At 33.1% G+C, this 72089-nt stretch overlaps 3 protein-coding genes and 2 pseudogenes across 3 annotated transcripts in view; all 5 read right to left on the bottom strand.

The window, feature by feature from the left end:
- LOC115954495 (cellulose synthase-like protein E1) overlaps window positions 1-8762 on the bottom strand; it is a 9396-nt gene extending 634 nt beyond the window's left edge. The window contains exons 1-8 of the mRNA XM_031072359.1: window positions 8408-8762; window positions 6657-6975; window positions 2858-2998; window positions 2494-2625; window positions 1876-2088; window positions 1563-1787; window positions 1124-1471; window positions 1-114 (exon numbers count right to left, since the gene is read on the bottom strand). The exon at window positions 1-114 is cut by the window's left edge and continues 634 nt beyond it. Of these exons, the coding sequence (XP_030928219.1) occupies window positions 1-114; window positions 1124-1471; window positions 1563-1787; window positions 1876-2088; window positions 2494-2625; window positions 2858-2998; window positions 6657-6975; window positions 8408-8679 (1764 nt within the window). The 5' untranslated portion in view covers window positions 8680-8762. The remainder of the gene's footprint in view (window positions 115-1123; window positions 1472-1562; window positions 1788-1875; window positions 2089-2493; window positions 2626-2857; window positions 2999-6656; window positions 6976-8407) is intronic.
- Window positions 8763-18016: 9254 nt separating this feature from the next.
- On the bottom strand, window positions 18017-19998 carry LOC115956127. The gene is made up of 2 exons (XM_031074596.1): window positions 19870-19998; window positions 18017-18547 (listed from the first exon to the last, which is right to left on the bottom strand). The coding sequence occupies exons 1-2, from the start codon at window positions 19996-19998 to the stop codon at window positions 18017-18019; spliced, it is 660 nt and encodes a 219-aa protein (XP_030930456.1).
- Window positions 19999-40037: 20039 nt separating this feature from the next.
- LOC115955602 (cellulose synthase-like protein E6) lies at window positions 40038-47299 on the bottom strand. The gene is made up of 8 exons (XM_031073792.1): window positions 46959-47299; window positions 44319-44637; window positions 43378-43518; window positions 43164-43295; window positions 41965-42177; window positions 41646-41870; window positions 41190-41537; window positions 40038-40826 (listed from the first exon to the last, which is right to left on the bottom strand). Exons 1-8 carry the CDS (start codon window positions 47243-47245, stop codon window positions 40281-40283), a joined length of 2211 nt encoding a protein of 736 aa, XP_030929652.1. The 5' UTR covers window positions 47246-47299; the 3' UTR covers window positions 40038-40280.
- Window positions 47300-49104: 1805 nt separating this feature from the next.
- On the bottom strand, window positions 49105-55509 carry LOC115955601 (annotated as a pseudogene).
- A 7525-nt stretch (window positions 55510-63034) lies between these two features.
- Window positions 63035-71074, bottom strand: LOC115956125 (annotated as a pseudogene).
- Window positions 71075-72089: the final 1015 nt, after the last annotated feature.

Raw genomic sequence — 72089 nt, 5'->3', positions numbered from 1 at the left:
TTGGTTATTCCACCAACCTAGGATTGTACCCCCACACCACAGAAACTCGGCTAAGGCACAAATGTTTTTAGCAGATATCACATATGCAAATGGTATGAACCATGGGCTTGAGATCTGAATTGACAACACAAAACTTTATCACATACATTTAAAAAATAAAAATAAGAACTATAAATAATCTTCTAATAAACCAAAATTTGAAATTTTATTCATCTAAAAAAATAAATATGCAATTTCTATACATTGAGTTTGACCTGGATGATATGTAGCCTAATCCTCAATATTCCACTACACCCTTATCATATTTACCTTTTATTTAACTAGACTTTTATCAAGTGGTTTCTCAAATAAAAAAAAAAAAAAGAAAGAAAAAGAAAAAGACTTTTGATCAAGGGTGTTACACGTAATAAATTAATTTGTATGTTATATAAAAAAGAAAAAGAAAAAAGAGGCTAAATTTCAATTTAGCTCCTCTAAGTTGACCTATTTTAAATTCTCTCTCTCTCTCTCTCTCCTTTTTATTCAATTTCACCGTTAAGTCCACCAAAATAACCTCATTTTGGAAAGTGAAAAAAATACTAAAACTAATAACTAGATTATGTAGGACTAGACACAATAACTAAATTAAAAAACAAATATGAGTTAATGATTGAAATGAAAATTAAAAATGAGTCAAAGTTTATAATTTATAATTTATCCAAAAAAGCATAAAAAAAATTGTAAAGGTTTACAGTTTACTTTGTCATTTATATCTAAAGCTAACAACTTATAATTTGTTGTGGATATATCCACAACAAATTATAAGTTGTTAGCTGTTATTGGTTCAAATTTGAACTTATCACTGAGATTGCTTTTTTGCCCCAACAATAACAGCCAGAATCAGTAATAACTTACCACTTAAAATTTGTTGTGAAAATATTATGAACATTTCATTTCTCTTCGTTTATGATTCTTATGTTCACTTGTAAATTATTATTTCCAATATTTATACATTTTTTTTTTCAGATAGCACTATTAAGATTAGGGGAAAAGTTGAATTTGTTGCCCACAGTTTCCCCCCTATAATGTAAAGCAAATAAAATAAGTCAAAACATTGTAACAAATAAGAAGCAAAGAATCACACCTGTGGAAACAAGGAAATTCCTTTGAGGAGATAAAGTGAAGGGATGACAGTGTAATATAGTGTTGCCAAGCAATTAGGAGCCCAAAGACAATAGACGCAATATCCCATTTGAAGGGCCAAGCTAATCTTTCCATGTGCATACCATGCAGGACTGTACCTAGAAAACAAAATCTGGAGATCGCCTTCAGACCATCTCTTATGCTGCAAAAGTGCATCAGGGAGTGTAGTTGCGGCTATTCCTAAGAAAGCCGTTCTTGATGGATTAAAGTAGACTGATTTCCACCCCCGACATTGGATTGATAACCCGGTTATCACATCTTCTACTGGACATCCATATAGCAAGCCCATCTGCAATCAAACATCAATATATGTAAATTAAGAATGTGTTTGTGTTTGTTGTGTGTGTGTGTATGTTTGACAGTGAGAGAGAGAGAGTGACCTCTTTTCCCCATTGAGTGTTTTGGTCATAGGTAGAGCTTGCAAGACCCTTAAAATTTTTTTCTAATTCATGAACACTGTCTTTTCTCCTTATGTCATTCAAACTACTCCAGTCAGTCTTATATTCCTTACTGAACTTCCTCCCACATAGAGTGTCTCTTCTGTGAAAGCATCCAGTTCCAATATACAAAGGGCCTCCACAACCATCTAAACCATGGAATTCCACCTTTATCATCAAGCATTAGAATTTAGCCAGATTAGCAATTTAATAAATATGATCTAAAAATTCTTTGATTCGACAAGTATTTACCCACCTCAGTTATGACTCTCATTGTAGCGTCATATATTTCATTCCTAGTAACATTCTTAAAATTCTGGGGAAACTGCACAAAAGCAATCTCATGGCCCTTCTCTTCATCCATGAAAAAGCATAATGCATCTCGTACAGAATGTGAATTGTTTGAGTACATATCACAGTCCACATTAAGAATGATTGGTCCATTGCTAATCTCTGATGACACTCTTATCTGCACAGTGAAACATTAGAGGATAAATAAATCAGTGATACTTGAAAGTTCACCACAATTTAGGTTGATGACTGTATATTCAAGAGAGAGATAATATGCCTTCAAGTTTAGTGCCAAACTTGGGAGTACTTTCACTGAAAGAAAATATTAAAGATTACAGAATTGAAAACATTGTCAGTATTACTGTTATATTTGCCTGCCCATTGTGCTATCATTATTATCATTATGCTTGTTTTAGTAGTCTTATTAATAGTCATAGGATTAGCAGTACTATTCCTAGTAGGTCTAGAATTCTGTGCCTATGTTGTAACTAAATTGTGTGGTTATGTAACTAACTTATTTCACTGAGAAAATAACTATACTTTCATACAATGCGTGTCATTTGTCTGCAAGAATGCACATTACCAATGCATTCATTGCTCCAGCTTTGAAGTTGTGGTGATGTTGGGGTCTCTTCTCGCGAGCCAAATAAACCAGAGTTGGCAACACAAACCCATCTTTATCTTTGGCATTGGGGTCTCTCCCATCAATTAATATCTGAAAAAAAAAGGCTCAAAATTTTAACAGTACTTAAAGCAAAATTGATTTGCTTGAAAGTGCTTATAATTCATAGGTGTATAGTGTACTTGATTTTCATGCTCTATGAAAAAAGATAGAATTTTGGTTTGGCAAAGCTAGAATACTACATGTGTTCAAATTTTATATGCTGACCAAAGAAAAATAATATTACACATTGATCTTTAGAATTAATGAGATAGTAATAACATACTTGAAGAATTGTGTCATGGTCTCGTTGAGAAGAATATGAATCCCATTGAGAAAATCCTTTGTGTTTTGAGCGTAATTCTTCTGGGATTTCAGCTAGCTTGGCTGCATTTTCGATTCGATTCTCCATTTCGTCATATAATTTCTACAACATGAACATGGATATAGCAGTGACTATTAATTTCAATTAACAATGTGTCAACAGTTGAAAGACAAGTAAAATCTTGATGGGTAAAATTCTTTATAATTGAATTGAAAGGAAGTAATTAAAAAGATAGATTTAAATTTCAGAAATAGTTTAAATGGTTTAAATAAAGTATGAAACGTGTGTGTGTATATATATATATTTAGATAGTTTCAACCTATGACGCCCATTTTTAATGATAGCTCTCTATTATCAAACCAAGATATCGATTGGTTTTTAGTGTAGATAGGAATTGAATCCCAGATCTCTTATATATATATATATATATATATTTTACTAATGACATGATATTCATGAATATATTTAAATTGTTAATATGAGGATTCTTTTTAGTTTTTATTTTTGAGAAACCATTTATATGGTGATTCAATATCATTAGAGAAAAGTTTTCAAAATTCAAATTCACTTTATTTTTTAAAAATCCATATTAACTATAGAAATTTATACTAATATTTCTTCTTTAAATTCCTTGATTTTAAATCCTCACATCCAAATATTATCTCCTAAACAAATGAATAATTATAAATAATAAATCATTTTCTATTTCAAGAGATGTAAAATAAATATAGGCCATTGACTATTTCACGCTCCTTATTGTATATTGTCCGTACATATCACCCAATTACGTTTTAATAAAATATGGACATCTAAAAAATGGTAGACATTGCTCGTGAAATTATGAACTCTCAACAAGGAATTAGTCTTTTGCCACATAAAGTGGCACAACAAATGCCACAACTCGCCCATGTGGCGAGTTGTGGTTGATGGAGGGGTGTTCCCACATGGACCCACCATCATCCTTCCACCAACCACAACTTGCCACATGGGCGAGTTGTGGCATTTGTTGTGCCACTTTATGTGGCACAAGACTAATTCCTCAACAAGAGTAAGAAAACAATTAGAGATAAATATATGCTTTAGAGTGTGTTGGCTGTGTTAAAACTTAAAAGTCTCCTAAAGAGCTCTAGGGCCCAAAAAAGTTCTAGTAGGAATTTGAACTGTTTGATACCGAACACCTCTCTACACCTAGACCTTTGATTGATCTAATTGGATTCAGGAATAAAAATAAGTACTTATAAAATAATAAGTCAAAAACACACTTTTATAATATTATCTATTGTTATTTATTACATTTAAAAGCTTTTTTTAAAAGCTTTAAATCAATTTGGTTACCATATATTTAAAAAGCATTAAAACATCTAATTATAGTTTTGTCGAACACTAACAACTTTTTAATAAAAACTTTCTTTTACTAAAATTTTTATTAAAATTTAAACTTCAAAATTTTATTTTAGGGATTTACAGTTCAAGTGTTTTTATTTAAAATATACAATTTAAGCTTAAAACTATAGGCCTGTTTGTTAATAAATTTCTAGTAATGTTGTTTATATTTTTAGGAAATACGTGTTGGTGAAATATGTGTAAGTGAAAAAGTGTGTAAAAATACGTGTAATGTTGTTTAAACACTAAAAACTATTGTTTAAACAACAATAACAAACACGCTTAATGAGTTTCATCGCAATGCCTCATGGATGACTCCATTGCTATGATAGTAATAATACTTACCATTATAATAATATTTTAATAGCAAGCATATATAGTTGTCAACACAATCATTATCCTAAAAAAGAAGAAAGAAAAAAGAAAAAAAAAGTGTGAGTCAAATCTTTGCCCTTGATCAACTTGTTCACAATGCATCATGGATGACTCCATTGCTATTATAATATAAATAGTTGGACTACACTCTATTATAGTAGGAAGCATTAAAATTGTGACTATTATAAGATTGTCACAAGGAAATTGAGGTTTTCTCGATGTTAGCTCAATAGATTTGGAAGACGTATCATAAATTCGAAGATCTCAAATTCCATTTATTAGACTATTGATTCGAAGATCTCAAATTCCATTTATTAGACTATTGATTTATAGACTTTTCAAAGAATTTTATAGATAGGAATTAGAGTATTTTAACCAGATGCTTGGATACCACTTCTTAATATATATATATACACACACACAAATCATGGTTGGTAAAACATGGTTTGTATCACATATAAATCATATGCAGCGAAAAATTAACAGATCTATTTCATTCGCAATTGATAACATGTATTATGTAAATTTCAGAATTTAAGAATAAGAAAGCGTACTTTGGTGCAGTGAAATTAAAAACCAAAGATTAGAAGTATTTGAGAACACTTTTAATCTTCACTCCAATTCCACTTATGCTTAAGAAGTGTGGTTTCTCAATCAGTTTATATGTATGTGTTCAAGGGAGAATAAGAGCGTGGCTTACACTCACATACACACAATTTCATTCAATTACAAAAATTTTTATGTTTCTCTCCTTATATATAACTGATTATCTAATTGGGTTACCCTTTTGGACCGTTTCAATTGGGCTTTAGTATGTGGCTTGGAGTGGGAACAAAAGGGACAAATAAGATACTAGCTCCAATGGGTTTTGGCCCTTTCTGTTAACTCTTGACAAGCCCAAAATTACCATTAATTATATTTAATATCATTATATAAATATAATTGCACTCTAGGCCTTATTAATAAATTATATTTCAAGACTTTATTATACATTCAACATCTTTATTAAAATATTCATAGTAATATAAAATCATGAATGTCAACCGCCACTTTGAAGATTACTACATCTTAATCCTTGAGTACTTGATATAATTCTTTAAGTTATTCATCATATATTTATGAAATCTAATTTCATAAATATATACTTTAGTAACTCCTTACTAAAGTAGTTAGGCATAACACTCTAAATAACCAAACCCATTAAACTTATCTCAAGGAAATATTTTATATTTCCGTTAAGAGATTATAAATTCTATTTTGAGAACATATGTTCCTTCAACACTAAATGTGACTGCCTAATATACTGAGATTTTGATCATGACTTTAGATCTCACTCCTGATATATCAAAGTAACCTACACTTTATGATTATGTTTATTATTCTCTCAGGATTAAGAGTTGACGTAAATAGAAGTCGTGAGATTTATTATTCATTTGACAGTCGTTAGTAGAATAATAAATCTTACAGCAATCCAATTCAATATGTCTTAACACTTAAAATATATCAACATATCAATTAGAAGTCTTCACTTCTATGATCAAGACAAATCATCTTAGTTGATATATTATAGTTTTCGCAGATAAAATGTCCAATTTCATCACCGACTACGAACTAAAATTATGAGTTTGCAAAGAATTTGTAATTTATATCTTCTGTGACTAAATCACATAAATCACATACTATGCATCTCATTGACTATATGATAATGTCCAAATATTCATGTTACCATTATTTTAGATAATAATAAAACAACTCTATTACATAGAACATAATATCAAACATAATGTCATATATGACATCATATAATAGGATTTAAAGGGCACATATTCTAACTAATTAACTAACTAACTAACTAACTACATATATATATATATATATATATATATTATCTTTGCATCTGAACTACCACGGCCTTCATTTTAAAACAAAAAAAGAAAATTCATTTGCCATAATCTAATTTACCTTTATAAATGATTCTCAAAAAAAAAAAAAAAAAATTTACCTTTATAAACACCAACTCTTTGGACTGATTAGCATCAAGTGGGTCATCACTTGAGTTGAAATATTCAGCTGGTGACCTTGGCTCCACCTTGAATTTCTTGCAATATGGTAGCCAATGCTTAGCAAAGTGAGACGCTTCTAAGAGAGCATAGAAGGTAAGATCTGATCCACCATCATCTGAAAGATACACACCTAGCTTTTCTGGTGGATAGTCATATGCCATTACTGATAGAACAGTATTGATCACCATCACTGGTGGCTCGATCACTGGATCCGCAGTGCACACAAATATGTCCACCTTGGGCAACTCTTTTTCATGCCTGTTTTGCAAAACATTCATATTTATAATAAAAGTGAGAAATTTTTTTATGCAGATTGTTATGACATGAACAATTTTGATTGTTATGAAATGGACAATTTTGAGGTCAACAAGTTAGTTTGTTGAAACTCTCTCTAAAAAATGTTCATTATTGATTAGATGACACATATTATGTTTGTGGTGTGATAGTGTGTAAGTAATGTAACATCACTCAGTAATAAAAGATCAATAAATTTGTTCCAAGTTTGGTTTACAGTTTACTTGATAAAATATAATAAATCCCAAAGACATTGGATTTACTTCAATATAAAATATAGAAGGATTAAGAAAAATAATAATTAAAAAAATATATTTTATTGATCTTAAATCTAAATCCAAATCTAAATTTAGGTACCCAAACAAGAGATTTCAAATGATGAATTTCAAATCCTTCATTTTTTAAAATGACCCAAACAAGGAATTTTTAAATCAATGAATTTCAAATCAAGGTATTTCAAATCAATGAATTTCAAATCAAGGTATTTCAAATCAATGAATTTCAAATTCAAATCCAAATCCAAATGTCGTCATCCAAACACAACCTTTGGGATAAGGCTTACAAAATCTTTCTCTAATTACCACCTTCTGGTTGATAAAGTTTCAATCTTTTATCTTGTGAACTTTTTTTCCCCTTGCAATATACATATTTCTCATTTTGCTCGTAACTTTCACTTCATCTAGGTAAGTGATATGAAAGTATGGCAATTGAGTTCCAAGTATATATAGATGACGAAGAAAACTTTTAAGAGGTGTTTGGTACATCCACTCAAACACATATTTTCAATTTTTAAACAACATTATATGCATTTTTATATACTTTTTCACTCACACATATTTTCACACATATTTTCAAAGAATAAAACATATATACCAAACACCCGTTTAATGGTTACAAAGTTTTTGACTCACATATTTTGTTTTTGACTTTTTGGTAGTTCTCACTGCAAATTTAGCACGACAATAAATTGGTTCAATGCATGGTTGTCACTTCTCATGGATAGAATCTCTGAAAAAAAAAAAAGTGACGACAAGTACATATCTAGAGGTGGAATTGTACCTTTTCAATAAAATATCCTCAATCAGTTACCAATAACTGGTTTATGGTAACTATTTCATCAAGAAAAGTAGAAAGAAAGTTCTTAATGCTTGTACATTACACTAAAGTACAGTCCTTTTTTTTTTTTTTTGAAAATAAAGTACAGTCCATTTAAAGTTGAGCAATAAGAATTTCATGAAATGCATAGGGACATATGAAACAAGTTCATCCTCAACTACTTCATCAAAAAAGAGTTTACCCACATCAACTAACAAATACATATATAGAATACCATGCTTTTTAAGTAGAAATATGCATAAATATATTAGGTTTATGTCAGATGGAGGTAAAAACAAACCTCTGAGAGAGCCTGTCCTTGAAGGTGCACCTATAGACTTGGTTCCACCGGTGGGCTTGAGTTAGGACCCAGTAAAGTCCAAACCAGAACTCAGCTCCAAGCAAACCAATCCAACCCCGTCTCCCATCTTCACCTTTTCTTGGTATATGATTCACTCTATAAATCCAAATCAAGCATATGCCCACAAACACAGAGATCATAAAGAGCCTATAGAGGACTCTACCCTTAGCTCTCCTTGTTTCAAACAATGGAAGATACCCATCACTTCCCATCTTTGTCTCCGTGTTTCTCTTCAGCTAGCCTTTTTAATCTACTATTCTATTATTGTACTCATACATTTAAAGGAATCTTTATCTGGAGTACTTATGCCTGGTTCACGTTCAACAATGATGTCTAAAGAAACAATATAATACTGTCCTTCTCAGCAAAATATATATATATATATATATATATTGGGCTCCAATGTTGACTAGTCAAAGTTGTGGAAATTGAACCTAGTCCAAATTTTTAGGTGGGCTCTGTCCATTTTGCTTAAATAGAACCAAGTCTACAATTTTTATTTTTGTGCAACAAGTTAGGAAAGCAGATTTGAATTCTGATTTTATCTATGAAAAGAAGTAAAAAGGTTTTTTTGACCAAAAAAAAAAAAAAAGAAGTAAAAAGGTTTTCTTTTCTATGGAAGCAATGTCTATGTCACGTACTAAACCCATGTGTGAGAGAGGAGAAAATATAGGCCCAAGAGTTTATAATAAAAAGAGGTGCACAGCTTGAACAAGAGAAAGTCAAATGGACAATTTTACTTAATTCCATTTTGGAGAGACGGTCTAATCAATTATCGAAGTCCATATAGAACAGTAAAGGGAAATTGACTCGGTTCATAATTCAAAATTAGCAAAAAATTGTTTGCTAATGAATAGTCAATCTCTTGGTTTAATGACCTATTGTTCATGAGCAAAAAAATTAATTCAAATAAAAAATTCAACATCTGATTAAAATATTAAATTTTTACTCAATATTCACAATTGTATCGACAAAACCATTTTGGATCTTTTCTCTCTCTCAAACATATCTAAACTCAATGTCAATCAAAATACAAACTCAAATCACAATTTTAAAACTAATAAAATTAAAAAAAATTAAAAAATAAAATAAAATCTTTAGCCTTTGTCATCCATCGGCAATCTTTGAGAGAGAGAGTGAGAGAGAGAGAGCATCTGATCTATCTTGGAGTGGTAGAGAAGAAAAGTGTAGATAGAGAGAAGGGAAAGAATGCGTGCGTAGAGGAGAAAAAAATTAATAAAATAAAATAAAGAACCATGCGAATGAAAAACAAAATAAAGAGATCAAGAAAAAATAAAGAATAAGAAATTAAAATTGGGAAATGCTACCATAATATTTTCATAATACTTTCACAATAAATTTTAAGTGGTGGGTTGTTACTAGTTAATACTGGTGAGAAATAAAGAATAAGGAATTAAAATTGGGAAATGCTACCACAATATTTTCATAATACTTTCACAATAAATTTTAAGTGGTGGGTTGTTACTAGTTAATACTAGTGAGAAAAAAAAATTAAGTGGTGTGTTCAAATTAAAATTAATAACAACTTACCACATATGATTTGTTGTAAAAGTATTGTAAAAATGTTTAGAACGTAGCACTTCTCATTAAAATTAGATGATTCTACGACTCATTATATCATTGCTACAAATGCTCCACTAGATTTGTTAAAAAAATATCATTGGAAAATTTAAAAATATTATCGTTGGGAGATTTAAAAAATATATTTGTTGAGAATTTGAAAATTATGATGAATGAAGGAAGATTGAAAAAAAAAATATTAAAAAAAGAATGAAGAAATAATATTTAAATAGGATAGAGAAAAGATATATAATTTGTTGGAAAGTGTATTTAAAAAAGTAGGTAGGCAAAAGGTAAAATAAACTGTTCATTCTTCAAACAGTACAAAAATTTGAAGAGGTTGCTGGAGATGCTCCATAATGCATGTATATATTCAAATTTCTAGCACTTTTTTTTTAAAATTACAAACCTCTTTAAGTATTTGATTATTCCCTTGAGTATATATTGTCCTCTTGTTCCACACACACACACCATCAAATTGAGCACCTATGCTCACATATGACATATCTATGTGAAGTAATGGTAGTGCAGATCAAGTTGGGAGCCTTGCCTATTCTCACATGGCAATGGTAATGCAGTATATGTCCTTTGCTGGGACTTCATGTGAAGTTAGCTTCATGGAATACATGCCAAATTATTTTGAATGATTGTCATCCTGGACTCATTCTCTACCACTAGCAGCTCTAGTTTAAATGCATAGGTTTTGGTTGTAGCTGTTATAAAGAAATAGTATTGTTTGCATTTGGGGAGCATCCTTTGTGCTTTTAAAGAGCTAGAAAAAAGTCTTTTTTTTTTTTTTTTTTGCTTTCAAAATAAATGAAGTATTTTGGAAATGCCAACATAACATTACCTAAATAATTCAGATGGGAAACACCTTTGCTTTGTTGTGGAAAAGAAGAAAGATTAGTATTAACTTAGCAGGGATCCTTAATCACATTTAACTTGGGCCAAAAAATAGATACATCATATAAATCATAGCACTTTATAGTCCATATGAACTTGGGTTGGGAACATATTTGTGTTGAAGTCTCCCATATATAAAGAAAAAAAAAATTCTATTTTAATTTTCCAATAATGGAAAAGACCATCACCCCCTAACCTTCACCAGTAGAAGTTCAATTCAAGGCCTTATTTAAAGGAAGAGCTACATAACACATGGCTAGTAAGATTTGATATACATTACATTAAAATGTGTCAAATTATAGGCATCTGAAAGCTCGAATCTGTGTGAAAACACAAGAGTTGTTTAGACCCCCAAATTAAAATTACGGCTCGGTTGATTTTACTTTAACTTAAACTAAGTGCGGAGTAGAGTAAAAGCGAACGAATAAACAATATAAATTCTCTAAGCCATATTCATCAAATCACAATAGTAAAATGAAAGCCAAAAGAGTAGGGAAGAAGAATGCAAACACAAGATAACACGCCGATGTGTTATCAAAGAGGAAATCGAAGAACTCGACGAAAAACCTCTTTGCCGCCCTCCAAGCGGTAAATCGATCCACTAGAGAATAAGTTGGAGTATACGAATAACAAAAGACCCTCCAAGCTTAGTCTACCGCATGTACTTGAGTCCTCCAAGCTCTTGCTACCAACTGATTTAACAAAGCCTTGTCTTCTCTGGCTTTCCAGATCATGCAATTTAGCCCGATTGCATCCACCATACAAATGACTTCTTCCAATGCTTCCCAACAACACCAAAACCTCACTTTACACTTAGAATGAGTGTGGTAAGTGTTTGGGTTGTTAGGGTTGTTAACCTCTCAAGGATTTGGAAATTGAGAGGTAGGAGTTAAGGAAAACCACAAAAGATTGTATAGAAGATTGTGGGTATGACAATCTCTCACTCTCAAGGGTAGTGGCTAGGGTTTTCTCTTTGAAAAGCACTTCTCACAATATGTGGGTAATGTGGGTATATATAGTGTGGGTAGAGACAGGGTGTATCAGATATGACAAATTGGCAAAACAGAATGTTTTGTGGGTATCTCGGGAGAAGGCCTTACTCGCGAGACACTCGTGAAAACCAACTGTCACCATCTGTCATGACTCTTCACATTCCAGTCATGTGGCGGGAAGGCTTCTCGCGAGTTACCCGCGAAAACTTCTTTGATCTTCAGTTTGCCTTGAGTCTTCACACTCTCTCACATACAAAACCTTTACAATGAAATCACACATAAAATACAGGGTACAAAAAATTGAACAAAATTACAATCAAATTTGGCACGAAATTAAAGCCAACACAAAATAATTGTAAATTACAACTTTACAATCTCCCCCTTTGGCTATTCCATGACAAAACCCCTAAAACAAACTCTAGACTTAAATGTGAGTTTGGGAACAATGGTAAAACTCACTCACACCTAATCTAGAAGTTGTGAAGCACTTGCATGTATATACTTGTAACCTGAAACACTCGCACACAAACAAAACTTTCATTAAGCTTATGACAAGTTGAATACACGGTACGTATATAAGCAAGTAAAATGCGATCAAGGTAATAAACACTATATAAACAGTTAAGCATATCTTGATCAAACAAGAACAGTCATTAAAGAATGACTACAATGAACATTTAGCTAGTAAATGATCATCCGGACACGTAATACAATTAAGAGCAACGCAAAAATCAATTGCATGTCCATCACACAACCAATGCGAAATACTAGAAGTATTTGCATCAAGGATACAAGATCCAACAAGGGCACAAGTGTGTAGAACTCAAGATAATGCAACAAAATCTAAAAGTACTTAGAAAAATGCTACAAAGAAAGGATATAAAAACAAAGTACTAAAAATAAATTGAAAGTTTTTAAACCAAAGTGCTTAAGGCTTTAAAAGAAAGCAATGTAAATATCCAAGAGTTATAAAAACAATAAAGGTAACAACAAAATTAAACCACTAAACCACCGAAATGAACCAATATCTATGATTTGCTCTACTCCCCCTCTAATTGTACATCTCCCCCTTAAAATGTTTCTCCCCCTTTTTGACCGGAATAGCCAAAGAGGCTAAAACTACTCAGATTCTAATTCAGATCCCTGCTCCATCGTCATGTCTTCAATCTGTGATGATAGCGCAGTAATCTAGCCTTGGATATAAGCAAATTGATCTAAGGTGTGCTGCAAATGGGATTCGATCATGCCATACATTTGCTCCGCATAGGTTTCAGAATCAGATGAAGTAGATATATATGCTAAATCTTCTACAACACTTGGAGTATCGGGAGTACTAGGGGATGTGGGCTCTTGTTCAACAATTTCTTGAACTTCCCTGGGCTCGGGAGGAAGAACCTCTATGGGGATTTCCTCACTAAATTTCTTAGAACCAGAATCCAAAGATTCATCAATAACAACATTTACTGTTTCCATTACTTTTATGGTTCTTTTATTGTATACCCGATAAGCCTTGCTTGTAGAGGAGTATCCCAAAAATATTCCTTCATCACTTCGAGAGTCAAATTTCCCCACATTCTCTCTATCCTTGAGAATGTAACAAGTACTTCAAAAAATTCTGAAATACTTCACATTTGGCTTTCTTCCTTTTCATAACTCATGTGGAGTCTTCTTGGTGCCGAGTCTAAAGTACATCCTGTTTACCATATGACATGCAGTGTTAACAGCTTCCCCCCACAAGTTTCTAGCCACATCCTTGTCGTGCAACATGGCTCTAGCCATCTCTTGAATAACCCTATTCTTTCTTTCTATTACACCATTCTGTTGAGGAATAATAGGAGCAAAGAATTCTTGAGATATACCTGATCTCATGCAAAAGAACTCCATATATGAGTTATCGAATTTCTTACCATGATCACTTCGAATTCGATCAACTTTTAGGCCCTTCTCATTCTGCAATCTTGTGCACGAGGCTTCAATGTGCTCAGGAGCATCAGACTTAAATCGTAGGAGGATAACCCAAGTGTACCTAGTGAAGTCGTCTACCACAACCATGATGTATCTCTTTCCACCAAGAGACTCAGTTCTTGTCAATGGTTTAGATGTAGCAGATATCTGAGTGTCTGGATGTTTAGCTTTCGTCTGTTTCCTAAGTTGACATAGTCCACACACCACATTGCGCACTCTACTGAGCTTTGGTATCCCCAAAACTGACTCATGCTTAGATATAATTGAAAGGTGTTCGTAACTAGCAAGTTCCATCCTTTATTGCCATAAACGAATGCTATTGCACACAATATTAGTGTCAGGAACCAAGCCATAACAATTTTCTAAAGTGCGAACACCACTTATGAGTTTTTTTCCAGACTCATCCATGATAAGGCATTTTCCCTTTGAGAATAATATTATGAATTCTTGATCACATATCTGACTTATGCTCAACAAGTTCACTCTCAGACCTTCTACATATAGAATATTTGCAATGTCTGGCAATCTAGGTAGAGAGATGATTCCCTTTTCTTTAATCTGTGATTTGCTCCCATCACCAAACGTGACATTACCACATTTCTTAGACTCGAAAACCTTGAAGAGAGATTGGTCTCCAATCATGTGTCTTGAGCAACTGCTGTTAAGGTACCACAAACACGTGTCCATAACCTTAAATGCAGACTTTATCATGAAGCACACTTCATGCTTAGATGACAGATCAGTGGAAATTGTGTTTTCTCTCATCTGCCTTTTATAAACTAAACCTTTAACTTTCACTCTTCTCAGATGAACTCCTTTGCACATTTTCATTCTGAGACAGTCTAATTTCTTCTTTTTCAAGCTGAGATCTTTTCTAATAGTCATTATAATAGAATTCAAATAACTTTTAGACTTGTATTTTCTGATACACTCAAACAAGTAGAGATTAGAAAAATAAGATGTATTTGAAAACAAAGATCTCTTCAAGTCGGTTGCAGCCATGACAATAGGGGTCGATGGATCACACATCAAAGGTTAAAACCTAATTAGAGTGTGCTTGTTCTAATACCACTTGATAGGCCAAGAATGTATTGACCATTTCTGATAAATTAACCAATTAATTTAGCAAAGTGAATTAATTAAGTTAATTAACATGCAAAGCGCGTGATAGCACAAACAAATCATCAATCAACTAAAGTGTAGCGAAAATTAAATTGACACGGTGATTTGTTTACGAATGGGAAAAACCCACATGGTAAAAACCCCACCGGGTGATTTTAAGATCACTACTCTCGAGAATCCACTATTATCAAAACAAGCGGTTACAAGTAAAAGAATCCTAGTACCTTATACCAACTTACAGTTGAACCCTTACCCCAATTCCTAATTGGACTTGTTCTGTAGTGATAATCTCTCATTTTTAATGCACGACTTCTAGTATGTGACTAACTAATAGATGCGTGAATCCCAGTACGTGACTAACTAATAGTCCCAGTACTTGATCACCAACTTGAGAACGATGTTGACTGCAAAGTTCTTCAATTCATCACACGAGGAAGATTACGAAGCTTATTGGTTACAAAACCCTAAGGTGTACAAACACAGCAGCTTCTTCAAGAAAAAGATGAACTAGGGCAAATTCTGTCTCCGGTCACAATTTGCATGAACACAACTTTACTTCACACTCGCGCACCCTTTTATGGCCCTTAAAATAATCCTTATATAGGTTTAGGGTTGCGAGAAAAGAAAGCCTACACTCATACTCACGGATTGGATGCAAAACAAAACTAAAAATTTGTTTTTCATAGACCTCGACAGATAGGGTATCTATCAATTTAGCTGTCGAGTTTTAGGCTTCAGCAGTTTTTTAAACCTCAATAGATACTAGTTGTTGAGTTTTAAAATCCAGCACTTTCTTACTTATTTCTTGGACAGACTTGCATGGCTTTAACACTTGAACTTGAAACCTTGTTCCTTGAAACATTAAACATATCCTAGATTTACCCAATTACAAGTAAAGTGCGTTTTGTTAAAGGATTAGCCAATACTAGTTTGACATATGTTCCTAACATCAAATCACATATGTCCTAGCACACCTCTTTTGTTGAACAAGAACTACATCTAAGGTAATTGGAGCAACAATCAAGAAGGCCTATTTATCTAGATTATAATAAAGGGTTTATTTGAGATCTGCTTATTTTGCTGAAATTGAAAATTTTTTGTTGAAAGTACTATAAATAAAGGTAAATATTAGCTGAAATAGTATAGTGAGACCCATGAATAATACCAAAAAGTGCAATGAGACCCATGAATAATTGCAAAAATAAGCCGAATAGTAAAATAAGTTTGCAAAATTAATCATGCCAAATGGACATAAAGTGATTTGCAGCCAAGCTAGTTACAACATCTTCGATCGGGCACCCATAAATCACTCCCATTTGCAAATTCATAATTACCATTTTCAAGATAAAATTTCCATACAGAGAGAGAGAGCGAGAGAGAGAGAGAGACCTTTTTCCCCTACTAAGTGTCTTTCTCATAGCTACAGTCAGCAAGAAATTTTTGAAACTTCTTCTAATTCATTAACAGTTTTATCTGCATTCTTTTTGGCTTCTACATTCAATTCTCCTCGATAATCCTTAGAAAATACTTTACCATAAAGGCTTTCTCTTCTATGGAGACATCTAGTGCCACAATATAAGGTTGCACCATATCCACCCACCAGCATGCTCAATCTTCATATTTAACCATGAATACTAGTATATTAGTTCATCAATTGGATCAAAGTAAGCTACTCTTCTTGAAAACAAAGGTGTAGTCATAGATTACTCACGTTATTAACTACTGAAATAGAACACGCATAAATATCATTCTTGGTAATATTGTCATAATTTTGTGGAAATTGAACAAAAGAGATTTCATAGCCTTTCTTTTCATCCAAGAAAAAACACAGTGTTTCTTGTATTATGTCTGCATCATTTGCATACATGTCACAGCCCAAGTTAAGAATAAAGGGATCATTGCTTATCTCCGATGACATTCTTATCTGCACATTTAAAAGCAAATGTCGTCAAAATACTAGAAAAAAAACAAAAGAAACCATTTATATCATCACGTGGACATGGTCACAAATGCTCAGGTGATCATAATAGAAAATGTTTCAAACTAAACAAATTTGTATGCATTTTTTCATTTCAAATAGCAACATTTTTATGTTGCAGGGAAATTAAAGAACATAATTTGAATGTAAAGTTCTTACGAGAGAGAATGTACACACCATGTTACAAATATTGAAAGTTTACTAGTGCATTCAAAACTCCAGCTTTAATTGAATGTGAGATCATTGGGGTCTTTTTTCTCATGCCATGTACACTAGCGTTGGCAATCGCCCTCCATATATATCAACCGCATTTTCGTCCCTTCCACCAATCATAGCCTTTAAAAAAATAGTGATAATAAATAAAGTGAGTATTTACAAGGGTGTATCATGAAAATTTTTGGGAAGAATACAAGAGTTTCCTTCAAAATTGACTGGTGATCTTGCTTTGTTAACTTGGAGTTCCATTCTGAAAATTCTTTGTGTTGGTCCCTTATTTCTTTTGGAATCTCTCTCATTTCAAGAGCAAAGTCTATCCGATTTTCCATTTGTTTGTATAGTTTCTTTAAGAAACATAAAAAATGTGATCAACCAATTTGTCATCAAGAAAAGTCAATTATTCTAGGTTAAGGATCATGCAATAAGTTAGTTCACTTCATGTCTCTTGCAATGGTTTACGCCTAGGTACAGTGTACATATCATGTTAGTGAATTGCAACACATTTTAAAATCTCCTCCAACTTATTATATAATAATTCAAATCAAATATCTATTAGTATTCATTTTTTTAACATAAGATTAATTAAATCATCCAAACAAGTTATGCGACTATTAAGATGGTTATTTGAATCATGTATAGTGGGTTTGAAATTTTTGGTCTTTGAAATTATTTGAGGAAAAATTGATCAACCGTGAAGCTGACTGTAATTTGTAGATGACATGTGCCATTCATTGTTTTTTTTTTTTTTTTTTTTTGAGAAACCTCCCTTCTCAGGAAGGGAGAAAAAAACAACTACTGCAAATCTTTAACAACAAAGCTGAAAACATTTGGAGGCACTTCCTCCATCCAAACTCTTAAAGGAAAAGAAAACCTAGCATCCCTAGCTAGCGCATGGGCTACATGATTGCCCTGCCGCCTTACATGGATGATAGAGGAGGACTGAAAATACCCCCTTATAGACATAAAGTCTTTTACTAAGTGGCCTGTCAATGCATTTGAAGCCGACCTCGACTGCAAGCATTTCACCACTAACTCCGCATCCCCTTCAAAACAGACTCGGCTAAAGCCTAGCTCCCTTGCAAACAGAGCTGCTCTTAGTGCCGCCATCATCTCGAGGACCTCAACTATTGCTGGCAGCCTAACCTTTTTCGACAATGCCGCCAGCACCTGCCCTTCACAATCGCGAAGCACCACCCCGATACCGGCTTCTTGCTCCTCCCCGAATACCGCCCCATCAAAGTTAGCTTTAATGGAATTCTCTGCCGGGGGCTGCCAACGCACCAGGCCAACTTGCTCCTCTGCAACCCGCCTCTGTTTTCCTTGCTGAAACTCAGTTAGGGTAATGACATTTTTTACCTTTTAATTCGATCAACCTAGCCTGAATAAACCCGCCATGTTTGGGCATATCTGATGTCATGAACGTCAATTTGTTGGGAGAAGTAGGCACCTGGTGATCTTGATTGGACATTAAACTTTTTACAAAAGGGTATCCAATGCTTAGAAAAATTAGAGGCCTCTATGAGAGTGGATTTGGATTACGCTAATCCCTCTCATATAAATTTTTACCATTTTTAACTTTTAACTATAACAATTTAACCTCTTTTAACTATTTTTCAACTTTTTGTATTTAATGGTTGAGATTGAAAGTTGTTTTTTTCAACTTTTAATTTCAACCATTTATTGCTATTGCATCAGGTGCAACAATACCTAGGATATTGTACCTGATCTCAATCCCTATGAGAGCATAGAATGTCAACTTTGACCCCCCATCATTAGAATGATAAACACTCAACTTTTTAGGTGGATAATTGTATGACATGACTGATATGACAGTGTTGATCACCATAGTTGGTGGCTCCGTCTTAAGGTCTCCTGTGCACCATGGTTTTCAAACCCGGACCGTTCATTGAGCCGTAAAAGGGAGATGTTCAAGGTTTTTGAGATCGAACCGAGGTCGAACCGGGGTCGAATTGTGATGGCGTCATAATTAATTTAATAATTATTTTAAATATATATAAAAACATTAAAAACCAAACAGCCTACTCTCCCATGTAAAATAATTTCAACAAATTTCCCATGTAAATTCATTATTCGAATACCATTTCACAAGTATATATGAATCTCCAAGACAATTTTTCCAATTGAAATTTCAAGAAACTTTTCCAGTCATCAATCAACTAAAAGAAAACACCATAATACTACTTCCATCTACTATTACTTTTTGTGTGGTTAATGCAATCATAAAGCAATACTAAATTACTATAATAGAGGAGGCAAACGAAAACCCACAAGAAAAAAAAATTATTATTATTATTATTACCAAAAAAAAAAAACTGATGGTAAGTCCAAATTCTAAACATCCCTACAATTATCCTAATTAAGTAAAACCCATTTGATATTTTACCCATTTTTAGAAACCAGTAATTCTTATACTCAAAAAAAAAAAAAAAAAAAAAAAAAAAAACCCACTGAAAAATTCTAGTATACTCCATGATCAGAAACATTCCTTTCCGAACCTCAAATGTAGCGATCAAAAACCATATCTTGCACCCAAAAAAAAAAAAAAAATTGAAAATTTTTTTTACTTTTTCTTTTCCTGTATTTTCTTCTACAACCAAATGAAAAACCCAAAACAAAGAGCAAACCTCAAGAACAGAGGAATTATCAGAGTGAATACGAGGCCAGAATTTTTGAAACATGTCGTGGCTATGGTACACGGCACCAGGAGTGGTGGGCCAGCCGACGAGAGCCGAGAAGGGCCCACCAACACACATGAGCAACCCAGACAAGTAGAGCAGAGGAAGCACCACCAAGTACCGCAGGTTTCGCCGGAACAGAATGCCACCGTAAGCTGTCCTTTAAGAGCTGAGACTGTGCTTTGGACCGCACTCGTCGTCGGCATTGGGATATGCAGGAGCGAAGTAGTGGCGACGGAGGCGGGCTCAGCGAGCTGCTGCGATCTTGGTTGAGAGAGATGAGTGTGTGAGAGAGGCAGAGAGTGAGCTGCGATCTGGGCTGAGCTGCGACGGTGACAAGGGAGAGAGGTAGAGACGAGAGAGTGATTGAGAGAGTGAGGAAGAGGCAGAGAGTGATTGAGGGAGTGAGGGACCTGAGGGTTTCATTTCAGGGTAATTCAATCAGAATGCCCCAAACAATGCCGTATTAGGGAAAAAAAAAGGGACAAAACGATGCCGTTTTAAGCTAAAACAAGGCAGCCCGTTTGAACCGTGTGAACCGATCACGGTTCATAGAACCGGACGATTCCATGCTTTTTTCGCATGGAACGGTTCTTCACCTTAAATGGACCGTAGATGTGAACGGTTCGAGGGTTTTTCGGTCCGACCGTACAGTTCGGTCTGGGTTTAAATTCCATGTGCACACGAAAATATCAACACTTTGGTAACTTGTTTTTGTACCTGTAAAATGTAAAGAAAGTATAAATTGAGGGGAAAAAATGAGACTAAATTTTTTGATTTTATCCCCAAAAAAAAATTGTTTTAGGAAATTGAGGGAGGAATTTGATCTAACAACATATTAGATTATTAGTGGCCACCATAAACAATGGTCCTTTTATTTTTTCTTCCCTTCGCATCTATAAGAATCCAATATGCGATTCCTAGTCTATTGGGATAAAATTCATTAATTTGAGTCATTTGACAATATGTGATTCCTAAATAATACTAATAACAAATGATTCCATGTATAGTGTCCTGCGGGTAGTGGTCATACCATGGCCTCCCAAACTAATTAAATGGACAAATTTTTTTGGGCAGAAATCTCCTCCAATTTATTATATAATGGTTTATAAATTTATATACATATGTTATTTAAACAAGTGATATTGCTAATTAAATAGGTCTTGTAACTAAAATTACACGTTGATAATTTTATCAATCGTCATGTAGTGGGTTAGAGGAATTTTCCTCTAAATTAGTTTGAAAGTAAACTTTTATCTCCTCAAATTCTATTTAGATTTAAGGATTTAAAATTAATAGATTTAATAAATAATTATTATATAAAACATTGCCAAGTGGGCCCGACCCGAGGAGAAGGAAGGCCAAGCTCCTCATCAATTTTGGGCTAGTTCATTGATAAAAGTCCAGGTATTGAAACCAAAGAAGTCGACTGCCCGAGGAGCCCAAGGAGCCTCAGAAGGATTTAGACAAGCCACCTAAATCAAAAGCCAAAATACCGAGGAAGGAAGTAGAGATGTGCAAGTAAGGGAGAGGGGAAGTTTCCTGGCAAAGTATCCATCACCTCCGCATTCAATGCATTGCACCAACTCAACTGGCCGAATTAATGGCAGAATGACCCCTAAACATTTCACAGCTTATAGCACATTTTACCACCTCCAGTGAAGTCCTAATGGGACAAGCATCCAAATAAAGATCAGTAGTTGTTCAAGTGGAGGGTTAGGATACACTCTACATAGCTATATAAGGAAAAAGGGCTCTTAAAGAAAGGGGTACGGAAAAATTTAGAGAATAACCTGTATCTTGTAAGAGCAAACCTTGTAACCGAAACTCAAGGAATATATGAACCGTTGATCCTTGGACTAGAACTAATTTAGAAACTTTCTTCTTTCTTTTTGGAAACTTCTCGTAATCTTATTAATTTTATTTAAACCAGTAAGGCTTGAATAGGTTGACCTCGATAACCCATCTCTATAAATTAATTGTATTGGGCTGCCACATATAAGCCTTCCATCCAACGTGGCTTGGGTTAGCTGATTATCTCTTGCCCACAATAGTAATGACCAAAACGAAACATTATTACACATACAATGATCAAAATGAAGCTTATATTTCTATAAAATTAAAATTAAAATTAAAACTTATAAAAATAGAGGGGCTGAGATGAAAATGCCTCCAAAATATAGGGATTAAAAAAGTAATTTTTTCCTTAATTTTAAGAGGCCTCAGTCTTGGTGGGAGTAGAGTTTGTATAATTTAAATTTTATTATGGCTACCCTATAAAGAATGTATAGAGCTACCACTACATCTGGATTCCGAGTATATTCCCTTCAATTACTAGTTGAAAAGTGTATGAAGATTGCTCAAATTAATTAACAAAATATAAATCAATTTCAATAGTATATCAATACAGTAAAACAAGAATTTGCTCAAATTAACTTAACAAAATCAACAAGTATAGTAGCATACAAAATTTAGTATTAAGCAAACTAAGAGATGGTTCAATACGTAAATAAACTCTAGAATTTAAAGAAGAAATTTATGGATTTTTTGAACTGAGGCACAAAACTGAATCCATTGTCCTTAAGAAGTGATTTTGCCCCCATTAGAATGACTTTGTCAATGCAAATGGCTTAGGTGATTGTTCTTTAGGATACAATGACAACTTTATTAGTGTGCACTTACAAACAGAGTTTTGAACTCATCTTAGATGCCCAAAGAGAAAGTTATAAGTATAAGATAAAGAGTGAAAAAAAAAAAAAAAAAATCAGAGTATTGTATATTTGATCTTCGAAAGCTAATCTTATATAGAACAAAGTAGTGTACGTCTAGTAGGAAAATAGCTAGACTTACGCAACGACAAGCTTGATGTAGGACGTGCTCTACATGAAAATTATCTCCAAATGAGTAAATCCCCAAATTCAAAAACAATGACAACTTTGAAGGTTTGAAAGTTTTTAACTTTCCAAGAGGGAAGAGAATATATATAAAAAACATTAAAGTGTGATTGATGTCTTAAGCAAGAGTGTGGAGGGAAAATTTCATTTATTTTGATGTCACAAATCACAATCTGGAAGGGCCCGTTTGGATTGAGGAGGAAGGGAGGGGAAGTGAAGGAGAGTAAAGTAGAGTTAGCTGAAAATAAATTAATTTTGGGACAACTCTACTCTATTCCCCCTAAATCCAAACGAACCATAAGAAACCGGTATATTTTTGAAGAGACTGGTATATTGTTGAAGGAAAGAGAAAGAGAGGACTTATAGGATTTTACTGCCACCAACCCCAACCTAACATGCTGGGTTTTTTAGAATAGGTTTGTGGGCTTGGGCTTTGTAAAGTTATTAATGAAAGTGGGCCTCTAGCTTAAAAAAATTTTATAATATATCCGACAATCCCCTATACATGTTATAAAAGTTTATATTGGAAAGAATTGGGCAATCACAAGGTATCTTTGTGTTGATGTCTTGTGTATTTAAATCTACACTTTGGTGTTCATGATCAATAGTTCACAAAATCTTGAACCAATTTCATGAATCACAAGAATATAAACGTGTTTTCTTGTGAATCCTTTGACGTGTTCTTGATTCTCACATAAAAAAATCTATAAATATTTTTATCAATTTTAATTTTTTTTTTTTTTTCACTTGAGAAAAATATTGTTTTAATGAAATTTTTTTAAAAAGAAATTAGAAGTAAAACCTAAATTGAATAAATTTGAAACTTAGAGAACTCAATTGAATGAAGGTAAAGTTAAAGTACTGAAATTAATTTCAATCAAACTTATAGGATGCAATTTGCACTAAGAATGTATGAGCTGAAGTTATTTTACCTTTTTTTAAATGTAAATATATATATATATATATATATATTTATATTTAAAAATTGAAGCGTAGAGTTTAATGTTGCTACTCTCTTATTATGCCACATCATTCACCTATTTTCAGCTCTTACTCTCTCATTTTTAACTCTTCTTTTCTCTATTAATTTCCCACTTTCTCCAACATTTCATCCTATCTTTTACCTTTTGATCTTCCCATTATCCTCTACCCTACCTTACTCTTTCTCTACCCATTCATCTTCCTTTTATTTTGACTCTTCTTATCCCATCTTCTTTACTAAAAATAAATTATTAGCTCTCATTCAATTCATATTTCCCACACTAGAATATGTTAACTCTCTCTCTCTCTATCTCTCCTAGTTTTTTTTTTTTGGTGGGTTTATAATTCTTTCTTTTGTCTCCACGATAGGGTAATGAATTTTTGTTTTGAACTCTTCTCCCATAAAAAAATGTGATTACTCTCTCTCTCTCTCTCTCTCTCTCTCTCTCTCTCTCTCTCTCTCTCTCTCATATATATATATATATATATATATATACATGTACATATTTCTTGCAACTCTTGATACATTTTGGTGGTGTTTTTTGAGTTCGCATCACAAGTCCTTTCACTCCCTCGTATAGTTTTGCTTTGATATTTATTTGAGTTAATATTCCTTAGTTTGGATGTGAGAGTTTGAGTTTATATCAAAACACAATCTACATGACTATCATGAATTTAAATGTGCCTATCAATTATTTGAATAATATCAATTGTAATTATGTGATAATTTTTTATTATCTTCATAGTCATGATAATCTCTTTGAGAGTGAAAATTTTAAATAATAAATTTGAAACTTAAAAATTTTAGTTGTACCAAAAGTAATTAAGAAAAATATAATTCATAATAACAATATTTAGAAGAATACGGACCACTTCAATCAAAAGGATAATATCAAACAAAAACACCAAAAATGATAAATTTCTATATTTGTAAAAATAGAGAGATAAAAATTATTTTTAGAAATTTTTTAATATTTCGGAAGAACTAATTATATACAATTAAATTTAGAGAATAAATTATATATTTTACCACATCTCAAAATAATCCTATATTCCCACGCATCGCAATACTCTACAACTAGTTGTTATAGAATTAGAGGAAATGTACAAAGCAAACATGACATATATACTGCACAACCTTAAAAAGAAACTGTGGGGCCCAATAATTTGTGACCTTGGCCCATTTTTACATTGGGGCCCAAGGCCCGAGCCAAGGAGGGATATAGTCGAGGACGTATAATAAAAGTCCAAGTAATCTTAAGACATAACCGAGGATGATTCTATCCTCGGCATCCCCGAGGCCCTCCTGAAAGAAAGGGCAAGAATGATATAGGAATAGTTTTAGGAAAAAATCTAAAATATCTATGTTGATAGAGAAAGGGCCGCTGGACAATATGGTGACCAAGGACAAAGGGAAAGCTACCATTACTGCCATTGAATACTCTGCACCTGACAGAACCATGTTTTTCAGCTTTTACAACCACCCCCAACCACTTTGGGTATGGGCTAATGGGACAAGTATCAGTCCTGGAAAGTCGAACCTAAACGTGGACGTTGGATAAGGGATACAAGCTAATATAAAAGGGGAAGCAAGCAATCCGGGCAAAGAGCTGGGAAAAAAGGCAAAAAACCAGAGCCTCCCAGACCGCATCGAGGAGAATGACTCCTCGAGCGAACATGACTTACTTTTGTATGAACACCATGACTAACCATCGACCGGTGACCAAGGCTTAGCTTTTCAAACCCACGCTCTACAAATTGTATTGTTTGGGCCATCAACGTGCGAACCCAATATCATTTTGGGGTCGATACAAATTGAGTCCTTACAATTGGCGCCGTCTGTGAGAAGGCTTGTGTGTTGGCACAGGCAGTGGGTCAAGAAAGTCTCCCCCCTATCACTTCCAACAGCCCGTTGTAGTGTCCTAACATAAAGTTCCATTAGGGGCTACCTTTTCCATTAGAGGCTACCTTTTCCATTAGGGGCTACGTTTCGAAGCGCCAGTAACGCGGATGGTTCTAGGGGCTTGGCCGAGGGGCTAATCCCCCCAAACCGATGTCCCACACCTTGGTCGAGGGGCTAATCTCCCCAAACTTAAAAATCAAGTTTTGCCAACTACTTAAAAACTAAGTTTTGGACAGAACCAAGGTATTGCATGGTTCTCGGACTCAAACCTACGGAGAAATCAACCACTTAAGGAGAATTCTAGATTGCTCAGACCTACGGGATGATTATATACTAAAAGTCGGATTAAGTCCTAGACGGAATGAAGATCCCGACCTGTCCTCGGATCCTTCGTTTTAAGGGAACTGATACAAATGAGCGTTCAAGTTCAGTACGATCATACTTCAATCCTCGGACCGGATGCCAAAAATGGCTAAGGCTTGGAAGGATATTAAGAAGGTGGCAAAACACCCTAATACTTGGCGACCCACATGGGCAGCTCATTTTGGGTTACCCCTCCTCGGATAATTACCTCCTACACAGTACCGAGCATTCAGCTGTCATCTTGGTTAGTCTTGGGTAGGTAACATTTTTCAAGTTGGCATTATTGTGCCGGATATTTTCAATAAGCTCGGAATAATATCTTTTCCTTAATAAGGGCCTCGGCCCTAGGTATCGTTTTTTTTTAGGTCGGCATTATTGTGCCGAATAGTTTCAATAAGCTCATAAAGATATCTTTTTCTTAACAGGGGTTTCGGCCTTAAGTATCGTTCAGAATGATAAAAAAAAAAAATCCTATAATAGCACATCCATTCACAGCATAACTATTGCAGAAAAGAAAGAATGCATAGAATAAAATAATGTCAACTTTTATTAATATAAAGAAGTAGTACAGTGTACAATGAGGGGCTTAAACAAGCCTATACAGGAAACTAATTACAGAAGAAAAAAAAAAATACAATGAAACGACAAATCTTTCTAAACTCTGCTCCAGTAGCGACCGTGTATGAGAGGGAGACCCCCTTTGATGGATGAGGAGAAGAAGAGGAAGAAGTAAAAGCACCAGGATGGATCTGGTGATGGGAAAGAAGAAGAAGGGGAGGCAAAAAGAGACACCAGTGAAGGAAGAGAGGAAGAAGCAGGGATACTTAGTCCTTGCGTCAGCCCTGACTCCTAACACGTTGGTGCCATATTAGCTATGCTCGAAGGAGAGCGGATGGTACTGATGGTGAGCAACCCCAGCTCAGTTGCACCAAAAGCTTGATACGATTAACACCTGCTTCGGATTTGGCTGAAGGAAGATGAGAAATATCTTGAGTCTCTGCCTACCCTGCCCTGACCGAGCCATCATAAGCTTCGGAGGGACACGGTGCTTTTGGAGAGGATGTGGTTCCTTCACCCCCACTTTTACCTCAAACATATCACACTCTAAGGTTTGATTGTGCTGATAAGGAAAACTTTAAGCGTAGCTTGAGGTTTAAGGCTTTAGAAAGGTTAAAGGGTCGCTATGCAAGGGAAGTACTCTCTTGTCTTGCTTCTTATATGGAAGGTAAGTTCAGTAGCATTTAATCCGTACAGATTTCCAAGAAATATTAAATTTTAAGCAAACATAATAAATACAAATAAATATAAGTATATAGCAATATTATAGTTGTTTTTTTTTTTTTTTTTTTTTTGGGAATAACAATATCATAGTTGATTTACTTATTATAAAAATTAGTTAATTTACTAAGATCATTACTAAAATAACTAAGGCCCCGTTTCGTAGAGTTGTTTAACAATATGTTTTTAGTTTTTAAACAATATTACACGTATTTTTACACACTTTTTTACACACATATATTTCAAAAAAATACAAACAACGTTATTAGAACAATGACCTCTAAATAAATAAAAAAAAGGTAATTCAAAAAAAGTAACTAAATAAAAAACCACTGTTTTCAAATTTAAATCTAGTATAAAATATTATTAAAACATTAAAAAAAAAAAAAAAAAAAAACTTGATGAAGCCTAAAGCTCTTAAAGCTAGCCTACGTGCAGTAGTGGTACAATGGTACTGTAAATACATGTACATCAGCCAAGTTAAAAACTAAATGGGTTTGGTTAATAAATCTGTTTTTGAAAAAAATTTATCGGGAATTGAAAAAGTTATCAAAACTTTTTTAATTCCCGATAAAATTTTTTTCAAAAATAATATACTATTATGTGCCCTTAGAACATACGTTAGTAAAATCCAAACTAAATATAATAAATTATATGAAAAGAAAACTACTTTTTTTTGAAGTGAAAAGAAAGAGATTTGACTGGTACACTAAGCTATAACAAAATTATGTGGCCTAAACAAAGACTGGTACAGTGGTATACAATGGGTAAGAAGATAGACTTGACTAGCGTTATTTAGTAAGCTATAAACACCTTTACCAAATAGAAAAGACTTCATCAACCCAAAGAAATCTCAGCAAAAGAAAAGAAAACACAACAGTCCGAGTAAGGGAGAAAGAGTCTTAGTGCCACTGTGCACTTATTTTGAGAAAACCGATCACCGATCATCGACTGGTGGCTGCAGCGGACGATAAGGACCAAAGTTTCAGATCTGGTGGCTTGTTGAGGCAGATTATCGAAGAGTTATATATTCTTATACTACTATTTTCCTTTTAGTTCTTTGTTTTTATTTATTTTTCCTGGAGGTTTTCTTAAAAATGGTGAGAGGGTGCTGTAAATACCTTCTTCTCTTCCATTTTTTTTAAGCTTTGGCTTGAAACCGCAAGAACTGTCTACGGTTTTCAAAACTGGGCAGTTCAACCGCGGTTCATATGGTTGACTGACTTTTTAACATAGGACGGTTTTGGGTGTTAAAAGAACCGTCTTAGTGAATGGTTCTCTGTTAACCGGGTTGGACCGTACGGTCCGGTCCAGATTTCAAAACTTTGGCTTTGGGTTGGGAATGTTGAGCAGTACGTGGAAGCTGCATATCTAGTGTAGTAATAGACTAATTTCTAACCATTTCCCCAAAAAAAAAAAAAAAAAAAATTCAACTATTTATTTTCCCTAAATTTTACTTTGTGTATTTTTTTTTCTTTTTCATGTAAATCTTTTCAAAAATGATATGTACACAATATTTTAATAATACTTTCACAATAGATCCTAAGGGTCATTATTTACTGATTATAATTTAAATCTACTATTTAATTTTTTTTTCGAATTATTTATAATAAAAATAACTACCTAGAATTTGTTGTAAAAGTCTCTGAAAATTCTATGGGCATAGTGCTTTTCAAAACTTTTGGTCCATTTGAAAACACAGATGCATCATAAGAAGAGAATTTCTGGCCAATATTTTATTTATAGAAAATATTTGTCATTTTACACACACACACACAAAAAAAAAAAAAAGACGAAGAAGAAATTTTTAGTCATTTCGAAAATCACCCAACATGGGGCTGGTTCCCCCTTGAGATCCCAAGCTGAATCATTATCTGTAATTCTTTTTTCTTTTTCTTTTTAATTCCATTTTTTTGTCTGTAATTCTTATGCCTGGTACATGTTCAACAATGATGTCTACAAAAACAATATAATACTATCCTTCTTATATATATATATATATATATATATATATGGGTTGGGTTCAAGTTACATCTGGTGTAACTCTAAACAATGTTGTACCATTCAATAACTTGTTATTGAGTTAATATTTTAAAAATTCAACCGTTGAATTACATTTTTTATATGTTTTTAACATGCATGCCAATTTTCATATCAATCGGATAATTTTCTATATGTTTTTAACATGCATGCCAATTTTCATATCAATCGGATGCTAATTACCATTTGATCCATCAACTCATATTTTATGCATTATTTTAGACTACAATAATTTGAATTTTAATAATTGATTGTTGACATAAATATTAATTTTTGACCACCTTGAAATTTTACAAGCATAAAGAATATACAAAGATAATGTAATCTAACAGTGGATTTGTTAATATTCGCATCCAATTAAAAAATATTGAGTGGTATAACATTACTTAGAATTATACCAGGTGTAATTTGAACCCAACCATATATATATATATATAATACTGTCCAAATATAGCGGCCCAATGTATAGTGGGCTCCAATGGTGACTAGTGAAAGTTGTGGACATTGAACCTCGTCCAAATTTTTAGGTGGGTTCTGTCCATTTTGCGTAAATAGACCCAAGTCTACAATTTTTGTTTTTGTGCAACAAGTAGGAAAGGAGATTTGAATTCCGATTTTATCTATGAAAAGAAGATGTAAAAAGGTTTTCTTTTCTATGGAAGCGAAGTCTATGTTACGCACTAAACCCATGTGTGAGAGAGGAGAAAATATAGACCTAAGAGTTTATAATAAAACAAGAGGTGCACTGCTTGAATAAGAGAAAGCCAAATGGACAATTTTTCGTAATTCCATTTTGGAGAGACGGTCTAATCAATTATCAAAGTCCATATAGAACAATTAAGGCAAATTGACTCCGTTCATAATTCAAAATTACCAAAAAAAAAAAAAAATGTTTGCTAATGAACAGTGTACGTGCAAGTTTAGATTTTGGAGATTATCTTGTAAAGATCTCTAAAACCTTAACGGTACATTTAAACATCATCTTTGTCAAAAATTGTGTCTTTGTGTTTGTAAGAAAATGAAGAACGTGAGAGTAAAGTTGTAAGAGAAATATACACATTTTTTTTAACGTGAAAACCCTATATGTTGAGAGAGGGAGAAAACCACGGGCACAAGCTAGTCGAATATTCCACTATTTTTTGAAAATGATTACAATGGAGGTATTGTGTTACAATTGAGAAAGAGAGAAAGAAGTGGTGGGAAGAGGGCTTCACCGTAGTGTCAAAAAGTGTCTTTTGTGTCTATCCTCTTGTCATTGAGTCCTTTATCCTTCTTTAATAATGGTGGAAATGGGCACATGTCACTTTCCTAATAGGTAAGGTGTCGCCTTCCTATTGGAGAAGAACAAAGTAGAGTCTTGACCAAATAAGACCACATGCTTTTGGTGTTTCTTTGATAAGTGTGCTTGTGCTTGTACTACACGCAGCAATGCTTCCTCAACAAGCTAGCCTTCTATTGTAATATTCCCAAAACCTGTAGCATGCAGCTATAATGGTCCATGACTGATCTTGCTATCATTTTCATCCACTATCTTGGACACATGGACCACAACTAATTGCTACATGTTGACTATGCCGTGTCAGCAAATCCAATGTCCCACTTTTGGGGTTGGTGACCGTACATTAGCCCCCTAGCTTTGGGGATGTGTTAACAGCATCCAAAGTCATTAAGCATTTTTGAACAAGCTTTCATACTTGCAAAATCTTGTAGCAGTAGATGGAGGAGCAATAAATCACCGAAAGACCTTAAAGTTGCTATATAAGGCATTTGAAAGGCGCAGATTATCTTAGTCTCAGCAATGCTAGTGGCATGCACCTTCAATGCCTTTCTAGGATAAACCAACTTCATTGTCTTGTATTATCTTGGCTTCATGCATTGGTGATTTCTCATCACTAAGGTTGATGTACATGTAGGGCTAGGATGACCTAAAGACTTTATGTCAGCAAGAGATCATAATACCCTCAGCCTCAACCCTTGTGTAGGGCTAGGATGACCTGAGGACTCTATGTCTGCGAGAGATCATAATACCCTTGGCCCTAACCCTCATAATAATGCACAAGTATAGCCAATGATGCTGTTAGAATGTATTTAGGACAAGTTTTACGTCCATGTCCAGTATATTTTGTGGGATTTGATCCCTTAGCTGTATATAGTGACATGTTCTTCAAACTTTGAGGTGTTAAAGAAGAGGCAATTGCTAACCCAAAGGTGCCAAAGAAAGGACCTTCCTCAAACCCGAGAAAGCTAGAGAAGAGGTTATTCTTTGGACTTAGGGGCGTCGAGCAAAAGACCTTTCCCATACGTAGTAGTGGAGAAGAGGTATTCCTTGATCCCGGAGGCATTAAAGGAATGACCTTTCTCATATCTAAAGGTACCGGAGAAGAGATATTCTTTGTACTTTAAGACTTTGGTTTAAGCGCTGAGAGCCCGCTGTAGATCAGAGGTCTAGACGCATATGCAATACCAAGCAACATTGAGTGGAACAACAATGTTGGTTCCAAATTGGCATCATGTGTAGCTTTCCACTTTGATTTTGTACAAAACCAATTAGAAGGCAAGCAGGCTGTCAGTAGACCACATGGTTATCAAAGAAATATAAACATGCCCAGGGAAAGCTAGAATATATCATCGAAGGTGTTTGCAAACAATCACCACAGTATTCCAATGAATGCACGTGAATTCATGTAAGCTTATTGTGCAAGCAGTATATTGCTTTTAACTTTTCTTTCCTTTGCGACCATAAAGGAAGTTATTAAATAACAAGCCAAGTGTCAAGGCAAATAAGGTGAAGCAATATTGGTGTATATAAATTTATAATGACTATAGCCAAATTCACCCAAGAGACCCGCGAAAGCATATTGTAACAACGCATGGTCTAGTGAATGTTGGTGTGAAGTACTTGAAAAGATCAAGGTAAAAGAATTGTTCTTAAAGAGCATGTATGTGCCATATATTGGCTAAAGCTTTTAAATGCGAAAGCTAGCTCAAATATTTGGTGCTCAAGCACTTTCTAAACATAACTATATTTTCAAATCTGTCTAATCATAAGGACATGCCATTCAGCCAATATGAACTACTTAAATATATGTTTAAACATTCACATGAATGGGCACTGTTTCTTAATAGACTAGTGAGATGATCAAGTAAGATGGCAACAAGAATACATCCCTGAGCCTTGTTCTTGAGGGCGAAGCCTTTAGAAAGTCTTTTGACTTCATTGAAGGTGAGACTAGTCCCCTTGGCTTATATCGCCCATGTTTGCATTGGCAATTGTGGTGCCTAAGAAATATGCACCCCCTTTTCTTTTAAGCTTAAGGTGATCCTTTTGATATCATGCTAGATGGCACCATGCATGAGCATATAGATCCCTACCAAGTAAGGGTTCCCATCTGATCAATCCAATGGCATGTTGTATGGCTTTTGAGAATACCAATAAGGTAAGTGCTATCATTTGAAGTCTTCATGAAAGAATAGCGCCATTGGTACACCCAACCCCCCCCCCCCCCCCCCCCCCCCCCCCCCCCCCAAAGGGGCAGATATTCCTGAAATCCTTGCTAGCTTATGGAGGTCTGTGGGGATGACGGCTTCCATGTCATAGACTAGAGAGAAAAGGTGAAACTTCTGTGGCTTGTAACTTGAGATTACAATGGGCCCAGAGGGCTGCAAGGAGCTCCTTTGTGTTTGCTATGTCTCATGGAAGATGGGATCACCATCACCTTGGCAAGCTAGACAGCAATGATAATAAGCCATTTTAGCCACCAGTATGCATTAAGTTTGATGACCATGATCCATAGAATTCCAAGAGGCAACATAAGGCCATGCCTTGCATAATGGCTAAGAAATAGCTTTGCTAAGCGAGTCGTGACTGTCATGAGAATTTTGTATAACACAGTAGCCCTCAATGGCTTGATAAAATATCATTTCAAGGAGTAAGTAAATTGTATACCACACATATATGGTTAATAGATGAATCTAGGTCATCATGAAAGATACTGGGGGTAAACTAAATTAGCCCCCTAGCAATCACCTAGAATCAATTTGTTCAATAAAGAATTTATTTTGAAAAAACCGCCATGGGACTGCCAAAAGCAAGGTCAAAAGACAAGACTGAATTACTTTCATCCACTATAAATTTCGCGAAGATAATTTTCATTAGTGATGAAAGATCAGCAAGTAGATCAGCCACTGAAATTAATGAAGGCAGTCATGTAGCCAAATCTATACATAGTCCCAAACATGTGAAATGGGAGGAATTACTCTCCGATTAAGCAAAAAGGGATACCATGATTCAATAGAAAGCTATTCATGCTTTTAAGAAAGAGTCAAGGAACTTCCCTGAATTTGTAGCTCAGGAGGCTAGAGATCATTCCCATTATTGGCGGTAAGGTTCCACAATGCTGCCACTGAGTTAGTAGTCACTAATTGCATTCTAAGGACATTTGGGCTCATGCCTTGACAAGTTGTACTGTCACTATCTTTCCCAAGCTAGATTGATTGGCTCAAAGCAACATCCAAGCAATACAACTAGATAGTCAAAATATTTGTGAGTGTCCTATAACGTCATTACAGATTAGCCATAAGGCATAAAAAATAATTTACTTAACCTGCAAGAACAAGATTAGTACTACTAAATAACTAGTTTGTAGTTAAATAAAGCTAAATCAGCCATTTAGCCTTGTGCAGATACAGGTCTAGGAACAGGAAATCATAATGAGAAAAATTAAATCTTGTAATCATATATTAAGCTTGTCAAAACTAGTCTTGAGAGAAAATATTGTTTAGGCATTACTCTCAACTCAAACAGTCATGTTTCTAGCAGTATATGAGAAAATATCAAAGTGAAGAAACTACCCTCGAAACGCAGATTGGAGATTTTAAGAACCTGCCCTCACAGTAAGTGGATGCTAGCTTTCTATGGGAAGTATCTTTGTTTCTCCTTTCAGCTTCTATTGGTCAGATAATGCCAAATGTGATGAGCTTGTTGCTGCACACATAAAGCTTGTTGCAGGCAACATTTAAGCTCCAACCCATAGTGTTCCCGCTGTTAATGATGTGGAAGATGAGACCATCTTTAAGCTAAACACCTTGACAGAGAATATCTAGTGTGAGTATATTGTGAATATATTTATTTATTTCAGCAAATAGAAGCAAGTAATATAAGTCATGTCTACTACATAAACATCTTCAAAACTAGTGGCTACTTGTTAGGCCAACCAACATCAGCTTCAAAACGAATTAACAGCCATATTTTACTTTCAACCCAGGTGCGAATGTGATTAAAAGCACCTTAAAGCTTCAAAAGAATCTTAAAGAAGAAAATAAATAAAAGGGAACATAAACCAATGAAAGCTCTTAGCTGCAGAAGGTAGTAAAGTCTAGCTTAGGCATCATCCAAAAGGCTTAGAAAGAACATAACACTTTCTTGAAGGTGTTCATAATAAATAAGCTGACTTTGAAAAGGATAATAGTGATTGTAGCAAAGCGAGGACCATATTTAATATATAATCATAATAAAAATGCCTTGCAACCATGCGTGAAGCCAAATTTATACATTGGTTCTCAAATTAATATAACCAAATGATGTCAAGCTTCAAGAGAAAAGTAAAGGCAGAGGATAAATAAAGTAGAGAAGACTTCCCTGAATTTGGCGATGAGCTTTTCAGCTGGAGCCGTGATTGAGTTAAGGAAGGGAAAGAGCTCTCTCTGTTTCCTTTTCCTTGCCAATCCCTATTTTTTTTTAAACTCTTCTATTGAGACCCAAAGCTTTAGTGGGTCAGCTAAAGTTGTATTGACCACAAGGGGTTTTCACGGGATTTTCGGCAAACACCTTAGCAGCAAGGCAAGAAAGGAACGTCATTTACATGAGCACGAGTTGTTAAAGAACAACCCCATTCGGACCCATCTTCAAGAACTCGAATCAACCTTAGAACTATGTTTTCTTCGAGAAGAAAGGAATTTTCTCGTTTTCTTCAACTGGGCATGATCCGTTGGGTCATGTAGGACTAGTTGTGGATCTAACCATTCAGTCAATGGCTCAGTTTCAGAGGCTAGACGAGTTACAAAGAGCACAACCATTGTCACGGTCGATTCCATGGCGGAGTGGGACAGTCTGGTCAACAAGACAAACACCTTTGATATTAGACTCATGGGAATCTTGCCATACAGTGGCCATGGAGTGGCCCATGAACTGTGAAACAACCGTGCCTAATAATGAGGTTGTTAAGATCTTGCCGAAGATAGTGCCTCTGATAAAGACTAAATCGGATCTGCTCTTAAACACTTCAACACTTCAATACTCCAAACCAATACATGTTTGAATAACCCATTCGACAAGAGAAAACCCTTGGTCAGCAAAACGAGAAACAAAATAAGAAAAATATAAGAATCGTTTCTGGGATTTCTTTGGAGCATGGAATAGAGAAGACCCAGGCAATGGATGTCTAAGAAGTCAATAAAAATAGGAGATTTTGGATCCCAGTGGAGTCACCAAAAATGTATGTGCAAGTTTAAATTTTGGAGATTATCTCGTGAAGATGTTTAAAACCTTAACGGTACATTTAGATATCATTTTTGTCAAAAATTGTGTTTTTGCAAGAACTGAAGAGCATGAGAGTACCCCGTTTGTTTCCCCATTTTGAGCCCAAAAAGGGCTTTTTGAAAAAAAGCCAAATCAAAATATGCGTTTGGTTAAGCTCAAAACGCAACTTTTTGATAAAAGTTACGTTTTGGGTATAGACCAAAATTAAGGAGAAACGCGGAAATTTTTATGGACCTCTGAGGGTCCATAAATGAAAACGCGCAATGCGTGTTTTGGATGGGTTACCATTGCAATATTAGAATTACAGAAATACCCATCAATTATTCAGTTCTCTCACGCCCCTCATCTCTCACCTCTGCTCTCCCTTTGCACGATGCCTCCCATCTCTTCTCTCTGCTCTGCCCTCTCCGTGAGAAATCAATCCAAAGAACAGAGAAATCATAACCAACCCATACCCATGAGAAATTAACCCAAAGAACACACAGAAAAATCATTACCCAAAACACAAACCACAATCCAAAAATACAGAAATCAAATAGCACAAACCCACGGCCAAACAACCATAAACACACAGAAAGATAGAAAGAAAGAAGAAGAAGAGGAAGAAGAAGAGGAAGGCGAAGAGAGAACGAATCCACAGTGTTCAGTTCAGGTCGTGAGGCTTCTCAATGTTCAGTTCAGGTCCGCGAGCAATTTGCTTCATATAAGTCAAGAAGCGGAAGTGGAGAGCTTCTGGAAATCAAGTGGAAAAAAAAAAAAAAAAAAAAAGAGAGAGAGAGAGAGAAGAAATTGAGAGAGCCGGAGAGCTTTGGAATTGAGAGAGCCTTCTGGAAACAAACAGAAAAGGAAAAAGGAAAGAGAAAAGAATGAAATAATGAGAGCCTTCTGGAAAGTGGAGGTGTGGAAGTAAAGAAAAAGAAAAAAGAGAGGATGTGGACAAAATAATGTACACGTGTGTGGTGGATAAAATACAAGAGAAAAAAAAAAAAAAAAAAGGAAAAGCAAACGTATGGAGGAAAAAAAAGGCAAAGTATTAGAAACACAATTTAAAAATATTACCACAATATTTTCACAATAAATTTTAAGTAATTAGCTAATATTGATGAGTAAAAATATAATTTCAGTAATGAGTTCAAATTAGAACTAGTAACAATTTTTCATATAAGATTTTATTATGATTCTTATAAAAGTGTTGTAAAAAATACTATGGATGTAACACTTTTTGTTGAAAAATATAATTGTTGAGAATGAATAGAAAAAGAAAAATAAATATTAAAAAAGAATAAATTTGATTACAAAATAAAAATTAAAAAAGTAGATAGGTAAAAGATAAATGTCACTGTTGATTGTCCAAACAACACAAAAATTTGTCTAACCTGCTGGAGATGCTCTTATATATACATTGTCCTTTTTGGTAATTTATCCCTCAAACTGCCACTTTTATAAGTACTAGCCAAACACTCAGCTTTTTTAAAAAGCACCTTTTAATAGTTTTTACCAAATACTCAGCTTTTTGAAAATTCACTTTTTCAATTATGCACTTTTTGAAAACTCCATTTTTTCATTATGCACTTTTACAAAAAGCTGAACCAAACTCACCCTAAAAAGTTGTAAGATAAATATGCATTGCTTTTTTAACATGGAAACCCTTTATGTTAGGAGAGGGAGAAAACTACGGGCATAAGCTAGTCGAATATTCCATTATTTTATGAAAATGGTTACAATGGAGAAAGAGAGAAAGAAGAGGTGGGAAGAGAGCTTTATCGTAGTGTAAAAAAATGTCTCTTGTGTCTATCCTAAGTCTTTTATCCTTCTTTAATAATGGTAGAAATGGGCACATGTCACTTTCCTAATGGGTAAGGTATTGCCTTTCCATTGGAGAAGAAAAAAGTAGAGTACCTCATGCATTTGGTGCTTCTTTGACAAGTGTGCGTGTGCTTGTACTACATACAATAATGCTACCTCAACAAGCTGGCCTTCTACTGTAATATTCTCAAAATCTGTAGCATGTAGTTGTAATGGTTCATGACTGATCTTGCTATCACTTTCATCCACTATCTTGGACACATAGACCACAATTAATGGCTATATGCTTGCTATGCCTTGGACACATGGTGATGGCAGATTGGCTCAATATAAAGCAAATCCAATATGCCCCACTTTTAGGGTTGGTGATCGTATAAACAGTCACTGTCTTGATCTAATAACCTACTGTTCATTAACAAAAAAATTAATTTGAATAAAAAATTCAACCACCAATTAAAATATTTAATTTTTACTAAATATTCAAACGGTATCAACAAAATCATTCCAGATCTTTTCTCTCTCTCAAATATCTCTAAACTTAATGTCAATCAAAATACAAACTCAAATTAGAACCAAAAAAAGAAAAAAGCAAATATGATCCATCTAGGCAACGGTGGGGATCTTTAGCCTTTGTCATCCACCGGTGATCTTTGAGAGAGAGAGAGAGCATTTGGTTTGTTTTGGAGTGGTAGAGAAGAAAAGCAAAAAGAAAAGTGAAGATAGAGGGAAGGGAAAGAATACATGTGTAGAGGAGAAAAAAAGAGGAAAAAAAAAAAGTGTGGATCAAAAACAAAATAAATAGATCAAGGAAAAATAAAAATAAAATAAGAAATTAAAATTGGGAAATGATAACACAATATTTTCATAATACATTCACAATAAAATTTAGGAGGTGGGTTATTACTAGTTAATATTGGTGAGAAAAAAAATAATTTAAGAGGTGTGTTCAAATTAAAATCAATAACAAATTACTACATATGGTTTGTTGTGAAAGTATTGTAAAAATGTTTAGAACATAGCACTTCTCATTAAAATTAGATGATTCTATGACTCATTATATCATTGCTACAAGTGCTCCACTAGATTTGTTAAAAAAATATCATTATTGGAAAATTTAAAAATATTACTGTTGGGAGATTTAAAAAATATATTTGTTGAGAATTTGAAAATTATGATGAATGAAGGAAGATTGAAAAAAAATATATATTAAAGAAAGAATATTTAAAAATGATAGAGAAACGATAGAGATTTTGTTGGAAAATGTATTTGAAAAGTAGATACACAAAAGGTAAAATGAATTGTTCACTCTTCAAATAGTACAAAAATTTGAAGAGACTGCTAGAGATGCATTATAATGCATGTATAGATTCAAATTTCTAGCACTTTCTTTTTTTAAACCTCTTCAAGTATCTAACTATTTTCTCAAGTGTATATAGTCCCTCAATTCCACACACACTATCAAATTGAACACCTATGCTCACATATATGACATATCTATTTGAAGCAATGGTAGTGCGGATCAAATTGGGAGCCTTGCCTGTTCTCACACGGCAATGGAAGTGTAGTATATGTCCTTTACTAGGACTTAATGTGAAGTTAGCTTCGTGGAATACGTCCCAAATTATTTTGAATGATTGTCATCCAGGACTCGTTCTCAACCACTAGTAGATCTTGTTTGAATGCCTAGGCTGTGGTTGTAGCTGTTATAAAGAAATAGTATTGTTTGCATTTAGGAAGCATGACAAAATTTGGTATTTAGACTGTTTTTAGAAATTATTTTTGCGAATAGTATGCGCATCAAACTATTTAGTTAGTTGGACTGATTTTGGAACTTGAGTTTGTCAAACTCGATTTTAGGCTGGAAAGCAAACACTATAGTGGCCTTTTTTTAGAGCCTATAGTAGCGTTTATAGAAAACGCCACTATAGGGCATATATAGTGGCGTTTTTGACAAACGCCACTAAAAAAAAGGCCACTATAGTTTGAATTTTGAGCCGGAACTCGAGTTTGCCAAACTCGAGTTCCAAAATCAGTCCAACTAACTAAAATAGTTTGACACGCATACTGTTCACAAAAAAAGTTTCTAAAAACAGTCTAAATACCAAATTTTGCCTAGGAAGCATCCTTTGTGCTTTTAAAGAGATAGAAAAAAGTCTTTTTTTTTTCTTTCAAAATAAATGAAGTATTTTGGAAATGCCAACACATTACCTAAATAATTCACAATGGGAGACACCTTTGCTTTGTTGAGGAAAAGAAGAAAGATCAATATTAATTTAGTAGGGATCCTTAATCACATATAACTTGGGCAGAAAAATAGATACATCATATGATCATAGCACTTCATATTCCATATGAACTTGGGTTGGAAAAAAATTTGGGATGAAGTCTCCCATATATAAAGAAAAGAAAAAAGAATTCTTTTTAATTTTCTTAACAATGGAAAAGACCATCACCCCCTAACCTTCACCAGTAGAATTTCAATTCAAGGCCTTATTTAAAGGAAGAGCTACATACCACATGGCTAGTAAGATTTGATATACATTACAATAAAAATGTGTCAAATTATAGGCATCAAACAAGCCAATGAAGCTAAAACAATAGACTTGAACATAATCGAAGAGGGTATACGACCATTATCATTGCGGATGAAGAGTGCTTGGTAGACTGGTACGTTGAGCATGACAAGTAGCAAGTTAAGACTAAGTTGAAGGATCAACTGGTCCAATACCTTGAACCCCAAATCCAAAACAATCTTTTTGATTCCCCCAATTAAATTGAAGAAGTTTAGCATTGCCAATGTTGCTATAATAGTAAACGTGATAGTGGAGCTTCCAAACTCTATGATTTCTTGCTCATACCTCTTTAACACATCCTCTGTGACCACCTTTTCTGTGACCACAAATGTTGTTTTAGAGAGGCCTAACTGCCTAACAATGGTGTTAATGAATGCGAAAAAGTGTGCAGTAGTCCTTCGGATCAGCCACATTCGTTGCCAATTCCACCAAGCTTTAAGTGTATCCCCACAGCTTAGAGCCTCAGCTATGCTACAAGCATTTTTGGCTACAATCACATATGCGAAGGGTACGAACCATAGGCTTTTAACCTAGAAAGAAGAGGCCAAGAAATCAATAAGTAAATGTATTACTATAATTGGGTCAATAAGAATTTTAATACATTAATATGAGGAATGTGATTCGGCCTTAACGATCTACATCCATAGAAAAAAATCTTTGATGGCTACATATTTACTATAAAGTTCTGTGGGTTACAATACTTGCATTACAAGTAAGTACAAGTAGGATTATAATTAATTTTCTTACACTCTAAGTAAGATTATGATTACTTTGCTTACACTTTAAATAAGATCAGATATAATGAATATGTATTAGAATTATATTACAAACTTGGACCTTGACTAGAATTGAACCTTGATATATTATAAGAAAAGAATAGTAAAGAGACAAACCTGAGGGAATATGGAAATGCCATGGAGCAAGCAGAGGGGAGGAACAATCACATAATAGAGTGTTGGGAGGGAAATTGTAGCCCATAAAAGATAAATACAATATCCCATTTGGGCACCCAATTTTATCTTGCCATGACCATATATGAAAGGGCAATACTTGGAGAGAAATATTTGAAACAGGCCTTCAGACCACCTCTTTTGTTGAATAAGAACATCATTTAAGGTAATTGGAGCAACACCTAAGAAGGCCTTTCTATTAGGGTTATAATAATGTGATTTCCAGCCCCTACATTGGATAGCCAAGCCAGTTATAACGTCTTCAGATGAGCACCCATAGATTAGCCCCATCTGCAAATTTATAATTAACATGTTCAAGATTAAAAGTTTCATACATATATACACACACCTAGAGAGAGAGAGAGAGAGAGAGAGAGAGAGAGAGAGAGAGAGAGAGACCTTTCCCCCCCACTGAGTCTCCTTCTCAAAGCTATAACTAGCAAGTATTTTTGATGCTGCTTCTAATTCATTAACAGTTTTATTTGTATCATTTTTGTCTTCTATGTTCCATTCTTTTCTATAATCCTTGGAATACACCTTTCCACAAAGACTTTCTCTTCTATGGAAACATGCAGTACCACAATACGGAACTGCACCATATCCATCTATTCCAGCAAGCTCAACCTTCATATTTAACCAAGAATATAGTATGTTACTCCAAATAATCCATATAGTTTGATATTTCTGAAAACAAAGCTATAGATCTTGGATTACCCACATTATTAATTACTGAAAGAGTACATGCGTATAAATCATTTTTGGTGATATTGTCATAATTTTGTGGAAATTGCAGGAAGGAGATCTCATGGCCTCTCTTTTCATCCAAGAAAAAACATAGTGCTTCTTGTATTGTATTTGCATCATTTGCATACATGTCGCAATCCAAGTTGAGGATGAAAGGGGCATTGCTTATCTCTGATGACACTCTTATCTGCAAATTTGAAATACAATATCAAAATACTAGGAAACTAACAATCAATAACATTACCTAGTGGATAGGGTCACAAATACTTACATCATTACTACAAATACTTACAAACTAAACAAACTTCTTTTCCGTATGCTTATTTTCATTTCACTTTAGAAATATCATAACATTGAAAAAAAAATTTAAAGAACATGTGTAATGAGCCTAGGAAAAGCACTAGCCTTATCTGTACTATACCTCAAAAGGACTAGTCATAATTAAGACTCTTTGCAGTTGTTAATAAAGTCCAGTTTAACCCAGTAAATACCCGATGTGGAACTCACCACACACCCACACACATCACACAATCAATCAAATTGGGACATCACAATCTCCCCCACTTAAATCCCTAACGTCCTCGTTAGGGCCTACTTTGCGGGGTAGTGTCTTTGAGTCCACATGGGATTACCGGGCCAGCTCTGATACCATATGTAACAACCCAAGGAAAAGTACTAGCCACATTTGCGCTATACCTCAAAAGGATTAGTCACAATTGAGACTCTTTGCAGTTGTTAATAAAGCCTAGTTCAACCCAGTAAATATTTGATGTGGGACTCATCACACACCCACACACATCACACAATCAATCAAATTGGGGCATCACAATCTCCCCCACTTAAATTCCTAACGTCCTCGTTAGGGCCTACTTTGTGGGGTAGTATCTCTGAGTCCACATGGGATTACCGGGCCGGCTCTGATACCATATGTAACAACCTAAGGAAAAGCGCTAACCACATCTGCGCTATACCTCAAAAGGACTAGTCACAATTGAGACTCTTTGCAGTTGTTAATAAAGCCCAGTTCAACCCAGTAAATACCCGATGTGAGACTCACCACACACCCACACACATCACACAATCAATCAAATTGGAGCATCACAACATGTGTTGCAAGTACAGTTCTATTGGGAGAATGTAAAGAAAATGTATGTACATAAGCTGAAAGTTTACCAGTGCATTCATAGCTCCAGCTTTGAAATTGTGAGGCCATTGGGGTCGTTTTTCTCGTGCCATGTACACTAGCGTTGGCAATCGCCCTCCATATATATCAACTATGTTTTTGTCCCTTCCATCAATCATAATCTTAAAAAAAAAATGATAATAAATAAAAGGTTCTTTTTAAAAGGGTGTATCATGAAATTTTTGGGGAGAATACAAGAGTTACCTCCACAATTGATTGGTGATCTTGCTTTGCTACTTTGGAGTTCCATTCTGAAAATCCTTTGTGTTGATCCCTTATTTCTTTTGTAATCTCTCCCATTTCAACAGTTGAGTTAATCCGATTTTCCATTTCTTTGTATAGTTTCTTTAAGAAACATTAAAAAAAATGATTAGCAGTTTATCATCATGAAAATTCAATCATTTTAGCTCAAGGGTCATGCAAACAGTTAGTTGATGCCACATGGTATGGATTAAGACTAAGTATTTGGTAATTCAAATGACCATGCTTCTAAACTAACCATATAATTCATTAAGCCATCTAAAAAAGTCTCATAAGTATTTAGATTGTTAATTGAATCAATTGTTTTGAAGAATTTTTCTCTAAATTTATTTGAAGGAAAATTTAATCCAACATAAACTCACTACCATTCAACTTAAGGGTGCTATTAGGATAATGAAAATTGTATCATTTAGGGTAAATTACACTTTAATACCACTCTAGGGTAAAATATACATATGATTACACTTTGTACTATAAACTTTTTGAATGCATATTTTGCTCCCTAAATTATGACTCTTGTTATACTTGGCATTATGACGTTAAATTTGTCTTTACCTTGTATGAAAAAATATGACATTATGTGGAAAGACTTAATTGTCTATTTTGTCAATCCCTTAAAAACAAAAGAGAAATTACATTTTACTACATTAAATTGTACTCTCAATTACATTTTGCACCCTAAACTTTAGATTTCGATCTAAGTTAATAGTAAACTTTATGTTAGGTACAGAGTATAACAAGGGTCATAGTTTAAGATGCAAAACATGCATTTGAAAATTTTATGGTGCAAAATGTAATTAGAGGTACAGTTCAAGATGTAAAGTGTAATTTTTCCTATTATTTAAGTGGATAAACTAGTCTAACTAAATATGCCATGAACTTACCTTGATAGCCAACAATTCTTGGGCATATGTAATGTCTTGAATGTCAATTTGTTGAGCAAAGTAGGCACTCGGGGACCTTGGTTGGATATTGAATTTTTTGCAAAAGGGTATCCAATGCTTAGAAAAACTAGAGGCCTCTAGGAGAGCATAAAATGTCAACTCCGACCCACCATCATCTGAAAGATAAATACTCAAATTTTCAAGTGGATAATTGTAGGACATGACTGATAAGATTGTGTTGATCACCATTGTTGGTGGCTCCTTCTTGGAGTCTGCCGTGCACACGAAAATGTCAATACTTGGTAACTTGTCTTTGTATCTGTAACATGCAAAGAAAGTATAAATTGAGGGGGAAAAAGTGACACAATATTCCAAGAATGTCATATAACCACTATGATGGTTCACAATTACCATGTGGAATTGAATTGAAATAAATAATAAAATAACAATTTTCTTTTTGAGCTTGTTTTTTAGAAAAAAGATTTTTCACTCTTTGAATTTGAATCTGCTAAATAATTCTCTATTTAATGTTTGGTTGATAAGAAAATGTTTTGCATATACAAAGATGTATTTAAAAAAAGGAGTAATCATTTTATTAACTTTTAAAAGTTGAAAGATTTAATTGTAAAATGGAACAAATTTTAAGCACTCAATTGAATCAAACTTTAAGGATTTGATTGCTACTTTTGAAATTTTTGAGACTGAAATAGAAAGTAGGTAAAATTTTATGGACTAAAGTTGATGTTTGCAAGTATTAGTCATTGAACAAAATTTAGCTAAAAAATTAGTTGTAGAATAAGATTACAACCTTATTTAATATCTTTTTATTGGAGGTGAATTTTGACAAATCTACCATTGTATTACATTTTCTTCTTATATCCTTCATATTTACAAAATTTGTAGAAAATTAAAGATAAATAGCTATGTCATTAACAAATTATTTAAATTGCAAGTTTTTGTAGTTTAAAATTATGCATAAAATATAATATTACAAATTATCTAGTAAATAATATCTGTATGACAAAAAATTTGACATGTATATTAAGAGCGTAAAAAACGTACAATCTAACGGTTAGATTTTTGAAATATGTAAAAATGTTGATGATATTAAGTAATGCTGTAGCCTTAGACTACAACAAATTTTGTAGTGAAACTTTATCCTTAGTTATTTTAAAATTTCCTGACTTTGGTCTCGTTGAGATTTCATACAGAATATTTCATAGTAATTGATATTTACTATTTTATATCAAGATATTTTCTAGGATTTATCTCAATAAAACTATGATCTTACCCAAATTATTTCAATATTTTCTTTCCTTATTTTCATTTATATAATTATGTTAGGTTGATATTTTTGAGATTTTGGATAAATTTTACATATATTTTTGTTACATCTCAAATTAATATTGAACTAGTTGGGTTTGTGTTGTGTGGATATATATTGAGTTTCATAAAGAGCACATACTAGTAGGATTTGAACTTTAAAAACAGCTATAAGAAACCACAATTGTGACTAGACTACCATTCAGGATCGGCTTGATGCCTTTAGGGACTTAAGGCAAAAACTAAATTGAGGCATTTTATATATTTAAATATGATTTTAATTTTTTTTAATATTTTATTTTCTTGTTATAGATGCAAAATTACTAATTAACTTGAACCACATAAATTTTTATTTATTTATGAGTAATTCTATAAACACAAAAAATTTGTCAAAACCTATTAATGTGACAAATTGATAGTGGTAAGTAAAAAAGTGATGTAAGTGGTGGACTTAGATGAAAACTAGTAAAACTAAAAGTTTGCTAACTTAATTATTATGAAATTTTTTGTATTTTTTTTTTTGAGAAATACTATATTTATAATATTTTTATAACAAATCTTAGGTATTAATTTATTATTAGTTCTAAGTTGAACCCACCACTTAAATTATTATTTTGACTACCAAAAATAATCAATAATAATCTACAACTTAAAATTTATTGTGAAAATATTTAAAAAAAAGTTCTGGAGGTAGATTTTCCACACTTTTTTTTTTCCTTCTAGTCTTTTATTTGATAAAAATATTATTTTATTTATTGGATTAATATTTTTTTTATCAATATTTCATAACATGATCTCGATTTTTATTGCAAAAACAAAGGTTTTGCTAATATTAAAATCATTCTTCAGATTTTTTTTTTAATTATTCCTTTAAATTCTCCAATCTCATCAAATTTACAATATCAATTGGTTAACTTAATTGAGGTAGACGCAAAATCAATTTAAGAACTAAATTGAAATTAGGTCAAAATATAGGGGAAAAAAAGTATAATTTCACTTTTTTATTTTCATATATTTTCTAGGATTCCTACCAATTAAAAAAAAAAAAAAAAAAAAAAAAAAAAAAAAAAAAAAACTCAAGACTGTACTATGATTAAAATCGTGTTTCAGAGAGATACATATACGTACACAGACTTACTGTATCAGCTGGTCACCTTGATGGGTTGTCGAAGGAAAATTATGAAAGAAAAAAAGCCTAGAAAATAAATAATTAAATAAAGTAGGAAGTTGCATCAAGATGAAGCTTTCCCTGTATTCAACTCAGATTATTGGCTACAGTTCTCACCTAAGTGTATGGGAGAGAGAGAGAGGTCTAACCTGTATGAGAGTCTTTCCTTAAAAGGGTAATTGTAAACAACCTTAAAACGACAAGACTGAGTGAGTATCCAGTACAAACCGAACCATAGCTCAGCCATGAACATACCGATCCAAGCCCACCTCCCTTGCACTCCAGCTCTTGGGATGTGAGTCAATCTGTAAACCCATATCAAACATATACCAACAAACACTGTGGAAGCAAACACCTTATATGCACCTCTAAATCTTGCTTCCTTTGTCTCAAACAGTGGAAGTAGTGCTTCTTCTCCACCATCTTCCTTTCCCATCTTCTGTGTGTGTTTCTGTGGTCTCTGTGTAATGTAATCAAGCGGGCAAGAATGTTTCTATCTATAGTTGACGACCTGATATTTCTCTACTGAAAAGACATAAATGCCTTTTGTCTGGTAGTAATATTTTTTTGCTGAGATGTCCGGTAGTAATATTATAATTTGAATTAACTACCATTCACATTTACTGTTTCTATTTTCAATTTCATAACTTTATTTTTAGGAAAATTATTGCTTTATATTTTACTATTAATGTTAATAAGATTTGTCCTGTACTATTAATATAAGAAGATTTGTGTTGTAAATTAAACAAATGTGTACAATATTGTAAATTTTTTATAAATATAAATCTTACATTGACAATACAATATAAACTAATAATTATCCTAATTTTTAATTCTTTTTAGAGAGAGTTTCAACCTATGGCGTCCACTCCTGATGATAGCTCTTTATCATCAGACCAAGACACCAATCAATTTTTGGTGTAGGCAGAAATTAAACCACAGATCTCTTATTCAACCATCATAGACTTTATCAGTTGAGCTAACTAGAATCTACTAATTTTTAATTTTTAGATATGATATATTTAAAGCCATACCACTTATTCGAGGATAATGAATTTAATAAATGTTATTAATTCTAATTCCATAAAGATATGCATTCAAAATGAGAAAATGTGTGGTATCATTACTAATTTTTTTTTATAAAATTTTAATTTATGGCATTTGCTTTTAATTATTGTGTTTTTTATTATCAGAATAAGATACCAATAAATTTTTAGCACTATAGGCAGGGATTGAACCTCAAGTCTCTTATTTAATCATCAGAGACATTATCAATTGAACTAATTAAAATCACCACTATCAATATTATTATATCGATTTAATCACGCATGGAACCCACCTACTTGTGAGAGGCAAGTCTCATGCGCCTGGCCATGAGATACCTCCTCTATTGCACCAATAACATACCACCAATCACTCTCATCTCGTACTATTTTTTTTTTTTTTGTCTTGAATATCTCTCTCTCTCCCTCTCTTAATCATTCTTTCTTTTCTTTCTTTCCATCACATCACAATTTTCTACGCCACCCCCTCTCTCACTGGTAAAAAAGAAAAGAAAAAACTCTATACACTCTCATCATTATCTTTTCCCCCCTCATCCATTCCAATCCCATCATTTATTATTATAGTGTAAAATAATAAGAACTAATCACAAATATTTTATCCTAAAAAAAGAACCAAATCATATATGTCAGCTATAATGTCAATATCACCCCATCCCTAAAGCACTTTTCAGTGTTTGTATTATTATTCCTAATTAAAAATAGTGTTTGTATTATTAAAAAACCACCTCAATGTTGTAAATTTTCTTGACCAAAATGTGTTTATTATAAAGTTAATTGGATATAATAATTAATTATTTTGTAAGCAGATTAATATTAACAAAAAAAAAAGGGTGAAATTACTATATTCTACAAAATAAAAGGCCTAGATTCGAGTCTCGTTACCAGCAATCCTCCTTAGTAGATGATTTGTAAGTCCAATGTAAATCATCTTTGAGGCTTGGGCTTGCCCTGACCTTAATATGGGATAGCCTCCCCTCACCTAAACTTATAGAAGGGTGGTGTATGATAGAGCCAACATGATCCAAGCATAAATTAGACCATCTCCTCCTAGCCTTCAACAGCACTAGCTAAATCAAAGACCTTATCTTAAAAGGAAGACCTATATATCACATGGCTACTAAATTATAGGCATCAAACAAGCTAATGAAACTAAAATGACAAATTTGAACAAAATTGAGGATGGTACACTGGTATATTGATCATTACAAGTAGCAAGCTAAGAATAATATGCAAGATCAATTAGTCTAATATTATGAACTCCAAATCAAGAAAAACCTAATTGATTCCCCCAATTAAGCTGAAAATGTGTAGTAATGTCAATGTTGCTATAATCGTACATCAAATGCATGGCTACTAAACTATAGGTATCAAACAAGCTAGCGAAACTAAAACAACAGATTTTAACAAAACTGAGGATGGTATACGACCCTCATCATTGCGGATGAAGAGTGCTTGGTACACTGGTATATTGATCATGACAAGTAGCAAGCTAAGAATAACATGCAAGATCAATTGGTCTAATTTTATGAACTCCAAATCAAGAAAAATCTTTTTGATTCCCCCAATTAAGCAGAAGATGTGCAGTAATGCCAACACTGCTATAATCGTAACCATGATGGTTGAGCTTCCAAACTCTATGACTTCTTCCTCATACCTCTTCAACACATCCTCTATAACTACCTTAGTTGTGATAGCAAATGTTGTTTCTGATAGGCCTAATTGCCTGCTAATGGTGTCAATGAACCCGAAAAAGTACGAAGTAGTTCTTCGGATCAACCAAATTCGCTGCCCATTCCACCAAGCTTTGAGTGTATCCCCACAACTGAGGGCCTCAGCTATGCTGCAAGCGTTCCTGGCTACAAAAACATAGGCAAAGGGCCAGAACCATATGCTTTCAACCTGGAAGGATGAGACCATGAAATCAGTATATATAAGCTTTATATTATGAAACATGGAACATCATAAGAATGCACTCTTCACTCTGCTTGATTTGTTGCATAAATTGTTTGCACACCCAACTTAATAAAATGAAAATTTTTGTGTTTAATCCATAATCAGAGGGCTATTGAAGGTGCACAACGCATATATCTTGTTTTTATGATGTCAACTATGCATTAATTTATACTATTAGAAAAGAAAAAGGTAAAAGAAATAAACCTGGGGGAATAAGGAAATTCCATGAAACAGGCAAAGAGGAGGAACAATCACATAATAGAGTGTTGGGAAGGAAATTGGAGCCCATAAAAGATACATACAATATCCCATTTGGGCACCCAATTTTATCTTGCCATGCCCATATGTGAAAGGGCAATATTTGGAGAAAAATATTTGAAACATGCCTTCAGACCACCTCTTTTGTTGAACAAGAACTACATCTAAGGTAGTTGGAGCAACACCCAGGAAGGCCTTTCTATTTGGATTATAATAAAGTGATTTCCAGCCCCTGCATTGGATAGCCAAGCCAGTTACAACATCTTCGACCGGGCACCCATAAATCACTCCCATCTGCAAATTCATAATTACAATTTTCAAGATAAAAGTTCCAAATGCACATGTGCGCGTGCATACACACACAAGCAGAGAGAGAGAGAGAGAGAGAAACCTTTTTGCCCCACTGAGTGTCTTTCTCATAGTTACAATTAGCAAGGAATTTTGAAACTTCTTCTAATTCATTAATAGCTTTATCTGCATTTTTTTTTGAATTCTACATTCAATTCTCCTCCATAATCCTTAGAATATACTTTACCATAAAGGCTTTCTCTTCTATGGAGACATCCAGTGCCACAATACAGGGCTGCACCATATCCACCTATACCAAGAAGTTCAACCTTCATATTTAACCATGAATATTAGTTAGTATATTAGTTCGCCAATTGGAGCAAAGTAGGTTTCTCTTCTTGAAAACAGGGGCGTAGTCATAGATTACTCACGTTATTAGCTACCGAAATAGAACATGCATAAATATCATTCTTGGTAATATTGTCATAATTTTGTGGAAATTGCACAAAAGAGATCTCATGGCCTTTCTTTTCATCCATGAAAAAACATAGTGTCTCTCCTATTATGTCTGCATCATTTGCATACATGTCACAGTCCAAGTTGAGGATAAAAGGGGCATTGCTTATCTTAGACGACACCCTTATCTACACATTTAAAAGAAAATGTCTTCAAAATACCAGGAAAAAAAAGAAAAAAAAAAGGAAACCATTTATATTATCACGTGGACATGGTCACAAATGCTCAGGTAATCATAATAGAAAATGTTTCAAACTAAACAAACTTTTTTTTGTATGCTTTTTTTCATTTCAAATAGCAACATTTTTATGTTGCAGGGAAATTAAAGAACATAATTTGAATGTAAAGTTCTTATGAGAGAATGTACAAACCATGATACAAATATTGAAAGTTTACCAGTGCATTCATAGCTCCAGCTTTGAAGTTGTGAGACCATTGGGGTCTTTTTTCTTGTGCCATGTACACTAGTGTTGGCAATTGCCCTCCATATATATCAACCGCATTTTCGTCCCTTCCATCAATCATAATCTTTAAAAAAAAATAATGATAATAAATAAAGTGATTTTTTAAAAGGGTGTATCATGAAAATTTTTGGGGAGAATACAAGAGTTACCTTCACAATTGACTGGTGATCTTGCTTTGTTACTTTGGAGTTCCATTCTGAAAATCCTTTGTGTTGGTCCCTTATTTCTTTGGGAATCTCTCCCATTTCAATAGCCGAGTCAATCCGATTTTCCATTTGTTTGTATAGTTTCTTTAAGAAACATAAAAATGTGATCAACCAATTTGTCATCAAGAAAAGTTAATTATTCTAGGTTAAGGATCATGCAATAAGTTAGTTCACTTCATGCCTCTTGCAATTAATGGTTTATGCCTAGGTACAATGTACATATCATGGCTCATGCTAGTAAATTGCAACAGATTTTGAAATCTCCTCCAACTTATTATATAATAATTCAAATAAAAAATCCATCAAGTTACATGTCATTCATGATTCAACATAAGGGAACTGTGGGGGAGGATTTTGTTCCACGCCCCGACCGAGTGTGGGGTTTGGGATTTTTGGGGTGTTTTGACCCTGTGACACCCTAGTCCCACATCGGCAAGAGATGCGCCCCACTCATGGTTTATAAGCCCTTGGAGCAACTATGAGTGTACCACTACTACACAGTGACACCCTAGTCCCACATCGGCAAGAGATGCGCCCCACATAAGCCCTTGGAACAACCATGAGTGTACCACTACTACACATGTGTAGTAGTGGTACACTCATGGTTGCTCCAAGGGCTTATAAACCATGAGTGGGGCGCATCTCTTGCCGATGTGGGACTAGGGTGTCACAGGGTCAAAGCATCCCAAAAATCCCAAACCCCACACTTGGTACTGAGAACAAAACCTTGTGGGTTTGACTCCCCAAAGAGGACAAACAGCTTGCGGGGCGTGGAACAAAATCCTCCCCCATAGGAACTATTAGGGTAATGACATCTTTTTTACCTTTTAGTTCGATCAACCTAGCCTAACTATATCTGCCATGAAGTTACCTTGATAGCCAACCATTCTTGGGCATATTTTATGTCATGAACGTCAATTTATTGGGAGAAGTAGGCACCTGGGGATCTTGGTTTGACATTAAATTTTTTACAAAAGGGTATCCAATGCTTAGAGAAATTAGAGGCCTCAATGAGAGCATAGAATGTCAAATCTGACCCACCATCATCAGAAAGATAAACACTCAACTTCTCAGGTGGATAATTGTATGACATGACTGATAGGACAGTGTTGATCACCATAGTTGGTGGCTCCATCTTAGGGTCTGCTGTGCACAAGAAAATGTCAACACTTGGTAACTTGTCTTTGCATCTGTAAAATGAAAAGAGAGTATAAATTGAGGGGAAAAAAATGAGACTAAATTTTTTTATTTTACCCCCAAAAAAAATTGTTGTAGGAAATTGATGGAGGAATTTGATCTAACATATTAGATTATTAGTCCACCATTACCAATGGTCCTTTTTTTTTTTAACAACTCAATAAGAATCCAATATGCGATTCCTACTCTATTGGGATAAAAATTATTAATTTGACCATACGTGATTCCTAAATAATACTAATAACAAATGATTCCATATATAGTGCCCTGTGGGTAGTGGTCATACCATGGCCTCCCAAACTTATTAAAAGGACTTTTTTTTTTTTTTTTTTTTGGGAGAAATCTTCTCCAACTCATTATATAACGGCTTATAAATTTATATGCATATGTTATTTAAACAAATGATATTACTAATTAAATAGGTCTTGTGACTAAAAATACATGTTAAAAATTTTATCAATCACCACGTAATAGGTTGGAGGAATTTTCCTCTAAACCAGTTTGAAAGTAAACTTTTTCCTCCTCAAATTCTATTTAGATTTAAGGATTTAAAATTAATAGATTTAATAAATAATTATTATATAATTACTTGATATAAATTTTTACAAAAAAAAAAAAAAAATAGATTTGAGGGTTGTACTTCAACAAAAATAATACTTGCATAATGAATTCGAAAGAGCAAGACTTAGGTACAGTACTTAGGTGCTGTTCCTTCGGTTCTCTTTTTAAGATTCTGCCATATGAATTTTTTCTCTTCGGATGGAAGTGTATTTTTTAGTTAAGTAGTCACATGACTGAATCTTAAGAGATGAACCTAAAGTACAATACCTAAAGTGCTATACTTAAGTTTTGTCCAATTCGAAATAACATCTTGGATACATGTACATTTAAAATTCACATATTAATTCCATTCATGAATTTCGTGTATAGAAAAAATTTGTATAGGATTCTCTCGACCCTGCTCCATTTGGGCTATTGGAGTTAATGAGTATTTATGAGACAAACTAAGTGGCATTCGTGCTAGAATATGGACTATCGAAAAGACAAGTGACAGTTCTTTGAAATGAAATTCTATTGGTTATAGTTGAATATTGCATAGCTATTCATTAATTGCTAGAATTAATAGCTTTAATTTTTTTTTTTCCCCACTGGACTTGTAATAACTAAAAAGTCCAAGTGGCACCTCCCCACTTTATAAAAAAAATGGTACCTCCCCATGTACTAGATGCATTGGGTCTAGGATGTTGAGCAGTACGTGGAAGCTGCATATCTAGTGTAGTAATTGACTAATTTCTAACCATTTCAAAAAAAAAAAAAAAAAAAAATTCAACTATTTATTTTCCCCAAAGTTTTTACTATTTTGTGTTTGTGTCTGTGTTTTTTTTTCTTTTCATGTAAACCTTTTAAAAAATGATATGTACACAGTACACATATTTTAATAATACTTTCACAATAAATCTTAAGAGGCTTTTTTTACTGTTTATAATTTGAATTCATTATTTAAATTACTTTTTTTTTCCAATAAGTAATAGCTAGTAAAAAAAATCACTTAGGTTTTATTGTGAAAGTCTTATAAAAATATTATGGATAGAATGTTTTTTAAAAGTTTTAGTCCATTTGAAAACACAAATGCATCATAAGAAGATAATTTCCAGCCAATATTTTATTTATAAAAAATATTAGTCATTTTACACACACACACCAAAAAAAAAAAAAAAAAAGAAGAAGAAGAAGAAATTTTTAGTCGTTTCAAAAATCACCTAACATGGGGCTCGTTCCTTCTTGAGATCCCAAGCTGAATATTTCATGATAACTAAATAACTACTATTTTTTGTTTCCATATATTTTCTAGGATTTCAACCAATGAAAAAAAAAAAAAAAAAAAAAAAACTCAGGACTGTACTAAGATTAAAATCATTTTTCAGGGAGATATATATATACACAAACTTACTGTATCAGTTGGTCACCATGATGATGGGTTGCCAACTTAAAGAAAATTATGAAAAAAAAGGCTTAGAGAAAAACAGGAAAATAAATAAATAAATAAAGTAGGAAGTTGCATCAAGATGAAGCTTTCCCTGTATTCATGGCTACAGTTCTCACCTAAGTGTATGGGGGGGGGGGGGGGTGGGGGGGGGGAGAGAGAGAGAGAGAGCCCTAACCTGTTTGAGAGTCTTTCCTTGAAAGGGTGATTATAAACAACTTTAAAACGACAAGACTGAGTGAGTATCCAGTACAAACCAAAGCATTAGCTCAGCCATGAACATACCAATCCAAGCCCATCTCCCTTGTTCTCCAGCTCTTGGGATATGAGTCAATCTGTAAACCCATATCAAACATATACCAACAAAGACTGTGAAAGCAAACACCTTATATGCACCTCTAAATCTTGCTTCTTTTGTCTCAAACAATGGAAGCATAACTGCGTCTTCTCCGCCGCCTCCTTTTCCCATAGTGTGTGTGTGTGTTTCTGAGTATGCGTTTGTGGTCTCACGATCGAGAAATTGAGTTAGAAGGAAGACCAATAATTTCTGTAGTTGATGCAATGATATTTCTTCTAGAAAGACAAAAGAGATTTTTTTCATGGAGTAATATTAGAATTAACTTTCAAATTTACATCATAATCTTCTCCACTACCTTCCTTTCCCATGTGACCATGTTCTTGTCTGTTGTCACTTGTTCGTGTGTGTGTGTGTGTTTTTGAGCATGTGCTTGTGGTCTGTTTACTCGAAAAGTCGAGTTAGGCAGACTAATTCTTCTCTCTTTGATGGGGCAGACGGACTATTTCTGTAGTTGATTCAATTCTATATATTTTAATATGAAAAAAGCGAGGTTTTTTTGTTTGTAGTAATAAACTAAGGCTCCACTTGGGAGTTCATAATGAAATGAAATGGAATGGAATCATCATAAGGGAATAGAAAAGAATGGAATAGAATGAAATGTATTTAAGTAAGGAAAGTGAATGGAAATGAATGGAATCAAATAATCTTAATTGGATGTTTTAAAATAAATGAATGGAAACGAATAAAAATGAATGAAATGTCAGTAATCTTGTTTGAGAGCAATATGGAGGGAATGGAATGAAACCATTTTATGACAATATTACTATTAGACCCCTATTTTAAAATAAAGGGTTGAATATATAGGGGTATTTTGGGAGTTTTAGTAAAAAAATCATTAAATTTAATTTCATTCCCTCCCATTCCTCCCAATTTCGGGGAGAATGAAAATTTAAGGTTTTAAGGGAATAGAGAGGAATGAGTATTCCTTCCTACCCATTCCATTCCCTCCTACTTAAATTTCCAAACAAAGGAATGAGCTTTTCATTCCCATCCATTAAAACTCCAAAACAAGGGAAGAGAAGAATATTCTAAAATTATTCTTTTCATTCATTTCCATTCCATTCCATTCCCCCCTCCCAAGCGAGGCCTAAGGGTCCGGTTAAACTTAGAGCACATATTAACAAATCTATTATTGGAAAAGTTTTATTAGGAATTGAAAAAATTGTCAAAACTTTTTTAATTCTCGATAAACTTTTTCCAAAATTGGTTTACTATTGTGTACCCTTAGAGCACACATTAGTAAAATCTATAAACTAATAATAGAATTAACTTTCAAATTTACCTCATGTTTTATCATCAATGTTATGATTTTTTTTTTTTTTTTTTTTTGAACAGGAGAAATTCTATTAAAACATGAACAAAAGAAAGGGATAGGTTTCTGATGATCTCAGGCTCAAATGTTGTTTGTAGACTTGGTTCAAGCTCAAGCGAAGCTTGAACGTTTCACATTTATTGTTGAGCCGAGTTTGAATATTTCAATATTTGACAAAACTCGGTTTGTTTACGGCCTGGACACCCCCACATGCAATCACAATAAGCCAAAGAGTTCAAATTTCTTCTTACAACAGAAAATTTATAATCAACAAAATTAATTATTTCGCATGGAGGAATATCATCTAAGATTAAGGACACTTACCAAGGAGACTTGCTATTAGGATCCACCAAGGCACCAACGACGATAAGACCAATATTTTAACATCTCCCTTAAAGATAACTCAAGGGAAGCCCATCTTAATAACTACAGCCACAGCAAAAAGCTTTTCCCTTTTGCGCAAAACGAATTACCTTGCTCTGTGACCTATGTCCAGACGTGAGAGTCGTAGCCATCCTCTCTTTTGCAACATGCATGGTTTTTCAAGTCAATAGACTACTCTTTCCAAGCTTTACAGCAACTTTATAGTTTCCCTCACTAAAACAATTGGGTTAACACACATGTTGTCATGAAGCACCTTGTTTCTAAGCTACCAATTTATTTCTTTATTTATTTATTTTTAAGAGTCCTAAGCTTCCAAAGTTGATCACAAACTACCGCAAAAAAAAAAAATAATAATAAAATAAAAAAATTCTCACTCCTTTCTCTCTAATACTCAAAGCATTAGCTTATAAGCTCACAACTTTTAGCATTTTTTTTTTTTTAAAATTTTTATGTACAATTTTTTAAAACCTCACTTTTTTCCGCATTTTTTCACATTTTAAAATTTTTTCAAAGTACAAGTATATTTTAGCATACTTTCAACAAAAAAATTTTAGTAAAAAGTTAGATAAATTGTTCCCAAATGAACATGTAACTTAAATGGATTAAGTATCACATGAACCCACCGTAAGATAGAACTGATATTTAGCCTATTTATTTATAAAAATCATCTGAGTTTGACAAAAACAATTATGTAACAGGGCATTGAGCAAAAAAATTAAAACATGCACAGATGTTTCCAAAATTCTCTTTACATAGCGAGTATGACTCTTCTTGCACCTGGAATCTATGTATAGCATTCCCCTTGTTGGCCGGCGGCAGTTTGTCTTAGGCTAACTTCTATAGCATTAGCTTTAGTTATTCATGGATTTTAATGTTCCAAAGCTTGGTCCAGTCCTTTTATAGAGGGATTTTGATGTAGACCTTTTTTTTTTTTTTTTTTTTACAGAGAAAGAACCATTGTGCTTGGTGCTTGACAGATCTGATTTTCTTTTTCTTGAAGTGGAATGTGGTTTGAGGCTCTAGGTCTTCTAGTAATTATCAGAACGATTCGTTTGCGCCATTATTATTTCTAACAAGGTACACTTTGTTGGAAACAAAACCTTTTTTCCAAGATTCCCTCAATATTCATATAAAAAAAAAAAAAAAAAGTGACCAAAAGAAGTATGAAAGCATCACCTTAGCCACTTTTACTTGGGAACCACCCTCTAATTTTTAAGTGCTTTGGTAATAGACTTATGAGTTAATTAAGATTGGACCATTCTTTGCTTCTTTTTGTGTGAATTATACAAGTGATACGACAAAAAGAAACATCCAAACATCACTCTTTTAATTTGAATCCCACACCTAGAGCGTGTTTGGTTTGTCAGTTTAAACATTAGTGTTCAGTGTTTAAACACTGAACACTAGTGTCCAAAAACAAAAAAAAAAAGGCGTTTGGTATGCTATTCCTGTACAGGGATTGTTTGGAAAACAGTGTTCAAAAATCAGTGTTTAAAATGATATTTTTGAAATCATCTCCAGCCTGTTTTTAAACAGCAAAAACTAGTGTTTCAGTGACAATTGTGTAATTATCTTGAACATTGTATGGCCCACCTGGTCAGACATCAAAAGCTGTATTGTCTCCTCAATCTCACCCATATAGTCCCAGCGGCATTAAAAAAATATTTTTTTTGAATAAAAAAATGTTTATTTCGGTCAAAGGTGTCATTTTAAAAAAAAAAAAAAAAATCAAACACACATACCAAACACAATTTTATGTTTTTTGAATATTGAAACATGTTATTTAAATCATGATACCAAACACATTTTTTTGTTTTATAAACACTAAAAACACGTATTTCAACAACATTTTTTAAACTACAATTTTCATATCTTTTTAAATAACAATTTTTGAACTCTATGACCAAACAGGCCCTTAATCTTTGGGCACATAAGATTTGGTCTTGGTCTTGGGCTTATTACTTTGGGCACCTAATCTATGTTCCCCACTTTTTTTTTCTTTTTTCCCAGATGATTTTTCTATCAGTTTAGTCTCTTTTGATTAGGATGTACCATTTGATATGTCAGCACAATATTTGGTCACGTCACACATATTAGGCCATGTACAACAGAATATTATGTTGCGGGCTTAAGGAAGACCATTTTTTGTTTCTTTTTTCCTTCTTTATGGAGGCTCAAAAGCCCAAGGAACACCTTAAAGTGGTCATAGCCAAGGTTTGAAATTTTTTATTATTATTTTTTTTTTTTTTTTGGCTTTGCCTCTCGTTTCTCTTACATATCTTCTTTTTTTACCTTCATGATGTCCCATTTGTGGTTGGATTTGTTATTCTTAATGAAAAAGATGGCCCTTTGGTTTCAATAATTTTGTTATTGAAAACAGGGCTCGATGAAAACAAAGCTGTCAATGTCATAGACAAGCATAAATTTAGAGCACTAGCAATAGTGGTGCTATATAGTTATATAGTTTATTTTAGCACCACTAAATATCAAAATATACACTGCAATAGTAGAGTCAAAGTTATTATTTTGCATTCACATTGCTGTTGTTTATGTCCTCACTATCTCTCCATGTCTCTCCCAATGTCCACCATGCATTCACACTATTTTTGGTTGTGATTGTGTTTTAGTGGCTGAATGAAATATTATTTTATTGTAATGTTTATATTATTTTATTGTGTTAAAAGCTAAAATAAAACTATTGCTGTTGAATATGAAAAGATAAAATAAATAAAGTGACTTTTTATGGTGCTAAAAAGTTAAAAATTTGGCTCCACTACCGTGGATGCTCAATATTCCCATCCTAATCTTTCCTTAATGTCAGGATCTTGTTCTCAAGTACCTTCTTTTTTATCCTATAAATTATTCATAGAGAGATAACGGATGTAAGGTGAGAGATTCAGCTCTTGTAACCTACCAAAACCACAAAGATTGCATAGAGTCAACTTTTGTGTGCTGGAAATTAGAGCCCTTCCTTGTCTAAACCTTTTATTTTCAGGACAAAGTTTAGCTACCACTCCTATAAATTAAAAAATAAATAAATAAATAAAATAAATAACAATGATACCTATCTTGAAAATTTAACCATTAGATTTAATGTTTTTTATGTTTTTAAAACGCATATCAAATTTCATATCAATCGAATGCTATTTACTATTTAATTCATAAACTTATTTTTTATGCATAATTTTAGATTACAAAACTTTGAAATTTAAACATTTGATTATTGACATAACTATTGATTTTTGATATTTTGGAAATTTTGTAAGAATACAAAATATAAAAAGAAAATATAATCTAATGGTGAATTTGTCAAAATTCAAATTCAATAAAAAATTATTAAGTAGAGTTGTAGCCATACTTTGTCTAATTGTTATTCCAACATATGAGAAAGGAAGCAACTGCAATTGGGTGTTGTTGATTGTTCATTCTTGCTGGAAGTTTTAATCTTTTAGATCTTTATTTTATTTTTATTAAAATGAAATGATCTTTGTAATTTTAGACTAACTTTTTCAATGTTAACAAGTGCCCTATGGTTAAGGATTAATAAATTTTCAATTATGAGTTTTAATGCACATTTTCAAAGAAGCAAGTACACTCATTAATGATTCATCAACTTACAAGCATAAATTCATTGTAATTGTGTGTGCTTTTTTAGAAATAGTAGATGTAGACCCATATGATGTGTGAGTATATATAAATATTATGTAATGAGGTGTAATATATAAAAAGCAACAAGAAGAGCTGCACAATTTGTTGTTGAGTTGGGCTTATCTTATTCTGAATTAGAAGGTGATTTCGAGGTGGTGTGTAGGGCTTTGAGGGCTGCGGATTGGGGTCACTCCTCCATTGGTCAGATTGTCAAAGACATTTTTTCTATTGTAGATTTGCTTAGAACCTTTTCTTTCTCTCATACTAGGCAGCAGGGCAATTGTGTTGCCCATGCTTTGGCCAGGGGAGCAATAGTTTATTTTCCTTTACTAGTCGGATGGAGCATATTCTACCAAACATCTGTCATCTTGTTATTTCTGATTTTCCAACAACTTAAGAATATTACTCAATTTTGATTCTCAAAAAAAAAAAAAAAAATTATTTCAAGTATTGTCTTTTTTTTTTTTATTAAAGATTTCTACAAGTATTTTTTAAAAATCTTTTTATCTCTACAAATATATCATCCTAATTATTTTTTGTGTGTTTGATTAATATTTTTTAAGGTGAACTATATTCTTCTAACTTCTGTTGTCGTGTGTTATATTTGCCTAATATACAATTAAACTTTATAAGTTTTAAATTTATTATTCAAATTTCTCATCTCTTAAGGAAAAATGAGATTATCATGATAATCAAAATTCATCACAAAATTACAATATTATCTCAACCAAAATTAAAATGAAACCGAAAGAATAAAAAATAAACTTTTAATAATTTATTACTCAAACAATTGGTAGGCATATTCATATTCATAACCATGTAGATTGTGTTTTGATATAAACTCAAATTCTTATTTCCAAAAAACACTAATTATTGACCAAAACCAAAACTCAACCAAAACTATGAAAGGAAGAGAGAAGACTTTGTGATGAGAAATTTAAAAATAAATAATTAAAAAAACAACACCAAAGCACATTAAAAAAATAAAAATAAAAAAACCTAAATTAGAGTTATAAGAATGAACAAAAATCTAGAGAGAGAGAGAGAGAGAGAGAGAGAACTCACAAGTTTTATGTGAAATAAATATGGACTGAATGAGAGAAATGATATCAAATTTATACAAAATAAAATTGGGAGAAGATATAAGGAAGAGAAAATTATTAAGGAAGTGTAACGGTAAAGTAAAGATTAGTGTGGAAATAAAGACGCAAAGAGGGAGGGGAAAAATTGGAGAAAGTGTAACAGTAGATGTGGACTAATAGGAAGAAGAAGAGTGTTTTTTTTTTTTTTTTTTTTTTTTTGAGAATAGGGAGAAGAAAAGTTTAAAAAGATAAAGAAGATATAGAAAATAAGTGGATGATGTGGGTTGATGATAGAGTAGCAAAATTTATTACGTATATATATAAAGAATGGAAAGAAAATTACGACAAGACCACTGATGTGGCTTAACAGAAGCGTAGCGTAGCAACAATAAATGTTAGGCTTCAAAAATTTATTTTTTTGAAATATATATATAGATGTAGATATGTATAAACATTTGGAATAAACCATAATTTATCATATATGCCCGCAAAGACAAACAAGCAAAGAGCCTCTGTATATGCCTAAGAACTGCCGGCTGTTAAAGTGGTTCAACTCAAGGAATCTTTAATTATCATCAAGCTGGGTACTTGTTCGGTGGCATATATCTATGGATTCTATGGTCAATGGATAGTGCCGATGTTATTAGTATTTTCAACAAAAACGTCAAACCTCCTCTTTCAACTATTAAATTATCTAAAAACAATACAATTACCTAATTCAAAAAAATAAAATTAAAGGTGGTTTAGATTAAAATTCAAATTATTATAACCTTTAAACAAATGTAAATTTAGGTTCTCAAAAAATTAACTAAACACTAAAAAAATATCCTCTAATGTGCGCAAAAAATAAGTGTGAAGAGGCTTATTATTATATGGTGACCTTGATGGTGACATATTGAAATATGTAGATATTGGAGGTAAGAGAACCAACAACAATAACCCAATCATCAGTGCAAATTTTTTGGATTCAACTATGGATATGATTATTAACAGATTAGTTAGGATTGGTCACATATAGTATTTTCTATCTGAAATCATACTTTCTATTACTTCTTCTTCTTCCTTTTTTTTTTTTTTTTTTTTTTTGAGAAATCAATTACTTCTTTAATTGATATGTCTTTTTTTTTTTTTTTTCTAATAAAAAAATTACTTTTACTAATGTTATTTGAAAAAAGTTTGATTACAAAGTTGGTTCTGGTCCTTTCAAAATAAACATTTAACATGGGTTAAGCCACATGGCGGCCATATACTAGCTAACAATGCAATTACAATGGAATAGAAGCTTAGATAAGAGGGAGTTAAAACCCAATTAGGTAACTGTCCTTAAAAAACAAGGAAAGAATGACAGTGTCCCAGAAGATCGAGACAAACGTGACACATGGTCTGCAACATCTATTAATAACAGTCAAGTCTCAAAGTGTAAACAAACTTAACAAAGTCTTATATTAAAGGAAAAGCTAACATACCACAAGGCTACTTAGATTGTATGATCTACATAAGGGTAAATTGTGTCAAATTATAGGCATCAAACAAGCCAACGAAGCTAAAACAATAGACTTGAACAAAATCGAGGATGGTATGCGGCCCTTATCATTGCGGGTGAAGAGTGCTTGGTACACTGGTATGTTGATCATCACAAGTAGTAAGTCAAGAATAAGTTGTATGATCAACTGGTCTAAGGCATTGAACTCCAAATTTTGAACAATCTTTTTTATTCCCCCAATTAAGCTGAAGAGGTTTAGTAATGCCAATGTTGCTATTATCGTAAACATGATAGTTGAACTTCCAAACTCCATGACTTCTTGCCCATATCTCTTCAATACATCCTCTGTAACCACCTTAGCTGTGATGGCAAATTTTGTCTTCGATAGGCCTAATTGCCTTCTAATATTCTCAATAAGCCCGAAAAAGTATGAAGTAGTTCTTCGTATCACTGACATTCGTTGCCAATTCCACCAAGCTTTGAGTGTATCACCACAGCACAGAGCCTCTACTATACCACAAGCTTTATCGGCTACAAAAACATAAGCAAAAGGAAGGAACCATAGGCTTTTAACCTGGAAAGATTAGGTTATGAAATTAGTATATATAAGGTCTTTGAAAAACACTATTCACTCTGCTTGACCTATTGCTATGTTCTTGCTCACATGTTTTAGTCCTAGACTAAACATAAACTTGCATTTAAACAAAATTTTGTGTGTTTAATAATCAGTGAGCCATTGAAGGTGCATAACACGTGTTTCAAATTTTGCGTGTGATACTGTGATATGCATGAATTCTTACTTTTATGAGGTCTACTATGTATTAATCTATTGTATAAGAAAAGAAAGGTAAAAAGATAAACCTGAGGGAATAAGGAAATGCCATGGAGCTAGCAAAGAGGAGGAATAATCACATAATAGAGTGCCGGGAATGACATTGGAGCCCAAAAAAGTAAAATACAGTATCCCATTTGGGCACCCAACTTTATCTTGCCATGTCCATATATGAAAGGACAGTACTTGGAGAAAAGTATCTGAAACAGGCCTTCAGACCACCTCTTGTGTTGAATAAGAGCTACATCTAAGGTAGTTGGAGCAACACCCAAAAATGCCTTTCTCTCTGGATTATAATAAAGTGATTTCCAATCCCTAATTTGGATAGCCAAGCCAGTTAACAGGTCTTCGACTGGGCTTCCATAAATTAGTCCCATCTGCAAATTCACAATCACCATTTTCAAGATTAAAAGTTCCACAAACATGAGAGAGAGAGAGAGAGAGAGAGAGAGAGAGAGAGCTTCTTCCCCAATTGAGTGTCCCTTTCATAGCTACAATTAGCACTAACTTTTGATGCTTTCTTCCAATTCATTGACAGTTTTATCTGTATTATTTTTGGCTTCTATAATCCATTCTCCACTATAATCCTTGGGGTGCACCTTTCCAGTAAGACTCTCTCTTCTATGGAAACATCCAGTGCCACAATATGGAGTTGCACCATATCCACCTAGACCAGCAAGATCAATCTTCATATTTAACCAAGATTTATAGCATGTTAGTCCACCAAATGATCTATATACTTCTCTTCATGGAAACAAAGGAATGATCATAGATTACCCACGTTGTTTACAATTGAAAAAGAACATGCATAAATATCATTCTTGGTGATATTGTCATAATTTTGTGGAAACTGCAAAAAAGAGATCTCATGACCTCTCTTTTCATCCATGAAATTAAAAACATAGTGCCTCTTGTATTGTGTCTGCATCATTTACATACATGTCACAATCCAAGTTGAGGATGAATGGAGCATTGCTTATATCTGATGATACTCTTATCTGCACATTAGAAATGACCTTCAAAATACTAGGAAATAATAAATCAATAACATTATCAAGTGGACATGGTCACAAATACTTACATTGATCATTGCATCACTTGCTTGCAAATTAAACAAACTTTTTCTTTCTATGTGCTTATTTTTATTTCACATTAGCAACATATACGTTAAAAGAGAAATTAAGGAACATGTTTTAAAAGTAACTGGTGTAACTCTTTTTTAATGTTACAATACTTAATTCTTTATTAGATTAATATTTTGAAAATATAATATATGGATTTCATATTCTCTATGTTCTTAATATATGTATCAAATTTTATGTTAATTAGATATTATTTACTTTTTCATTTATAAACTCATATTTTGCATATACTTTTAATGTTCAAAAAACTTAGAATTTAAAAATGTTGTAAATAAAATAGTTATTGATATTTGATCATCTTGATATTTTGCAAGAATGTAAGGTATATAATGGAAAAAAATTAATCTAACTATGAAATTGTAAAAAATTAAATTCAATAGAAAGTTATTGGATGATGTATCATTAACAAAAGTTATACAAAGCATAACTTTTACCCAAAAACTCATGTACAGAATTTGATAGATTACTAATGCATTCAAAGCTCCAGCTTTGAAGTTGTGAGGCCACTAGGGTCTTTTTTCGCGTGCCATATACACCAATGTCGGCAATCGTTGTCCACCAATATCCTCCTCCTTTTTGTCCCTTCCATCAATTATTATCTAAAAATGGAAAATATTGTATGAAATATATAAAATATATAAAATTTAATATATAAAACTTTTGTAAAAAAGTGAATTTTGAAATTTTGGTGAAGAATTGTTCATTGGAATAATTTTGCCTTAGATTGAATTTAAGTGTCATGCATTACTAAACATAAATTGAATTTTATTATAAACAAGAATACAAGAATACAAGAATTACCTACACAATCGACGACTGATGATCTTGCTTTGTCACGTTAGAATTCCATTCTAAAATTCCTTCGTATTGGTCCTTTATTTCTTTTGGAATCTTGCCCATGCCATTTCAATAGCTAACTCAATCCGGTCTTCCATTTCTTTGTATAGTTTCTTTAAGAAAAATAAAATAAAATATAAATATAAATAAATAAATAAATAATATATATATATATATATATATATATCATCAGTCAATTTTTTTCATCACAGGAAGTCAATGACCATTCATCAAATAGCCGATTAAATGATCCAAGCAAATGCCAACTATTATATAGTCATTTAAATTTTCATGCAGTGTGTTTAAGCAAACTTTCCATGAATTTATTTAATTATAGGAATTTTTTGTCAAACATGGACCAACAAAAACATGTAAAGGTTTAAGGGTATTATTTGGATAAAAAATTAAGCTAAAATACATTTTAATCTCTCTAACATTGATGTTGCTTTTAAATTTGGTCCTAGAATTCCAAAACCCACGATGGGAAAAGTTAATAGGGGCATTTGTTAGTGAACCATTTCAGGAAAGTTTTTATGAGAAATGAAAAAAAAAAAAAAATTGGGTTTGGTTTACCTCCAATACTTTTTTTTTTTAGAATTTCAACTTATAGCGTCCACTCCTAATAATAGTTTTTTATCATCAGATCAAGACAGCAATCAGTTTTTGGTGTAAGGGGCATTGAACTTTACTCGTTGAGCTATCTTATTCAACCATCAAAGACTTTACCCGTTGAGCTATCTAGAACCCACACTTCCAGTACTTTTTTTAACTGAACATCTCATTTTGTTTTAAATAACAATGACAAGTGGTAGTAGGTTTTAATCTTCACATTTTATTAAGTTAGTGAATGATGTGACCCCTTTTCATTAAAACAAAAGAATATTTCAGTTAAAAAAGTACTAAAGGTAAGTCAAACCCTTAAATTTTTGACAACTTTTTTTTTATTTTTTTATTTCCTATAAAAGTTCTATTAAAACTTTTCTAAAATTGTTTATTAATAAATGCCCTAAGGGCATCTGTTAACCCGACCCATCAACAATTAATCCCCTAAATATATTTTTTTCATTTGAATCCCTCAAATTATTAATTTATAAGTTTTATAAGAAAAGTTAGCTCTAAAGACATTGGTTTAGCAACTATTTTTAGAAACTTTTTATGAAAAAAGAAAAAATAACTAACTCATTTGACAATTTTTTATATTTCTCATGAAAGTGGTATTAAAATTTTCATAAAATGGTCTATTGACGAATTCCCTAATGTACCCATTAACAAGGAGTAATTCCCAAAGCACGGTGAATAGTATTTCCTCTTTTCATATTCATGGTAAAGTCCACTCATTAAATTCATGGTAAAGTCTATCATGAATGTGAAAAAATGAAATATCATTTTATTATATTCCGAAAATACTTAAGTATTTTCCAATTAACAGAACCCAAGTCTCAAATTAATAGCAATTTGAAAGTTCAAACTTCAATGTGATTGATTGCAAATTTTGAAACTTGAGAACCTAAAATGACAATAAAGGGAGTAAAATATATTTTAGCCATAAAATTTGGTACACTTTAACTTGATCAAACTAGCCTAACTATTCTCTCAAAAAAAAAAAAAAAAAAAATTAGCCTAGCTAAACGAAAAACTCTAAGACCAAATAAAATGGTGTAACTTGTGCCACAACTGTCCATGCGTGGCAAACTGTAAATGGTAAAGAAAAAATGGTGGGTTTACGTGAAAGTGACAAGAAGCTAATGACAGTCTGACACATAAGATAATTGTGACAAAAGTTATAGTAATTTATGTGGTACCAGAACTACTCCTAAGTAAACATATTATGAACTTACCTTCAAAGCCAACCATTCTTGGGCATATATATATTATGTCTTGAACATCAATTTGTTGGGCAAAGAAGACACCGGGGGACCTTGGCATAGCATTAAATTTTTTGCAAAAAGGTATCCAATGCTTAGAGAAACTAGAGGCCTCAAGGAGAACATAATACGTCAACTCCGACCCACCGTCATCAGAAAGATAAACGCTTAACATGTCAAGTGGATAATTGTAAGACATAGTTGATAAGATGGTGTTGATCACCAATATTGGTGGCTCTATCTTGGGGTCTGTCGTGCACACAAAAATGTCAACACTCGGTAATTTGTCTTTGTATCTATGACATGCCACAAAAGTGTATATTGAGGAACAAAATGACCCAAAAAATAAAATTTTTGAGTGTATCCGAGAAAATTAAAATGTATTTTAAGAAACAGAGCAAGGACTTATTTGATCTATTAAAATAAGAATTGAGATTGTTAACTCCCAATAGGGCCAACACAACATTTGTTCCTTTCTTTTTTTTCTTGTCCTTATTCGACAATAAGAATACAACTTTGGTTTTTCCAGGGAAAAAAAGAAAAGAAAAAAAGAATACAACTATGGTTATGCTCTTTTCAAATATTGTTCTCGGCTCTTATAATCCAAAAACGTTGTAAGGTTTGTTTGGTACATGTTTTCAAATAACAATTTTCAGTTTTTAAACAACATTACGCGTATTTTCACACACTTTTTTACCCATACTTATTTTCGCACATATTTTCAAACAATAATTTTCAGTTTTTAAGTACATGTACCAAACACCGCCGTAATTTCTTCAAGATTTAAATTCATGTTTCCAACCTTTTTGTAACCTCAAAAGTTTTGAAACCTCATCAAATTTACATGATTATTTTATATTATGAAAATGATAAATCGATAGTTACAATGAAAAATGAGAAACACTACAAAAAAAAAAAAAAGGGTCTATAGCTGCGTTTCAAAAACGCAGTTATAGACCCCAAAAAACGCAGCTATAGCCTATAGCCACGTTTCTTATAGCCGCATTTACAAACAAAGCCTAAACAGCGCAGCAATAGACCATAGCCGCGTTTTTGTAACCGCGGCTATTGGATTCGGACCTATAGCTGCGTTTTTAAAAACGCGGCTACAGACCAACTTTGAGCCGCATTTATAATCGCGATTATAGCTTCGGACGTGTTTATAGGTTTTTTTTTTTCCCAGAAAATTCAAAATTCAAAATTAAACAAATTCAAAAAATTCAAAATCAAACACAAACCCAGAAAATTCAAAATCAAACACAACCTACTCAAAATACAAACACACTCAAAAAATTCAAAATTAAACGCAAACCCAAAAAATTCAAAATCAAACACAACATTCTCACAATACAAACACACCCAAAAAATTCAAAATATGCGAGCTATCCACTTCATTCAAAATTTTCAACATCTCCTCCATTTTCTTACTAACTAAACATAAAATAACCAAAAAAAAAAAAAAGATCTATAGACAAATCAGTGTGCTTGAGATGAAGAAAAAAAAAAGTACGTAGCTGCAAAGAATCAAAGAAAAAAAAAGCGAGAGAAGGGAGAAAAAAAAAAGAAAGAAGGAAAAAAAGAAGCAGCAGCTCCAAAGAATCAAAGAAAAAAAAGAGTTACCAGATGTGAAGAAAGAAAAAAGAAAGAAAAAAAAAAAAAAAAAAAAAGAGAAAGAAGAACCTAAAGACGGTGGAGTGAGTGAAGAATGAAGAAAGAAAATGAAAGAAAGAGTAAAGAAAGAAAAGATGAAAGTGGGGTAGGAGGGGATGTAGGTGTGAAAGGGTTGGTACGTGGGAAGTTGAAGGAAGAAAAAAAAGAAAAATTTTGGGTGTTATATATAGCTGCGTTTAAAAACGCGGCTATAGGTCACCCTTTAAAAAATTGTGACTAGACCTGAAAAAAAGCGGCTATTGGCCACCGTTTAAAAAAATTATTACAACTGGACCTATAGCCGCGTTTTTAAAAACGCAGCTATAGGTTAGCTACAGCCTTGTTTTTTTAAAACGCAGCTATAGGTTTCTCTAAAAAATTACTCGACTGGACCTATAGCCGCGTTTTTATACTGGACCTATAGCCGCGTTTTATAAAAACGCGGCTATAGAAAACCTTTCGCTGCGTGTTAAGGTTAGCTATAGCCGCTTTTTTTAAAAAAAACGCAGCTATAAGTCACCCTAAAAAAAAATTATTCAACTGCACCTATAGCCGCGTTTTTTTTAGTGAAATTTGAATATCATAGGTTTCTCCTTTCGAAATGGGTTGCCAACTAAGTATGGAATGGTTTATTTTTTGGAAAAAAAATTAAAAATAAAGATCCTTCTAAAAACAAGAAACAATGCTAAACAAAACAATGAAAGAAAGTTGCTATGAAATTGCATTAGTTTCTCGCCCTTAACTAGATAAACTAATACCATATACAGCCAAACCCTGCTACTATATTTATATTCACTTAAGTTTAAGAGAGTGAGAGAGCTATAACCTTTTTGGGAGTCTTTCTTTGAAAGGATAATTGTAAACAACCTTAAAACGACAAGACTGAGTGAATATCCAGTACAAACCGAACAATAGCTCCGCCATGAACATACCAATCCAAGCCCATCTTCCTTGCTCTCCAGCTCTTGGGATGTGTGTCAATCTGTAAACCCATATCAAACATATACCAACAAACATTGTGGAAGCAAACACCTTATATGCACCTCTAAATCTTGCTTCCTTTGTCGCAAACAATGGAAGTAGTGCTTCTTCTCCACCACCTTCCTTTCCTATCTCTCTCTGTGTATGAGACTATGACTGCGTTTGTGTTTGGCCTGTGTATATAATAAAAAATCGAGTCTGCAAGAATATTTTTTTATTGTTGATGCAAGTACAACAATATTTCTATATGGACAAAACCAAAAAACCAAATCTTTTTGTCTATTAGTATAATTATTTTGTGCGGTTCAAATTAACTCAATTTGTAAATAAAAAATGAGCTTAATTCTCACAATAAAAATTATCTATATTCTAGTAATAAAGTGTTTTATTTTATACTCCACAAATCTAATTTGTCATACACTCTTTTATATATATATATGCACACATGACATATTGTAATTCCTAGTCGGTGGAATATAAAATAGATCACACTAAGTGATTTTTTTTTTTTAATCTAATCTCATCCATAACAAATAATAAAAAAAAAAATTATTGGGCAGAGAGTAATTTTCAGGTCATATTCAAATCCTGTTAATTTTTCTTTTAAAGTGAAATTTTATTAATGTTATTCTTGAAAACGGTCTTTTATATGGATAAAGTTTTGTTACAAACTCGATTGGATCCTTAATAGTTGATTGTATACAATCACTTAATTGTGGTTTAGTAAGTCATGTGTTGGACATGATCAGTACATATATCATTTTTCTATTGTTGATTCCAGCATTATGTTCCAATCAAGTTTATTGTCAGACTTTGTTCTTTTTATATTCAATTGACTGCCAATTTAGCTACTTACACCATATATATAACGATCAACAAGAACATTAAGGGTGATTTGTCACTCTAGAAGAAGTATAATATAGAGGACCATTTTGATTGTAGAGTAGCTTTATTTAAAACTTGTAAAAGTAAAATGATTTTTACAACAAAGAACCTTTTAGCTCAAGACACTCGTTAGTATTTCCAACGGAAACGTTTAGAATTCAAATCTTTCTTTGCCAAAGATAATTATTGGGTTCTCCCTAAATATAGTGGCATGACAATCTTTCTTCTCACATATATGATAGATTATATCATAAATTTAATTTTTAGGGAACCATGCCAAAGGAAAAAACTCCACAAAAGATGGATAAACTTTACCTCCAAATCAATTTTGAGAAAAATTCCTCCAACCTATTATGGGGTAACGCTCTCTCTTATATGTTAGATTCGCGATGGAATCTCAACATAAATTTAAAGGGAAAAATCACCGCATTACCTTTTTTCCAATACACCCAATAGTATTATATTCCAAGAGCATCCAATCAGAGTGGTTAGCGGTAGCAATGTAGCATTATTGTAGCATTGAATTGGTTCATAATTTCAGATGGTGATGAGTCAATGACCGTGTCAGGTCGTGCTCCATTCATTTACTCTTTGACGTGCCAACCAACCAGAAAAGTACAACCTTCTCTTTTCTTTTTTGAGGATCAGAAAAGTACAACCTTAACTGAAAAGAACGTATAGACATTAAGATGGAGAGAGCTAAGGAAATAAGGACTATTGGTTTTTTTTTTTTTTTTTTTTTTTTTTAAAGAAGAACTATCGGTTTATACCAATATATTAACGTATAAAAGTTTAAGCCCAAGTTTAATTAAGCCCACACGCCTTTCATTTTTTTTTTCTTTTTTAAAGGAAAAACACTTATTTATTTTAATACTAAAAAATTTTACAAAG

This window comes from Quercus lobata, chromosome 8, assembly GCF_001633185.2.
Source record: "Quercus lobata isolate SW786 chromosome 8, ValleyOak3.0 Primary Assembly, whole genome shotgun sequence".
Lineage (NCBI taxonomy): Eukaryota > Viridiplantae > Streptophyta > Magnoliopsida > Fagales > Fagaceae > Quercus > Quercus lobata.
Note: the sequence above shows the minus strand (reverse complement) of the source record. Positions and strands in the feature narration are given on the sequence as shown.

Coding starts and splice junctions, on each gene's coding strand:
- LOC115956127 (XM_031074596.1), bottom strand. CDS start 19,998: ATGTGTGTTGGTGGGCCCTTCTCGGCTCTCGTCGGCTGGCCCACCACT. Junction 18,548..19,869: donor ATAATTCCTCTGTTCTTGAG/GTTTGCTCTTTG, acceptor ACTGAGTTTCAG/CAAGGAAAACAGAGGCGGGT.
- LOC115955602 (XM_031073792.1), bottom strand. CDS start 47,245: ATGGGAAAGGAAGATGGTGGAGAAGAAGCACTACTTCCACTGTTTGAG. Junction 44,638..46,958: donor AAGGAAAGACTCTCATACAG/GTTAGACCTCTC, acceptor TGCATGTTACAG/ATACAAAGACAAGTTACCAA. Junction 43,296..43,377: donor ATCACCAATCAATTGTGGAG/GTAACTCTTGTA, acceptor TTTTTTTTTAAG/ATTATGATTGATGGAAGGGA.